At 38.1% G+C, this 66,459-nt stretch overlaps 8 protein-coding genes across 12 annotated transcripts; 4 read left to right on the top strand and 4 right to left on the bottom strand.

Annotated features, from left to right (window-relative positions):
- Positions 1 to 16,526: 16,526 nt before the first annotated feature.
- LOC138895591 (uncharacterized) lies at positions 16,527 to 16,922 on the top strand. Its single transcript, XM_070180300.1, has one exon. It carries the CDS (start codon positions 16,527 to 16,529, stop codon positions 16,920 to 16,922), a length of 396 nt encoding a protein of 131 aa, XP_070036401.1.
- A 7,277-nt stretch (positions 16,923 to 24,199) lies between these two features.
- On the top strand, positions 24,200 to 28,758 carry LOC104116955 (zinc finger CCCH domain-containing protein 18-like). 3 transcript variants are annotated; one of them, XM_009627915.4, is made up of 8 exons: positions 24,200 to 24,452; positions 25,411 to 26,315; positions 26,401 to 26,568; positions 26,654 to 26,833; positions 27,191 to 27,267; positions 27,460 to 27,615; positions 27,725 to 27,821; positions 28,285 to 28,758. In XM_009627915.4, the coding sequence occupies exons 2-8, from the start codon at positions 25,420 to 25,422 to the stop codon at positions 28,355 to 28,357; spliced, it is 1,647 nt and encodes a 548-aa protein (XP_009626210.1). In that variant the 5' UTR covers positions 24,200 to 24,452; positions 25,411 to 25,419; the 3' UTR covers positions 28,358 to 28,758. The 3 variants fall into 3 exon arrangements, with proteins under 3 accessions (XP_009626210.1, XP_009626209.1, XP_009626211.1); XM_009627914.4 differs by having other exon boundaries at positions 24,201 to 24,452; positions 25,408 to 26,315; XM_009627916.4 differs by having other exon boundaries at positions 24,203 to 24,452; positions 25,408 to 26,315; positions 27,728 to 27,821.
- Positions 28,759 to 32,049: 3,291 nt separating this feature from the next.
- LOC104116954 (NADH-ubiquinone oxidoreductase 20.9 kDa subunit-like) lies at positions 32,050 to 32,738 on the top strand. Its single transcript, XM_009627913.4, has 2 exons — positions 32,050 to 32,345; positions 32,432 to 32,738. The coding sequence occupies exons 1-2, from the start codon at positions 32,192 to 32,194 to the stop codon at positions 32,584 to 32,586; spliced, it is 309 nt and encodes a 102-aa protein (XP_009626208.1). The 5' UTR covers positions 32,050 to 32,191; the 3' UTR covers positions 32,587 to 32,738.
- Positions 32,739 to 43,277: 10,539 nt separating this feature from the next.
- On the bottom strand, positions 43,278 to 43,979 carry LOC138895590 (secreted RxLR effector protein 161-like). The gene has a single exon (XM_070180299.1). It carries the CDS (start codon positions 43,977 to 43,979, stop codon positions 43,278 to 43,280), a length of 702 nt encoding a protein of 233 aa, XP_070036400.1.
- Positions 43,980 to 51,401: 7,422 nt separating this feature from the next.
- On the bottom strand, positions 51,402 to 51,977 carry LOC138895589 (rRNA-processing protein EFG1-like). The gene has a single exon (XM_070180298.1). It carries the CDS (start codon positions 51,975 to 51,977, stop codon positions 51,402 to 51,404), a length of 576 nt encoding a protein of 191 aa, XP_070036399.1.
- Positions 51,978 to 52,124: 147 nt separating this feature from the next.
- LOC117281656 (uncharacterized) lies at positions 52,125 to 52,514 on the bottom strand. Its single transcript, XM_033661495.1, has one exon. It carries the CDS (start codon positions 52,512 to 52,514, stop codon positions 52,125 to 52,127), a length of 390 nt encoding a protein of 129 aa, XP_033517386.1.
- A 1,717-nt stretch (positions 52,515 to 54,231) lies between these two features.
- On the top strand, positions 54,232 to 57,161 carry LOC104116952 (scarecrow-like protein 21). The gene is made up of 2 exons (XM_009627912.4): positions 54,232 to 54,615; positions 55,291 to 57,161. Exon 2 carries the CDS (start codon positions 55,384 to 55,386, stop codon positions 57,025 to 57,027), a length of 1,644 nt encoding a protein of 547 aa, XP_009626207.1. The 5' UTR covers positions 54,232 to 54,615; positions 55,291 to 55,383; the 3' UTR covers positions 57,028 to 57,161.
- A 566-nt stretch (positions 57,162 to 57,727) lies between these two features.
- On the bottom strand, positions 57,728 to 63,416 carry LOC104116951 (probable WRKY transcription factor 20). Of its 3 annotated transcripts, none has more exons than XM_070181526.1 (6): positions 63,126 to 63,416; positions 61,564 to 61,755; positions 59,664 to 60,183; positions 59,385 to 59,553; positions 59,158 to 59,313; positions 57,728 to 58,568 (listed from the first exon to the last, which is right to left on the bottom strand). In XM_070181526.1, the coding sequence occupies exons 1-6, from the start codon at positions 63,378 to 63,380 to the stop codon at positions 58,091 to 58,093; spliced, it is 1,770 nt and encodes a 589-aa protein (XP_070037627.1). In that variant the 5' UTR covers positions 63,381 to 63,416; the 3' UTR covers positions 57,728 to 58,090. The 3 variants fall into 3 exon arrangements, with proteins under 3 accessions (XP_070037627.1, XP_009626205.1, XP_009626206.1); XM_009627910.4 differs by having other exon boundaries at positions 61,561 to 61,755; positions 63,126 to 63,415; XM_009627911.4 differs by lacking the exon at positions 63,126 to 63,416 and adding an exon at positions 62,142 to 62,279 and having other exon boundaries at positions 61,561 to 61,755.
- Positions 63,417 to 66,459: the final 3,043 nt, after the last annotated feature.

The raw sequence follows: 66,459 nt of genomic DNA, 5'->3' as shown, positions 1-66,459 counted from the left end.
TCACAAGCAGGAAATTCCTTGTCATGCATGTGCTTATGTTTGTTGACCTCAAAATTCAAAAAGACAAGGATGGATAATTAATTCTAGAGCATGCATGTTAAGCTGACCATATATTACATTAATTCTAGACCATGCGTGCATGTCATAGTCATTAATTTAGTCATACCCCAAGTAGCAAACCTTTTATCATATGTGGACCTATAGTCAGAATGACGGTTATTTCAACAAACCTAGTCCACCAACTCCTGACGCAGTATATCAAGGGAAATATATAGTGCTGCACTCCCAAAACAGCTCGTAAAAAATCATATATACTCAGCACACTCCCCCTTAATTGCGTCAAAGCAACGACAACAGCATCACAAATATTAATGTAAGACAATACATTTGAACTCTCTTTAAACCACGATTAATTAGTTTATCGATAATAGAATACAAGTTAGCTTTGCTAACGGACTAGAACTTTAGTTACACGAAAAATTAGTTGCATTAACTAATTAAAGCACGCGTTCTATTGTAATCACAACTAAAGCTTTGTTTCTAAAAGTTCTCTCGTTTTGCGTCTTATCATCATAGACCGATTAGCAGACAACTTCTTCTAAAGCATATGATGTTATGAGCATGTGCTAAATAGCCTCTTGAAGGACATGGATGAAAATTTAATTAGCAAATTATGTACTCCACATAAAAATAGGAGTAGGAGCATGTGAGGCATGAATTAGGTGAGGCGAATAATAAATACTACATATCGGATAAGGATAGGCAAAACTAGGTAGAGGCTAGCACTGTTGAGTGTTCTGGTATTCTTCACCCCCTTTTTATATCTCTGCTTCTCATCCCGTTTTTCTTATATTTCCTCTTAGCTTTACTGTTATATTACTGAGATTTCCATATTGTTCAATCATTGTTCGCATTTGGGTATTTGTTCTTCCTTATTGCCTTGTGCATTGTGGGTTTGGTTACATGTAACATTTATATTTAAGAATAACATATGTAGGTTGGGGTGGGGTGTAGTGAATCCATGCTATATTAAAATGGATAATCGGAATCACATACATAAATATAAGAGTTCATTTCCAGACATAACAAATATTCTAAAACAGAAACCAAAACTTCTAAGGGAAGAAGAAAATAAAAAGGGAAGAATGAAGGAAGTTCCAGATCTAACAAACTAAGGCAAATAAAATAAACCAACCTCGTAGCATAGCCCTAATAGAATATGTCCTCTACTATATATACTTATATAGGCATCTTGGGCACTACTTTCAACCAGGTCCCAAATGTAATTTGATAGAATCCCAAATGAGTCCCACATCGTGGCTACATTCGTAACAATATAACCCCATGACCCATCCTTAATAGGAACCTTGTCCTCAAGGTTTGAGTAGAGCAATATCAATACTACATCAATGGTTGTCACGGACGCAACCCAAAGTAAAGCTGATGAACATTCTACATGGATTTCAACAACAATAACTGCAAACGTCTTAGGAAAGTTAATCATCCCCAACCGTGGATAGGACCTTAAGAAGCATCGTGTAACAACCAAATATACAGCTAAGTTTTCAAACATGATATCTGGAGGAACTCCATTCAGGTCAAGATCATAGACAACACCTTCTTTACCACGAATATCACATTGAATAGCAGCACTAGAAGTATCTTCAAGTAATTCTATCTTCCATCAGGTTGTAAAACAAATATGACCAATAAATTCAAAGGTATATATGTTATTGCGGCCCAACGATAATGTAGTAATGCAATGACAGTCTTCATATGCAACTAGAATTAAAAGCAACTTTTCAGGACAAGGTGAAGGATTTGCTTCACAAGCTGGAATAATTTCTTGAAGCAGCATATGATCCAGAACAACATCAAACCCATATGAATCTTTTTTCACATAATCCTTGAGAGAAGAATGAAAATCATAAGCCACCATAATCCAGTGAAGTTGAGAAAAAGTCTTAAAGATTATGGTGCAGGACACTGATAAGGTCATCATGTCTGATGGTTGTGCAATACTGCACAATATTAGTAAGATCAGCAAGCTTTAATTCCGGACTTCTTCGAAAATAACCGATACATGGTAGAATTTTCCATTGAGCAGGAAATGAGTACCAGCACATGAAAGATGGTCAAATGAATGAAATGTTCTTTGTTTATCAATTTTCTACAATAACCTTTTCTTCCATTATTCCAAACAAATGATCCACCATTCTTCCAACAATTTGTATTTCCATCAGTATGTCTTTGTATCCATGGTTGCACAGGTACAGGCCCTTGAATTGCAACGGTAATGTGCTTCCTATTTTCGATCTTGCTTTTTAGTATTTTATCCAACTCCTTTGGGATATCCATATAGAAAACAGGATCCATGCATCAAGTGCCAGTATTCTGTTTCCGCGGTTATCTACAATGCTAAAAAGTGCGCAAGTATCTACTAGAAGACTTTTTTCAACAGATTTACCTGCTGGGACAAGCACACGAACAAATTTAATGTGATTACCCAAAATGTCATCTTTAAATTTCATAATTAATTATGTGATCTAAGCACTATTTACCATTACTTGACTTGCGTGTGCAGTCCGTATAAATTTTCCGGAAAGTTTTCCGGTGAAGAATGGATTAAAATATGAATTAGATGTTTAAAATATAACTGAGTTGACTTTGGTCAACATTTTGAGCAAACGGACTCGGATAAATATTTTGATAGTTCCGGTAGGTCCGTATCGTGAATTTGGACTTGGGCGTATACCCGGAATCAAATTACGAGATCCCTAGCATGAGATATAGAATTTTGATGAAAAATTAAAAGTTTAAGTTCAAATAGTGACCGGATATCAAATTATATGCAAACGACTCCGGAATAGAATTTTGATGATTCCAACAGCTCCATATAGTGATTTTGTACTTAGGAGTGTGATCGAAATTTTATTTGGAACTCTGTAGTAGAATTAGGCTTGAAATGCCAAAAGTTGAATTTTTGGGAAGTTTGACCGGGGGGTTGACTTTTTGATATCGGGGTCGGAATCCAGTTTTGAAATTTTCCACAGCTCTGTTATGTTTTATGACTTGGGTGCAAAATTTGAGGTCAATCGGACTTGATTTGATAGGTTCCGGTGTTGTTTGTAGAAATTAGAAATTTCAAAGTTCATTAGGCTTGAATTGGGGTGTAATTCATGGTTTTAGCGTTGTTTGAGGGGATTTAAGGATTCGACTAAGTTCGTATGATGTTTTAGGACTTGTTAGTATATTTAGTTGAAGTCCCGAGGGCCTCGGGTGAGTTTCGGATGGTTAACGGATCAAGAATTGAACTAGAACAGCTCCTGCAATTTCCTTATGTTGGAAATTTTGCTTCTGCCTAGAAATCGAGGCCAGATCGAGCTTAGCGTCGAGGGCCACGATCGAAGCCCAGATCGAGCTCAGGATCGAGGGCTACGATCGAAGCCCAGATCTAGCTCAGGATCGAGGGCCACGATCGAAGCCATGATCGAGCCTAGAGTCGAGGGCCACGATCGAAGCCATGATCGAGCCCAGAGTCGAGGGCCACGATCGAAGCCATGATCGAGCCCAGGGTCGAACCCCATGATCGGACTCCCATGATCGAGGTCCAGGATCGAACTCTCATGATCGAGGTCCAGGATCGGACTCTCATGATCGAGGTCCAGGATCAGACTCCACGATCGAGGTTAGCCTAGACAGATCCGTAAGTTATAAAAATAGGGGGGACTTCGTCCCATTTGCCATATTTAACAACTTGGAGCTTGAGCAGAGGCGATTTTTGATATATCTTCAAGGAAAAATATTGGGGTAAGTGTTCTTAACTCAATTTTGGTTTGATTACCCGAATCCATCACTGTTTTCAACATTTAATTGGTGATTTAAGTTGGAAAAATTTGAAAACCCTCTTGGATAGATTTGTGGATTTGAGGGTCGAATCATTATTGGAATTTAGTCATTTTGGTATGGTTAGACTCCTGGTTGAATGGGCGTTCATATTTCGTAACTTTCGCCGAATTCTGAGATGTGGGCCCCACGGGCCATTTTTGAATTAATTTCTAATTTTTATTGAAAAATGTAGTATTTTCTATAATTTTTGTTGACTGTATCGAATGAATTATGACTAGATACGAGTCGATCGGAGTCGAAAAATCGAGAAAAAAGCATAATACTTGATTAAATTGGAGCAAGTCGAGGTAAATGACTTGTCTAACCTTGTGTGAGGGAAATTTTCCTTAGGATTGATATTAATGTGATTTTTCAATTGTGTTGAAAGTCGTGTACATGGGCTAAATTTGAAGAATTATATTCTTTTAAATTGTATAAATCATTGTTGTGCATTTATTAAAATATTCTATGTTGTTATATTCTTCATCATTGATTAAATATTATTATTTTAAATTTATTTGATCTTCTCCTGCTAATTGTTTTATCTGTTTAGTTGGACCTTGGTTTCTTTATTCTGTGCATATTTTTTGAAGATTGGTTTTCTCTAAATTAAACATTATTAATTTGAAGTATTTGGCATTTTTAAACTTGATATTAAAGCAACGTGTTAAAGAATTTAGAATATTATTTTCCTGAATATTTTTGTAAGATTTCCATACTGATTGTGATGGAGCAGTAAGCTCTTTATTGTGAAAAAATATTGTTGTTGAATTATTTTGGCAAGTTAAATTATTTGAGCACTTGAGGTGCAAATTGTGATATATTATGGTATTGATACGCATGCGGTGATATAAGATCTGGGTGTTAAAATACATGCGGTGAGATAATGGTGGCTTGATACGCGTGGCTAGTAGGGGTAACTACTAGAAGTCATGCGGTGTGATAAGGGTGGCTAAAACGCGGGATGCTATTTCGGGAAAAATATTTTCTTTAAATAAATTGTGAAGGCTCCCGCGGTGGTATAAAGAAATGAGATATTGTGAATTTATTTATGATTTGGGACTACGAGGCGGTACCTCGATAGTGCCTTTGTTGATATTGATTTATGGCCATAGTTGCTTTCGATTAATTGTTATGATTTTCATAAAGTTGAAGAAAATTCTGTTTTGATTCCACGAGATATTATTTACAATTATTTGGTGTCATTAAATGTGACATACTATTTGATTCATTTCCAATGTCATTTTATTTTACTACATTGATAAATATTTTACCATGCCATTATTATATTCCAGTAGGGCCTCACCTGACCTCGTCACTATTCTACCGAGGTTAGGCTTGGCACTTATTGGGTACCACTTTGGTGTACTCATACTATGCTTCGACATATCTTTTGGTGCAGATCCAGGTATATTTTACCATCCTAGACGTGAGTGAGTTACCTGCGCACGAAAACTTCGAGGTATATCTGCTAGCGTTCGCCGACTCCGGAGTCCCCTTCTATCATTTTATGTTGCTTCCTTATATTTTATTTAGACCTTGACATATAGAGATATTGAGAATAAATTTTTAGAAGCTTGTGATTTATTTCTACCGAATTTTGGGAGTTGAAATTGTTTGAATTGTAGTTTGTTTATTTCAGATATTTATTATTATTCTGTATTGATAGGCTTACCTAGTCTTAGAGACTAGGTGCCATCACGACCTCCTACGGAAGGAATTTGGGATCGTGACAAGTTGGGAGCATTAGGTTCATAGGTGTTATGAGTCACAAGCAGGTTTAGTAGAGTGTTGCGGATCGGTACGGAGACGTCTGTACTTATCTTCGAGAGGCTATGGGACTTTTAGGAAATATTCACTTCTTTGATTCCTTATCGTGCGCCTTTGTTGATTTCAAAATTCTAAACAATTGTCTTTCTATTCTCTCACATATGGTGAGGACACGCACAACTGGATCTAATGATTAGTCACTCGCGCCCCCTGTTCGAGCCGCAAGAGGCCAGGGTCGGGACAGAGGTCGAGCCAGAGGCCGAGGAAGACCACGTGGTGCAGCCAGAGCACCTGCACGAACTGCTACACCAGAGCCATCAGTAGCTCCAGTTGGAGAGCAGGCACCTGAGATGCCTGTTACTACTCCTGCACTTTAGGAGACTCTTACCGAGTTTTTGAGCATGTTTGGCACTTTAGCTCAGGCAGGATTAATTCCACTTGCTCCTGTCACATCTCAGGCTGGGGGAGGAGCATAGACTCCCGCCTCCCATACTCCAGAGCCACGTGCTCAAGCTGTCCATGCCCCGGAGGTTATACCAGTGCAGCCAGTTGTCCCAATTCGGCCTGAAATTAGGACAACAGTTTCAGAAGGATAGCGGCTTAGGCTCGAGAGGTATAAGAAGTACCACCCTCCCACTTTCAGCGGTCTAGCTTCAGAGGATGCTCAGGGTTTTCTGGAGGAATGTCACCGTATCCTTCGTACTATGGGTATTGTGGATTCCAGTGGAGTTTCTTTCACGGCATTCCAGTTTAGAGGAACAGCCTACCAGTGGTGGCGAGCATATGAGTTGGATAGTCCGGCTGAGGCAGCTTCACTTGCTTGGACTCAATTTTCAGATATGTTCTTGAGGGAGTATGTTCCTCAGAGTCTTAGGGATGCTTGGCGCTGAGTTTGAGCAGCTGTGCCAGGGTTCTATGACCGTGTCAGAATATGCGGTCCGATTCAGTGATTTGGCTAGGCATATACCAGCCTTAGTTGCTACTGTTCGAGAGAGGGTTCGTAGGTTTATTGAGGGTCTTTACCCTAGTATAAGATACAATATGGCTTGAGAGCTAGAGATGGACACCACATACTAACAGGTGGTGTCAATTGCTAGAAGATTGGAAGGTATGCAGACTCGGGAGAGGGAAGAGAGGGAAGCTAAGAGACCCCGAGATTCTGGCACATATAATAATTCTTGTGCCCCAGTTGCAGCCCGACATGGTAGAGGTTATGTGAGTCATCTTATTCATTCAGCACTTCCAGCTTCCGGTGGTATTCCGACTACTCCCAGACCTCAGGTTCCATATTATGCACCACAAGTGTCTTTTGTACCTCCTGTACGTGGTGCTTTCAGTAGACAGTCTAGTCGATCAGGCCCGAGCCAATCCCAGCAGCCACATCCTTCGAGGGCTTGTTTTGAGTGTGGTGACACTCGCCATATTATGAGAGATTATCCCAGATTTAGGAGGGGTGCACCTCCACAGATTTCTCAGGCCCCACCTATTCCACAGGGTCCTCCGGCTTCTCAGGCCATGATTTCTGCATCTGTTGCCACTCCACCTGCACAACCAGTTAGAGGTGGAGGTCGGGCAGGTAGAGGTCGCCCTAGAGGGGGAGGCCATGCTAGATATTATGCCCTTCCTGCTAGGACAGATGTTGTTGCATCTGATTCTGTTATCACAGGTACTATTCCGGTCTGCTATAGAGATGCGTCAGTTTTATTTGATCCAGGCTCCACTTATTCTTATGTGTCATTTTATTTTTCCCCGTATTTGGGCGTATCACGTGATTCCTTGATTTCTTCTATTTATGTGTCTACACCCGTGGGTGAATCTATTATTATGGATCGTGTGTATCGGTCGTGTTTAATTATTATCAGTGGTTTTGAGACCAGAGCTGATTTATTATTGCTCAGTATGGTGGATTTCGATATAATTTTGGGCATGGACTAGTTGTCGCCCTATCACGCTATTCTTGATTGTTACGCCAAGACGGTGATGTTGGCTATGCCAGGTCTACCACGGATAGAGTGGAGAGGTACCTCAGATCATGTTCCTAGCAGGGTTGTTTCATTTCTTAAAGCTCAACGAATGGTTGAGAAGGGGTGTGATGTGTATCTGGCCTATGTGAGAGATGTTAGTATTGATACTCCTAATGTGGAGTCAGTTCCTGTAGTAATGGATTTTCCTAATGTATTTCCAGCGGATTTTCCAGGTATGCCGCCCGACAGGGATGTTGACTTTGGCATTGATTTGTTACCAGGCACTCAGCCCATTTCTATTCCACCATATCGTATGGCCCCAGCAGAGTTGAAAGAATTTAAAGAACAGTTACAGGAGTTGCTTGATAAGGGTTTCATTCGGCCCAGTGTATCGCCTTGGGGTGCTCCTGTCTTATTTGTAAAGAAGAAGGATGGTTCTATGCGGATGTGTATTGATTATCGCCAGTTGAACAAGGTTATAGTGAAGAACAGGTATCCATTGCCACGCATTGATGACTTATTTGATCATCTTCAGGGTGCCAGGGTATTCTCTAAAATTGACTTGCGTTCAGGCTATCATCAGTTGAAGATTCGGGAGCCAGATATTCCGAAGACTACTTTCAGGACTCGGTACGGTCATTACGAGTTCCTTGTGATGTCTTTTGGGATTTCCAATGCCCCAACAGCATTTATGCACTAAATGAATAGTTTATTTCAGCCCTATCTTGATTCCTTCATCATTGTGTTTATTGACGACATTCTGGTGTATTCCCGGAGTCAGGAAGATCATGAACATCACCTGAGGACTGTGCTTCAGATTTTGAGAGAAAATAAGTTATATGCAAAATTTTCAAATTGTGAATTCTGGCTTGATTCAGTGGGATTTTTGGGTCATATAGTTTCGTGCGAAGGGATCAAGGTAGATCCAAAGAAGATTGAAGCAGTGCAGAGTTGGTCCAGACTGTCCTCAGTTACGTAAATCCAGAGTTTCCTTGGTTTGGGTGGGTATTATCGCCGATTTGTAAAGGGTTTCTCTTCTATTGCTGCATCTATGACCAAATTGACCTAGAAAGGTGCTCCGTTCAGGTGGACCGAGGAATGTGAGGAAAGCTTCCAAAAGCTCAAGACAACTTTGACTACAACCCCAATATTGGTATTATCTACAGGTACAGGATCTTATACTGTGTATTATGATGTGTCGCATATTGGTCTCGACACAGTGTTGATGCAAGACGGTAGGGTGATTTCTTACGCGTCCAGACAGTTAAAGGTGTATGAAAAGAATTATCCTGAACATGACCTGGATTTAGCAGCTATTGTTCATGCCTTAAAAATTTGGCGGCATTATTTGTACGGTGTCCATTGTGAAATCTACACCGATCACCAGAGTCTACATCATCTGTTTAAGCAGAAGGATCTTAATTTGCGGCAGCGGAGATGGTTGGAGTTACTTAAAGATTATGATATCACCATTCTCTATCATCCGGGGAAGGCCAATATGGTGGCCGATGCCTTGAGTCGTAAGGCGGAGAGTTTTGGCAGCTTAGCATATTTACCGGTAGCAGAGAGGCCTTTAACCATGGATATTCAGGCCTTGGCCAACCAGTTTGTTAGATTGGATGTTTTCGAGACGAGTCGGATTTTGGCTTGCGTGGTTTCCCAGTCTTCACTTTATGATCGTATCAGGGAACGTCAGTATGATGACCCCCATCTACTTGTCCTTAAGGATACAGTCCAGCACGGTGATGCCAAAGAAGTCACTATTGGAGAAGACGATGTACTACAGATGTAGGGCAGGCTATGTGTGCCTAATATGGACGGCTTGCATGAGTTGATTCTCCAGGAGGCTTACAGTTCGTGGTACTCCATTCATCCAGGTGCTGCGAAGATGTATCAGGACTTGAGACAACACTATTGGTGGAGGCGGATGAAGAAGGACATAGTGGGGTATGTATCTCGGTGTCTAAATTGTCAACAAGTAAAATATGAGCATCAACAACGAGGTGGATTACTTCAAAAGTTAGAGATTCCAGAATAGAAATGGGAGCGAATCACTATGGATTTCGTTGTTGGGCTCCCACGGACTCAGCTGAAGTTGGACGCAGTTTGGGTGATTATGGATAGGCTGACCAAATCAGCTCATTTCATTCATGTGATTACTACTTACTCTTCAGAGCAGCTGGCTCAGGTATATATTCGCGAGATTGTCAGACTTCACGGTGTACTAGTATCTATCATCTCTGACCGGGGTACACATTTTACCTCACGATTTTGGAGGGCAGTACAACGTGAGTTGGGTACCCGGGTAGAGTTGAGTACAATATTTCACCCTCAGACGGACGGGCAGTCCGAACGCACTATTCAAATACTGGAGGATATGCTCCGTGCTTGTGTGATAGATTTTGGGGGTGCCTGGGAACAGTTCTTACCACTTGCAGAGGTTTCTTACAACAACAGTTACCAGTCAAGCATTCAGATGGCTCCGTATGAGGCCTTGTATAGTAGGCGGTGCCGGTCTCCAGTGGGTTAGTTCGAACTAGGTGAGGCTAGACTTTTGGGTACAGACTTGGTTCAGGATGCCCTAGAAAAGGTTAAGTTGATTCAGGATCGACTTCGTACAGCCCAATCTAGACAGAAGAGTTAAGCGGATCGGAAGGTTCGTGATGTGCATTCATGGTTGGTGAGCGGGTATTGCTCCGGGTTTCGCCTATGAAGGGTGTAATGAGGTTCGGAAAGAAGGGCAAGTTGAGCCCTAGGTATATTGGGCCTTTTGAGATTCTTGAGAGAGTTGGAGAGGTGGCTTACAGACTTGCACTACCACCTAGTCTTTCTGCGGTTCATCCGGTATTTCATGTTTTTATGCTTCGGAAATATCACGGCGATCCGTCTCATGTGTTAGACTTCAGTTCGGTTAAGTTGGACAAGGATCTATCTTATGTTGAGGAACCAGTGGCTATTTTAGATAGGCAGGTTCGAAAGTTGAGGTCAAAGAATATTGCTTCCATAAAGGTTCAGTGGAGGGGTCATCCGGTCGCGGAGGCGATAGCTGAGGTCAAAGAACATTGCTTCCGTAAAGGTTCAGTGGAGGGGTCATCCGGTCGCGGAGGCAACTTGGGAGGTCAAGAATGATTTACGCAGCTGTTATCCACACTTATTCACCAGCTCAGGTACTTTTTCTAACTCCATTCGAAGACGAACATTTGTTTTAGAGGTGGAGAATGTGATGACCCAAAATGTCATCTTTAAATTTTACGATTAACTTTGTGATCTAAGCACTATTTACCATTACTCGACTTGCGTGTATAGTCCGTATAAATTTTTCGGAAAGTTTTTCGGTGAAGAATGGATTAAAATATGAATTAGATGTTTAAAACACAACTGAATTGATTTTGGTCAATATTTTGAGCAAACGGACTCGGATAAATATTTTGATAGTTCCGGTAGGTCCGTATCGTGAATTGGGACTTAGGCGTATGTCCGGAATCAAATTACGAGGTCCCTAGCATGAGATATGGAATTTTGATGAAAAATTAAAAGTTTAAGTTCAAATAGTGACCGGATGTCAAATTATGTGCAAATGACTCCGGAATAGAATTTTGATGATTCCAACAGCTCCATATAGTGATTTTGGACTTAGGAGTGTGATCGGAATTTTATTTGGAAGTCCGTAGTAGAATTAGGCTTGAAATGCCAAAAGTTGAATTTTTGAGAAGTTTGACCGGGGGGTTGACTTTTTGATATCGGGGTCGGAATCCAGTTTTGAAATTTTTCACAGGTCCGTTATGTCATTTATGACTTGGGTGCAAAATTTGAGGTCAATCGGACTTGATTTGATAGATTCCGGTGTTGTTTGTAGAAATTAGAAATTTCAAAGTTCATTAGGCTTGAATTGAGGTGTAATTCATGGTTTTAGCGTTGTTTGAGGGGATTTGAGGATTCGACTAAGTTCGTATGATGTTTTAGGACTTGTTGGTGTATTTAGTTGAAGTCCCGAGGGCCTCGGGTGAGTTTCGTATGGTTAACGGATCAAGAATTGAACTAGAACAGCTGCTGCAATTTCCTTATATTGGAAATTTTGCTTCTGCCCAGAAATCGAGGCCAGATCGAGCTTAGGGTCGAGGGCCACGATCGAAGCCCAGATCGAGCTCAGGATCGAGGGCCACGATCGAAGCCATGATCGAGCCCAGGGTCGAAGGCCACGATCGAAGCCATGATCGAGCCCAGGGTCGAACCCCATGATCGGACTCCCATGATCGAGGTCCAGGATCGAACTCTCATGATCGAGGTCCAGGATCGGACTCCACGATCGAGGTCAACCTGGACAGATCCGTAAGTTATAAAAACAGGGGAGCTTTGTCCCATTCGCCATTTTTAACAATTTGGAGCTTGAGCAGAGGCGATTTTTGATATATCTTCAAGGAAAAACATTGGGGTTAGTGTTCTTAACTCCATTTTTGTTAGATTACCCGAATCCATCACTGTTTTCAACATTTAATTGGTGATTTAAGTTGGAAAAATTTAAAAACCCTCTTGGATAGATTTGTGGATTTGAAGGTCGAATCGTTATTGGAATTTAGTCATTTTGGTATGGTTAGACTCGTGGTTGAATGGTCGTTCATATTTCGTAACTTTCGCTGGATTCCGAGATGTGGGCCCCACGGGCCATTTTTAAATTAATTTCGGATTTTTATTGAAAAATGTAGTATTTTCTATAATTTTTGTTGACTGTATCGAATTAATTATGACTAGATACGAGTCGATTGGAGTCGGAAAATCGAGGAAAAAATATAATACTTGATTAAATTGGAGCAAGTCGAGGTAAATGACTTGTCTAACCTTGTGTGGGGGAAATTTTCCCTAGGATTGATATTAATGTAATTTTTGAATTGTGTTGAAAGTCGTGTATACGAGGTGACGAGTGTGTACACGGGCTAAATTTGAAGAATTATATTTTTTAAAATTGTGTAAATCATTGTTGTGTATTTATTAAAATATTCTATGTTGTTATATTGTTCATCATTGATTAAATGTTATTATTTTAAATTTGTTTGATCTTCTCCTACTAATTGTTTTATCTGTTTAGTTGGAACTTGGTTTCTTTTATTCTGTGCATTTTTTTGAAGGTTGATTTTCTCTAAATTAAACATTATTAATTTGAAGTATTCGGCATTTTTAAACTTGATATTGAAGCAACGTGTTAAAGAATTTAGAATATTATTTTCCTGAATATTTTTGTAAGATTTCCGTACTGATTGTGATGGAGCAGTGAGCTCTTTATTGTGAAAAAATATTGTTGTTAAATTATTTTGGCAAGTTAAATTATTTGAGCACTTGAGGTGCAAATTGTAATATATTGTGATATTGATATGCATGCGGTGGTATAAGGTCTGAGTGTTAAAACTCATGCGGTGAGATATGGGTGATTTGATACGCGTGGCTAGTAGGGGTAACTACTAGAAGTCATGTGGTGTGATAAGGGTGGCTAAAACGCGGGATGCTATTTCGGAAAAAATATTTTCTTTAAATAAATTGTGAAGGCTCCCGCGGTGGTATAAGAAAATGAGATATTGTGAATTTATTTATGATTTGGGACTACGAGGCAGTACCTCGATAATGCCCTTGTTGATATTGATTTATAACCATAGTTGCTTTCGATTAATTGTTGTAATTTTCATAAAGTTGAAGAAAATTCTGTTTTGATTCCACGAGATATTATTCGCAATTATTTGGTGTCATTAAATGTGACATACTATTTGATTCATTTCCAATGTCATTTTATTTTACTACATTGATAAACATTTTACCATGCCATTATTATATTCCAGTAGGGCCTCACCTGACCTCGTCACTACTCTACCGAGGTTAGGCTTGGCACTTACTGGGTACCGCTGTGGTGTACTCATACTACGCTTCGGCACATTTTACCAGCCTAGACGTCAGTGAGTTACCTGCGCACGGAGACTTCGAGGTATATCTGCCAGCGTCCGCAGACTCCGGAGTCCCCTTCTATCATTTTATGTTGCTTCCTTATATTTTATTTAGACCTTGACATATAGAGACATTGAGAATAAATTCTTAGAAGCTTGTGACTTATTTCTACCGGGTTTTGGGAGTTGAAATTGTTTGAATTGTAGTTTATTTATTTTAGATATTTATTATTATTCCGCATTAATTGGTGAGTTTATTGTGGACGCACAGGTTTATAGGGGTTGTGTTTTCACTGTACGTGGTCGGGACATCGTGGCCAATCTCATTGAATTGGGGATGATCGATTTTGATGTAATTATGGGAATGGATTAGCTTTATTCATGCTTTGCCAAGCTCGATTTCCGAACTACAACTGTGAGGTTTGAATTTCCAAATGATCTAGTTGTTGAATGGAAAGGGGATAATGTGATGCCAGAAGGTAGGTTTATTTCTTAACTTAAGGCCACGAAGATGATTAACAAGGGGTGTATCTATCATTTGGTCCGGATTACGGATATCGATGCTGAGGCACCTACACTTGAGTCTGTGCCAGTGGTAAATGAATTATTGGAGGTTTTTCCTGATTAGCTCCATGGGATTCCGCCAGACAAGGAGATTGATTTTGGGATTAATGTGATGCCAGGCACGCAACCTATATTTAATCAACCCTACAGGATGCCACTAGCGGAATTGAAGGAGTTGAATGAACAATTGAAGGATTTGTTGGAGAAGAGTTTCATCCGACCGAGTGTGTCACCATGGGGCGCACCAGTTCTCTTTGTGAGGAAGAAAAATGGATCACTGAGGATGTGTATTGACTACCGGGAGCTCAACAAAGTCACAATAAAAAACAAATACCCATTATCAAGAATATATGATCTGTTTGATCAGTTATAGAGTGCTAAGTACTTCTCCAAAATTGATTTACGGTCCGTGTACCACCAATTGAAGATCAGGGAGCAGTATATTCCGAAAATAACTTTCAGGACCCGATATGGGCACTTTGAATTTTTGGTAATGTCTTTTGGGCTAACAAATGCCCCGGCAACTTTCATGGATCTTATGAATCGGGTTTTCAAGCCTTTTCTCGATTCCTTTGTGATAGTATTCATTGACGATATTCTTTTGTATTCACGAGGTCGAGAGGACCATGTCAATCATCTCAGGGTAGTTTTGCAAACTCTTCATCAGTACCAACTGCACGCGAAATTTTCAAAATGTGAATTTTGGATTGAATCTGTCACATTCTTGGGTAATGTTGTCTCCAGAGAAGGAATTAAGGTTGATCCTCAAAAGATTGCAGCAGTGAAGAATTGGCCTAGACCTACAACACCAACCGATATTCGCAGTTTCTTGGGCTTAGCAGGGTATTACAGGAAGTTTGTGGAGGGGTTCTCTACTCTAGCCTCTCCGTTGACTAAATTGACTCAGAAAGAGGTTAAGTTTCAATGATCTGATGCTTGTGGAAGGAGCTTCCAGGAGTTGAAATCAAGATTGACTACGACACCGTTGTTGACCCTGCCAGCAGGTAGAGATGGATTTGTGGTATATTGCGATGCTTCAAGGATCGGTCTTGGGTATGTGTTAATGCAACACGATAAGATTATAACTTATGCTTCTAGGCAACTCAAGAATCATGAGAAAAACTATCTAACACATGACTTAGAACTTACGGCGGTGGTTTTTGCATTAAAGACTTGGCGTCATTATTTGTATGGAGCCCATGTGGATGTATTCACGGACCACAAGAGTCTTCAATATATTTTCAAACAAAAGGAGCCAAATCTGAGGCAGAGAAGATGGCTTGAGTTACTAAAGGATTACGACATCGATATTCTATATCACTCGGGGAAAGCCAATATGGTGGCGGATTCTCTTTGCCAGAAATCTATGGGTAGTTTGGCTCACTTGGAGGCATGTCAGAGGTTGTTGGCCAGGGAGGTTCACTAGTTAGCTAGTTTAGGAGTTCGTCTTGTGGACTCTTGTGAAGGAGGGGTAATTGTGCAAAATAGGGCTGGATCGTTGCTTGATGTGGAAGTCAAAGAGAAGCAATACGACGATCCATTGTTGATACAATTGAATGAGGGGATTCACAAACATAAAACTATGGCTTTTACCCTTGGCACAGATGATGGTACACTAAGGTACCAAGTACGGCTATGTGTTCCAAATGTAGATGGTCTCCGGGAATGAATCATGGTCGGGGCTCACACTTCTAGATATTCCGTGCACCCAGGTTCTACGAAAATGTATCATGATATCAAGGAGTATATTGGTGGAATGATATAAAAATAAATATGGCGGACTTTTTGGCAAAATGTCCAAATTATCAGGAAATGAAGGCCGAACACCAATGGCCCGGTGGGTTGGCACAAAACATAGAAATTCCAATGTGGAAGTGGGAAATGATTAATATGGATTTTGTGGTAGGACTACCGCGTACTTCGCGCAAGTTTGACTCAATATGGGTGATTGTGGATCGACTCACGAAATCAACACACTTCTTTCCAATTAAATCTACCGACACAGCGGAATAGTATGCTCAGTTGTATATCAAGGAAATAGTCAAGCTGCATGGCACTCCAGTTTCTATCATTTCCGATTGAAGGGCTCAGTTCACGGCCAATTTTTGGAAGAAATTTCAGCAAGGTTTGGGTATTCAGGTGAATCTTAGTACAACCTTCCATCCACAGACCGACGAGTAGGCAGAGCGGACTATTCAGACGCTTGAAGATATGTTGCGTGCTTGTGTTTTTAACTTCAAGGGTAGCTAGAATGATCATTTGCCACTCATAGAATTTGCCTATAGCAATATCTTTCATGCTAGCATTCAGATGACACCATTTGAGGCAATATGTGGTAGGAGATGTAGATCTCTCATTGGGTGGTTCGAAATTAGGGAAGCTGAGTTGATAGCCAGACCTCGTGCATCAGGATATGGAAAAGGATAAAATCATCAAGGAGCGGTTGAAAGCTACTCAGAATCGTCAAAAATCCTATTCGGATATTCGTTGCATAGACTTAGAGTTCAAAGAAGATGATTTTGTATTCTTGAAGGTTTCCCCCATGCAGGGTTTAATGCGGTTTGGAAAGAAAGGAAAATTGAGTCTGAGGTATGTCGGGCCGTACAAAATCATTGAGAGGATTGGTCAGGTGGCGTACAAGCTAGATCTATCACCTGAGATGTCATTAGTGCACCCGGTGTTCCATGTGTCTATGTTAAAGAAGGTAGTTGGGGATCCGTCAGCTATCGTGCCAGTTGAGACCATTGAAGTTAATGAGGAACTATCATATGAAGAAATTCCAGTTTCTATTATTGATCGGCAAGTCTGAAAGTTGAGAAATAAAGAAATTGCATATGTGAAAGTGCTATGGCGAAACCAACATGTTGAAGAGGCTACTTGGGAAGCCGAGGAAGAAATGAAGAAAAAGTATCCTTATTTGTTTGAATAGTCATGTATTTATAAAGTTATATTCTATGAAAACTCTAAGGGTTACCTTCTACGGATTATGTATCTTTTGTACAGTTGATGTTAAGGGTGCTCTGTTTCTGGTAATATATTGCTCATGAGGCCACAATAGGTGTTGTTAATTTGTTATATTGTGTCATTGGATTATATATATGTTTTGAGGATGTGTTTCTGGGGCTCTCTGACAAGTGGATAGTCCCAGTTACAGGGGAAACTCTCGCAAACTTTTTGCAAATTTAGGGAGTTAGTCAAATTTGGGGTTGCTGGTGCGTGGTATGAAAACTGAGTTGCATAAGATGCTATAGTGAACCTTGACCCTCATTCGAGGACAAATGATATTAAGTGGGGGGATGATGTAAGGTCCCGTAAAATATTTTCTAAAAATCGGGGTTCCGTGATGTCGGGTTAGGCGTAGAGGTTAATAATAGTAGGACCTTTTGGATTGAACAGTGCGCTGGGGAGTTGAAGGAAAATAGTTTACAGAAATAGGCAATTCTGCGATCCATTATGCGGCCGCATAATCACTCTGCGGGCCGTAGAATGGCCGCAGAGTGAAACAGCTACTTGGGCCATTTTTTATGTCAATTTCGCAGTCATTATGCGACCGCATAACTATTTCGCGGGCCGCACTTTGATCGCATAATCAACCTTAGGATTTTTGTTGAGGGAGGTTCTGCGGCGCATTATGCGACCGTAGAACAGGTCTACGGGCCGCATAACTACCGCAGACCCAGGTAGATTTTTTCAGTTTTTGGCACCAAATTATGCGGACCGCATACCCTGTTCCGGAGCTTCATTTTTAGATTTTTATAACCCGACCCTACTTCGCTAATTAGACGTTTTGTCCCATTTTTTAGCTAAAATCTGACATTTTGAGGGTGAGAGAGTGCCCTAGAGTAAGAGAGTGGTCCTCAACAAATTGTCCTTCAAATCTTGCTCGAATCTTTGAAGATTAGCTAGGAAAACTCACTAGGTCTTCATCCTAAAGGTAAGATTCTACACCCTAACCCTCAATTTCGAATTTTGTCTAGAATTGGGTAATTAGTAAGATATGTTTTGGGCATGAGAGTTGTTTATCTTGCATGCATGGGTTATCAAAGGGTGTAAGAAGAATGTGAGCTAAAAATGGTAGAGAATGGATTGTGGAATAATAAAATCTTTCACAAAAGGGCCTTAAAAATCTTAATAAACACTTAGTGCTTGATAATATGCTCAAATGAGCTAGAATCATGATCATCTTCCTAATATTGGTTCAACTTGTCATATTTCTAAAATAGATTGAAGTTGATAAGAATTTCGGAACGTTTTAAAAGTTTGAGGAAGCTCAATTGAGGTATGTTGGCTAAACCCCCTTCTTTTTAGAATCGAATCCCACGGTGTTCATGTAATTGGTGTAAGTCCTAAATTGATCATTATAGAATTGACTATTACTAATGTGTTTGTATTGAAGGATGTATGTTCAATATTTATTCTAAATGCTTCATCATGTCATCTTGTCATTTGAGGATGTGTTCAAAATATGAAATATATGTTAGAAATGTTAAGACTTCATGTCAAGATCGAATAAAGGTTGTTATACCAAATTGTATGAAAAGTCTCTATGTGCTTATGATTTCCAAATTGCTCATATGTGTACTAATGCCTTAAATGGTAGGCCTTATTATTGTTGATGATGATAATGACGTTTGAACGTGGAAAGGGGAAACTGAATTATGAAATACGGCCAAGTGCCAAGAATGACTTTCTAATTGAGGTCACTCGTGCCAATGAATTGAAAAGATGTGAAAGAAGTATAAAATGAGATGATTGATTAAAAAGGTAATGTCTCGGGTGAGATGGCCTAGCCGATCAGGCCGTGATCGGACGTCATGTCGCACACATGGTGGTGATTGTGCTGGAAATAATAATTGAAATTGTGGTTATGGCGACCTAGCCGTTCGGGTCGTGATCGGACTCCGTGTAAGAATATGGTGGTATTGTGAATTATAGTATATCGGCTCTAAAGATCACCCAACCTAATAACATGGAAATTGGCTTGAGAATTTATGTGATCCTTACTTGGTGTTTTAGTATTGTTTGAAGCTCTTATTGAACTCATGACTGATTCCCCCTTGGTGTTTTAGTACTATTCGACAGTACTAACGTCTCCTTTTGCCGGGGGCGCTGCATCTTTAAATGGATTGAACAGTGGTTCCATAGCAGGCAGTGTTGATCAGCGATATTGGCACATCCTCTTCCCAACAGACTTGGTGAGTCCTACTTCATCCCGGGGTCATGTATTGTATCTTTTGTTCATATTATTATCACGTTTTGAGGTATAGTCGGAGCCTTGTTACCAGCACTATCATAACACTCTTTTGTATCTTTTAGAGGCTCTGTAGACACTATATGGGTTGCACATGGGTGCTAGAAAAGTCAAACAAATTATGTTATGTTTTGATCTCTTGCTCCACTCGAATCATATGAATGTGTCTATTTTGAAACTTAAAAGTGATGTAACTAATGGGACGATTTAATATTATATATATGATCTTCCTACCGTCCAATTAATAAAATCATGTCTTCTCTTGATCATGGGTGAGTTGGGTAGAGAGTATCTAACAGGCTTGCTCGACCGGGTTCACTCGGTTGAGCGCTAGTCGCGCTTTCCAAGGTTGGGCGTGACACCTTCTCATTGAGTTAATAAGATGAATAATACAAGAACTAAATGGCCAATATTTCCTAGGTCCACTTATGTCAGCACAATGATTTTCTATTAACTTAGAAGTAAACCAACTAAATTCAGCAAAATGACACCCAATGAGTTTCATCAAATTATACAGCTCAAATGCACCCTCGAAATATTTCTCAATTGGTGCCACACTACTTGCCGCCTCACAGGCTGGTTGCATTCTACTAAAGACTATAAGTTTACTGATAAAGTCCTTCCTCTGCTTGCTCTTAAAGTCCAGCTCAAGACAGGAAGCTAATAGGTATTTCAATATTAGAAAGTGAGATTTCCTATCACACTGTCTTGAGTTATTTGTTCCCTGTCCAATGTCAAAAAGATTGTTGTCAAGCAATATAATCAGTCCTTCCTCTGTGTCCAACCAGGAATATTGATGTATGCCAAGGTCAATTGCAAGCCATTGACTCGAATATACTCTTTCATTATGTTGTGTTTCAGTGTCTCTTTAAAAAGTTCTCTTAGATTTGGACTTATAAATGAAAGCTTTGTGGCATCTATAATCAAGTCGTCAATTGCACCAAATGTAGAGTCCACATGCCTCAGAGAACTTCCACCCCATCGAACATCATGCGCAACATATACACCAGGATCAAACGGACATTGTAACCATTTAATCTTGTGCATCAATATGATTCCAGCCATAATTAAGATGTCACCCTCAGATTCAATGCACCTAGGTGAGCCAAGATCAAAAGAATATGCATATATTAACCTGCCCGACATATTATCAAGCCTCTTTAGTGAAGTGGTCTCATTTTTGCATTCTGATCGCTTATCACATTGTTGTACGAAAGGTGAGGTGGTAATTTGATTGAACTCGCTGCACATATCTCGTTCAGAAATTTTAGCAAGCACCTAGTTCGAATCTGTTAAGGCTCCATCTTCTGAAGCTTTCATCAAACGATCGAGCGACATTAAAAATCAGTATTTCTAATTTACCCACATCAAAATCAGTTGCAATCACAGGGGCCATGATTTGCGAATTCGATTGCACATCAGTGATGGCCTTGGAGTAGAAGCTATGTGATATTTCATTGAACATATGGGGTGAGTGATTATCGTCCAAATCAGACTCTAATTTTCCGGACGTGCGGGTGGTTTGTTGAGCACCAAATACCATGGAGAGGCAGTGAGGCATGTCGTCAAATATCTTGGCGACTTCTCGTGGGTGACCATAATCTGAACCAGGATCAAATGGAAAATGAAATAGCATGGTTTTGGCCAGCATATTATTACCAGTTTCAAGGAAATCAACAAATAACACTACATTTCCTAGCGGACCACTAAGACGAGTGCAACGCTTGGGTCTCGTAGGTAGTGGACAATTCCATTCAGTTCATCCTGTACCTCATTAACACCCCTAATGTCATAGGAATAGAGAGTGATTCTCTCAAGTTGAAGAGCATAATCACCATTGAATCGGCTGGTGGAATCAATTCCGTTCTCATTATAAATAACTTCCAACAACTCGGAGTAGTAGTTCCTATTGGACATTATGTCGAACATATGGTGTCCAAGACTTGCAGAATACCCCAGAAGCGAATCTGCTACGGGATTTTCTAACATCTTAGGAGGTACCTTGGAATTACCTAGCAAGCCTGAGTTTTCGGCGATCAAATCAGAATCATTGTCACCGACACCGACTATCCCAGCACCGTCCCTTGTATCTTCCACAGTGACCTCCTCTATTTTCGCATCGTCCAAAGTCGTTGAGTGCAATTGCAGTTCCTCCTGCACCAGTGATTGTATACGGCATATGGAAGAGATCATACGAGAATTCCTTTCTTGCATCACTGTCACCAATTCTTGCAGCGCCTTTACCGATTCGAAGAGGTTGTTGAACTGAGCATTGGGCATGGTAGAAGGATAGGGATGCATGGAGCAAGAACAACGAGAGAGCACCAATGTAGAGAATCCATGCTATATTGAAATGGATAATCGGAATCACATACATAAATATAAGAGTTCATCTCCTGACATTACAAATACTCCAAAACTAGAAACCAAAACTTGTAAGGGAAGAAGAAAATAAAAAGGAAAGAAGAGAGGGAGGTTCCAGATCTAACAAACTAAGGCAATTAAAATAAACTAACTTCGAAGCATAGACCTAATAGAATATTTCCTCTACTATATATAGGCATCCCAAATGTAATTTGACAGAATCCCAAATGAGACCCACATCGTGGCTACATTCGTAGCAGGGGGTTGATCACTGTTTTACAACATGCATTTACTATTCCCTAGTTTATATATACGACCTTCTAAGAGCCTGTTTAAGATGACGATGCAAAAGTTCACTCAATGTAGAAACCATCAGTTGTTCAATAGCTTCGGTCTCCAAAGCATTTCACATACCTATACAAATTGTGAGGATGATTATATATAAAAGAAGAATTGAAATCAAAGCACATCTTTTCTTGACATATAGGTCCAAATTATCTAATAAATGAGCCATTTAATTAACACCAAAGCTTTGAGTTAACTTGGTAATTTTCTTGAACTCAATTATGTAGGAGGAACATAATAGGCACATGCCAATGGTTCCAGCACATAAAGAAGGTAACTGAACCGAACCCATCCTGTTATGTGTTAACCAAAACGAAATTTCAAATATTTTCAAAAGAAGATCAATAGTTTCTTAGTGACTTAAGCTATCGTAGAATGACCTCCGAACTGGAAATTGAGTTTTGTATATTGTAGCTTAGACAGATTAAAATGGATTTTGGAACCAAATGAAATGGGAGGAAATGCACAAACAGTCATTCTTAAGGCTGCTATTTAGGGATTATCCATTACTTATTTTATTCTGAAAATTTAAACTAAAATCTTAATTTCTGGACAGTTAAGGACATTTATGTTCCGCAAAATGGAACTGAAAAAACTGAAATTCAGTTGATATTGGCTAATTCCTAAATAGCAGCCCTTTAGAGTGATTACATAGTATCATTTCTACATTGAAATGGATAAGCCCAATCCGACCTTGGCCCAATATGAACTATTTCTTGCACTTGATTAAAGAAACTTCCGTGCTTACAAAGAAACGAGTCTTGTTCCCTTTATGGAATCATATAAAAAAATTTAAATGCACAATGACTGTGAGAGTTGCTATTAGCTCAATGAGGGACTATGCAATCATGCTAAATCATTAATTTCCTTTTACATTTGTTGGTAAAAGCATCTATTTTTCTGTTAGTGCAGATAATGTAGTTGTTGAAACTTGAAATGCAAAAGTCAATTACAATATATGGAAGGAAGACTAAAAATTTTATGATTTGAAAATGAAAAAAAAAAATACAAGTATAAAAATCTAAAGATTTTAGGAGAGAAAGCATTGAAGTAATGGTGAAATGACACTTTGAAATGGGAGTGTGGATGAGAATAAAAGACAAAGATCATCTAAAAACATAATGTTTACAAGAATTAATACTAATTTATCAGTGATAATTTAAGATAAAAGTATGTATTGATTAACTGTTAATGATAACTATGTTTGTAAATACATGTGTTATGAATTATATTATGTGGAAATGTTTACTTTTGCCCATCTCATCAACAAGCATATACATGGATTCGGATATGAGAGACCCTACTAGTCCCAATTGTGTTCATAAAAGGGCTGCAAGTGCGAACACCACTTTATTATTCAAAAACGACTCAAAGCCAACAAAAAGTAGCATTTTGGGCATATGCCTGTGGGGCTTCACTCCTACTTCTGGAAAAACATGCTATTTTCTGAATGTAAAATAAAATCATATATATATATATATATATATATATATATATATATATATATATATGAACAAGTGATGATTACTTTAATAGTAAGTCGTCATCACCTTCAATTTATGACTATAGAATCCCTAAAATTAAAACATCAGATTGGAAAATAATAAACACGGGTGGGTCAATACTCAATACTCAGAAACTCATAAATAATGAATAATGATTGAGCTAACAAACAATTAGACAAAAGTCGCTTTTAAATATTCTGTTTGCATCCTTAAGTGAAAATTTCAATGATTACTGACTTTTGACTTTGGATTTTCCCCAAATTAGGATACTAGTAATATTTTGTACGATTAAATTTAAAAAATATTTATTAGGTCTCTTCCCCCCCCCCCCCCAGTTATTTGCAAAAAATAACAATTCAATTTATAATTATTCACTATAGGAAAGATGACCAAACCATGGGCTGGGACAAAAGACACTGCATATGCTTTTAAACTCTTTCTGGACATTGGAATCTCCGAAAGTTGTCTATGGATAATTATCTTTACCCAAACAAGAAAAAAACTTTATTGTGGTAAAATTATCTGACTTGGATTTCTAGTAGGGGGTAATTTAGTCAAGTTACATACTTCAAGCTGTACTCAACCTTCGTAAATCTAGGAAATTTAGATTTTGGATTGGTAACTGCTAGCTGTATTTCAAAATGATACTTATCTCAAAAGTTATGAATAATCAAGTGATTTTATAATAACTCCTGTTATAAATTAAAAAAAAAAAAAGGGTTGAATCAGTACTTTAGCCTAATGTATTTGAAGTGATGAAAGCAGTTGCTACAGTGTTAAGGTGTTTCTGCAACATTCAGAGTGAAAGAATGTCTGCTTCACTCTGACTGTTTAATTTCTTAACGGTGCAAGTTGTTTCCATATAAGAATAAGGGTATGTTGAATCTCATCTTCTTCTTGTTTTCCAGTTACTTTTTCACTAGTCAAGATTGTCTTTTTTTTTTGGATGCGTGCTACCATGTGTATATTATTCTGCTTTAGGATTCTGCAAAAATCTGAGAAAAAAAAGTTTTTGCATGTCTTTCTTGTTGAAATGACTGTAGATTCAGAGGTTTGAGTCCCAAAAAATAAAACTCGCTTGGCATGTTTAACTTTTGACAATGATTTGCAAATTATAGGAGTAGTGTTCTTTTTTCTTTGTACTGTGCCTGTTTTTTATGGGTATTGTAGTTATCAAATTCTCCCGTCTCTGTTACTCTGTTAAACTAGTCATCTTTTAACATGAATTGAGCACGTTTCTAGTTTCAATTATTCTCCTGTTCCCAAAAAGAAGAAGAAGTTTCCAACTTTGAAAATGAGTTCCATCTTACCGGATTTAAACCTGATAGGTTCAACCTTAAGGTTATATTACGGGTATAGAATTCAAAATTGTTGAAATTTTAGTAGTTTGTCACATTTGTATCTATGTTCCGTGTCAAAATACTTGGTTCAATTGAACCTATAAACAATAAACTCAGCCGCCTCTGCTTACAGGATCTTGTAGTAGTAGGTTAGCCCATCCGTAATATTCGCTTAGTTGGGACTTGGGATATTCGCTTAGTTGGGACTTCGGACGCATGTTCGGTCAAACCCAGTAGCTTTGGTCCAAACTCTATATTTGCCTTTAAAAATTTATTAAATTTGCACAAATTATTAATTTAGAACTCAGTAACTCAGAAGGAATAGAATCCCGAATCCATTAGCTTCAAATCCTGGCTCCACCTCTGGGTATTAACACTCATTGTTGCCGTACCTATGTTGTTGCCTATATATGATCATTTGGTGTACCTTTATTTGGCTTATAACTGCATTTTTTTTCTTTTGTGTTCAATTTGGTACACATGATACAGTAGCTTGCTGCAATGGACCCATTTGAGGCAGCTAAACTTGTGCATGAGAGAATCCTGAGAGTTGAACCAGAGCATGTTACAAGGAAGATTATTGGCTATATTTACTTGCAAGACTTCCCCAATCAGGAAATGATTCGATTAGCATTAGGCCCTGATACCTTAATTCACAACGTGATCCAAAAGGCAAAAAATGCCCTTAAACTAAACTCAACTTCAATGTTTTACAATCCAGTTTCACCTTCTATAAATCCAGCACATATAGCAGATCCCCTAATGCAGTTTGCACACTTTTCACCTCTTTCATCATGTTCAGTTTCATCGGCTTTTGATGTAGCCTCCTCTTGTTGCGAACCTCAACTGACTGACAAACGTTCTCAGTTAACCGAAATGCCTTACTCGGACTATGAGCCTTCGCAACGGTTTCTCCAACTTGAAGAAACAATGGACTTTGAAAATTTAAATTACCATAGTGATTACTGCTATCCAGAAGCAGCCCTAATCAGGCGCAGCAGAAATTCTCCAAATCCGTTTAAATTTCCAGTTAAGGCTTGCCACTATTTCAACAAGGGGTTCTGTAAAAATGGTACTAGCTGTAGGTATTTTCATGCTTATCCATTTCCGGAGAGCTACCATCATATGGTTGACCCTAATTTATGTGAAAATGGTGATGAAGATCAAGTACTTTCACCTGGTTCCCTGGAGAAATTAGAGCTAGAGATAACAGAGCTCTTGAAATCCAAGAAAGGGCATCCTCTTTCAATTGCATCACTGCCCATGATGTATTATGAGAAGTATGGGAGAACCCTCCAAGCGGAAGGGTATCTAACCGAGAGCCAGAGACATGGTAAAGCTGGTTATAATTTGACAAAGCTTCTTGCTCGATTGAAGTTTGTTCGTCTGATTGAGAGGTGTTTGTTACCTGGACTCTTGCATTATTTTATTTAGTCAATCGATCCTATTTAACTTCTAATATGTTTGGATGTTATGTTACAGGCCTCATGGACAACATTCTGTAATACTGGCTGAAGATGCAGCAAAGTACATGGACTCTCATGGTGAAAGAAGTGATCCCGGTCCTATTGTTAGCGGTTCACGTCAGATATATTTGACATTCCTTGCTGAGAGCACTTTTACGGAGGAAGATGTCTCTGATTACTTCAAGTATGCAACCCAACATGTGATGTTTATGTGCTTTTCCTTTTAGTTAGCGTTCAATACTTCTCTGATCTTTGGTTTTTGTTTTCAGCACTTTTGGCCCAGTTCAAGATGTAAGAATGCCATGTCAGCAGAAACGGATGTTTGGATTTGTTACCTTCTTCAGTGCAGATACTGTAAAATTGGTTTTGTCAACAGGAAATCCACATTATGTGTGTGGTGCTCGCGTTCTTGTCAAACCTTATAGGGAGAAGTCAAAGCTATTCGAAAGGTACTCTTATAGGCTCTTGGTTAAAGTCAACCTAAATCACGGCTTTTTTTTAGTGCCTTATAGGTTCTAATCATACTGCAATTCCTTAATGACACATCTCGATTGCTCGATTAAGTTGATCTTTATACTCTCTGCATGCTTTGGTAAGGGAAGCCTGGAGTTACACTGAGAATTTAGCTTCTTCTTTTTCTTTCATTTCCTTCTTGTATCTATGAAGTGAATTACTCTTGCATTTTGTTCATTTTAACTGATCTTTCCTTTTGATATTAACCGGATTATAGTTTCCAATTTAGATCTGATATACTTCTACTAGTTCACAATGGTCAAACCTGTCTAATCTAATTTCTTCTCCCGCAGGAGACACCAGGAGAAAATGGAGTCACCAATATATTACCATGTACATCATGCTGATTTGGATTCTGGGCTACAAGAAAGTAAGACAGTTGCACTTGAAATATTGCTCATTTGTCATTGTAGACTGAATGAAATTTCTTTTCCCTGAAAGGTTTAGTTACTATGGCGTGTGGATGAACATCCATATCTGTAAAGCCATTTTATTAATCAACTTCTGCATGCTCTAATCATTTGCTCTTTTTTATCTAACACATATCGTGGACTGTCAACAGGATTGGCGTACTCCAGACTGCTAAGGAAGCATATAATGGAAGAGCAAGCCCTTGAACTTGAGTCTAGGCGACTTGCACAGCTGCAGTTGTCGCAAAAATCCATGGCCGCTCTGTCCTATTTCGACGCTTCCATGGATGAATTTAACATTTCTCAACGTATGTATATACTCTTTTTATTGTTACCGACTTCAGCCACCTGCCTTCACCGTTTAGTACACTGATTTTCTGTACTGCAAGTGCACTGAGCGTTGTAAGTTCTTGTCAGCAGAACGGTTCAGCCATCTATCAGATGTTCAGAACAGCGGATACTCGGATGAAGATAACCCCAAACATTCAGGAAGCCATTGTGCTGATGAGGAGAGGTATATACTGGAGTTATAAATTAGTTATGATAGTCATCGACTCACATATCTACCAGTATTTTCTAAAATTTGATAACAAGTCCTCTCTTCACTTTGATGTTACTTGCATAGCAACTGAATTAACAAAAAAGCTTGTCTTGATGTTTCTTTACTTTGTCTTTCCGTTTGCTGTCATCTCGTTCCAAAAGTGCGCAGAGTATTTACATTACATTATGTTCTGCATCCACATAATTGTCCCACAGAACAGGTCCAAAACTTATGTCACATAGTTCGAAGGTAGGTCCTAGGGGTAACTGTATGTGTAACATGACAGTTTTGGTTACTGATTAGGCTGTCTATAACTGGGGTTTTGTGAGTCATTTTTATGTTGTGAATCTCATCTACTTGTACGTCTTCGCAAATTGAACCTTGTACTTCGCTTGGACTCATTTAGTTTTTTTATTTTTATGTTGTATTACTACAGCAATCAAGGAAACAACCTACCAGACAGTCCATTCGCATCTGGAATAACGAGCAGCATATCTCCAGTCATTTAGGTCCGGTGACACGTTATATGGGTATACTTCGAAGGCAGCATCTTGAATTCGAGACAATGCAAGTCTTTTGTTTCCCTTCTTCAGCTCCGACCCCTTACATTCACGAAATTAAAGGCTTTTTGCTGATGTAGTGCATATAGATAGAGGAATATCAGAAGTAGATCCTCCACACGGCCGGGCTAAAATAACTTGGCCAATTAGGAAATATGAGATACACAAAAACGTACATGTAAGAAAGTTCATAGGTCTTTTCTCTGCTTTTTCTAGATGTTAGGCATAGCATAGACAATAGGACACACGTAGTTTTCCTTGGGAAAGAATGTAATACTATATAACTACTCCCTCCGTCTCTTCTACACGGCCCTTAAAAGACATTAATTAGAAGGGAATTTTTACTATTTTATCCTTATTTATGTCTTAGGATATAGTCTATCTTCATTGAATATTTATTCTATTTATGTGTCATTTCCATTTTCAAGAATAATTACTACTAAGGGTAAAATGAGAAGAAAATAATTAATTTTATTTTGAACTTCTAAAATGATAAATAATTTGAGACTAACAATTTTTAGAAACTACGACATATAATACGAGTCACCTGCAAGGTGCAGACATAAATTTTGTTCTATTTGGGGTAATAATACAATACTCCCGGGTCTTCTTTAATTAATTTTTTGGTTGTTTTCTCACATATTAAGGAATTCAATTTTTAACATTAATTAATACTTGAATTTATTCATTGAAAATATAATAGATACTACTAGACTCTAGCAATTTTGGAAAAAAAAAGTTAATTATCCGAAGAAGATCGTTTACTCGTAGCAAGAGCGCGAAAAATTGAGCGTTTCTTATCACAACCCTTTTTTGTAGCAGAAGTATTTACCGGTTCTTCAGGGAAATATGTTGCTCTAGCAGAAACAATTCGAGAATTTCAATTGATCATTTCCGGAGAATTAGATGGTCTTCCTGAACAGGCCTTTTATTTGGTAGGTAATATCGATGAAGCTACCGCGAAAGCTATGAACTTAGAAATGGAGAGCAATTTGAAGAAATGACCTTAAATCTTAGGATAGGCAAAAATCTCAATTTCAATTGAAAGAATAAGTTGAATGAAAAGTTTTTGATTTACCTATCATTATAGGCAGACAGCACTAACAAAGATAAAGTGGCAGACATATAAAAGAAATTGATTCATCATTTGTAATATCTATCCATCCCGCAATTCCAATCAAAAAAGAAGTTAATTCCTTTTTGATATCTGATAAAACCAAATATTACGGATCATAATAAAAAAAAAGAGTAAAAAATTAATTAAAGTGGATAGGAGAGAATATAAATTATCCATGATTAAATGATAAAAGTGTAGGTGAGGCTAGTTTGTTTTTGTTGGGTAGGTTTGTTTGTGTTAGTCTGTGAATAATTTAGTGCGGAGTAAAATTAAGGTTGGCGTGTTTGACTGGTTTGTGAAGACCGAGGGAGAGGTCTCACCGCAGAGTATCCAGATTTACGAGAAATATTGATTAGTCGGACATAGGAGTGCGTGGGATTAATATTTAAAAGTACATTATCCATGCCAAAGCAACGATTTTTTAGATAATGATTGTTGGTATGAATAATAATCTAAGTTATGATACTAAATATGAGCACCTAGAAGATTTCAAAGCACATATAACCTTAAGCAACGATATCACTGCCCAAACTCAGCACTAGGGACGGCGACAAAATTGGGGATAAGGGGAGTTATTTAATATTAAAATATCACAGTTAGGTTATTTTTATCACTATGCTAGAAGTTTTTCTCGTGTTAATTTTTCTTGTCTTACTACAATATGACAATCAATGTATATAAGTTTTAAAATGTATGTATTTCGTATCTACACAAAGTAATTTTTCTAAAAAATAAAAAGAATTAAATTAGACCATCTTTGAGACAATGTTGCTACGCAACTGCCAACAAACAGAAAATTAACCAGGGTTCTTGGTGGATGTTTACTGTTTCGGATGGCGGGGAGAGGATAAATTTTAGTAATATTACAAAGGGAAAAAGACATTAAAAAGTGACCTCGCTATCTAATCATCACCTGCTTGCATGTAATTAGATGTTACGTACATTCAGTGGTTGTATTAAAAAATTATATCCATTTGTTACTTAGGAACTGAAAATAGATTTATTTCCTCCGTAATTGCCGGAGAAATAATGTGGTAACAGTGACATTTTCTCGATCAAGAGATGATGACACCACTATGGACCAGCCCATGGTAAAGTTGTCATGGTCTTCTGAGTTCTCGAGGGAAATGAAAGGAAATTTTACATCATATATATTTTAAAATATTATTTTCTATAGCTACCTTTTATATTTTATAGCAAAATAAGTATTTATGGTATATATTACCATTGAGATATGAAATACATTATTATGTTTTTCCTATCTCTTAGACAACTGGACATACCTATTTTTAAGGTGATTGTCGTTACTGTATTAATGAATACATGGCGCGAATACATGTGAATACATGCGCATACAACTGGACTGCCCTGGCGCTTTTTACTGCTGTATTCATGAATACAGCAACGCGAATATATGCGCGTACAACTGGACTACCTATTTTAGGCGCTTTTTGCTGCTGTATTCATGAATACATAGCGCGAATACAGGTGAATACATGCACGTACAGCTGGACTACTCTGATTTTAGGCGCTTTTTGCTGCTGTATTCATGAATACAACAGCGCAAATACACTATCGTAACAACTGAATAGTAGCTATAGGAAGTAATTATGTATATGGTAGCTATAGGAAGTTAATAGCCACTAAACAATAGTGGTTTCCTAAAATTCCTTTTTAATAACATGATTTACAACTGGTGATTAAAAATTATCCATAATTTTAAGAGTAATCGAAATTTAATTATTTTTTTATGTGAAAATAAAATTTGATAAAAAAAAACTCTTAAAATTCCGAAAAAATTCCAGCATGGAGTTCAAATTTTCTACGTATGAAATTCCAACATAATGTTTTGAAATTCATAATGTGCTGGAGTTTTACTATAATATGCTGAAAGTTTATATGTAGGAGTTCCATAATCCTACATATTATGCTGGAACTTTATGTGTTTTAACTAGGGTACTTTTATCCAAATTTTATCTCCGCCTTATATAGTGGCTACTTTTCAATAATTTTATAAATACTGGCTATTTTTGTATAACCACCCGTAAAAATGGGGGCGAAGTGCAATAATAGTCATTTTAAAGTCCGCTATTTAAAATATATCCATAATTTACAATGTATTTAAAGATTAGCCAATTCACCTAAACATCAGGATTAAGTATCCTGAATTTCCAAAATTCAGGACTTGGTATCCTAAATTTTTGAGCTGCTAAGTTGAAATTCAGGACTAAGTGTCCTAAATTTCTGAATTACTAATTTAAAATTCAGGACATAAGATTCGAACTTGTGGACACAATTTTCGATCTTTAGGACACGATGTTATGAAATTTGAACTTTGAGATTTAAATTTTAGGACGTCATATCCTGAAATTTGAGCGAAATTGATTAATCTTTAAATACATAATAAAATGTAGATATATTTTAAACAGCATACTTAAAAAGTTGATACACGGTGCCATTTTCACTAAAAACAGCTATGCCATGCTATTTGGACGAGTTCTGATTGATGGATCCACGGGAGTGACTAATCAATATGGACAAGCCCATTACCAAAGACGAACAAATACAACTAATGAAGTTGCATTTTCCGATTAAAAACCAGCTGAGTGTCCCGTCGCCGACGAGCGACTAGAAAGAGCAGCAGCTAAGAGGAAAGAAGAAGGAAGATGAACACAGACATAACAGCATCGACAAAGCCCGAATACCCGGTTATAGATCGAGACCCACCTTTTACTAAAACCGTTGCCAATTTCAACACCCTCGATTACCTCCGTCTCACCACCATCTCCGGCATCTCCGTCACCGTCGGCTACCTCTCCGGTATACTCCTACCTCTCCTTTATTTCTTATCAATCAATCTATCGACTGAGCTTTGTTAATGATAATTCTTTTTTGAATATGGGCAGGAATAAAACCAGGGATTAGGGGGCCGTCAATGGTGACGGGAGGTTTAATTGGGTTAATGGGTGGTTTCATGTACGCTTACCAGAATTCTGCTGGCAGGCTCATGGGCTTTTTTCCCAATGAAGGAGAGGTAGCCAAGTACAAGTACAAGATTTAACTGCTTCACCTTTTATTTCACGGGCCTTTTCTGGATTTATATTTTTTGGACATGTTAAGAAAATAGTGCCATTTCTCTTTTTCTATATGTGAACTTTGTTGAAAATTTTATTGTCAATAATATCAGTATGTGGTTACTTTGTCACTCTATAATTGCTTGTTTTGCTATGAATTATGTCTTTTGTTGACTTGCTAATAGTTGATGATTTGACTGCAAAATTTTCACTTGTATTTGTGAATTAAGTTTATCATATGCTCTTCACATTCTTCATTGCACCAGTTGATCATTGAAGTATACTGGAGTTTCATTTTCTTCTCTTGACTTGTTCTATCTCTGCTTTTCTAAAACGAGGTGGATAGGATGAGAACGAGGCGGAATCCTATTAAGCAGCTTCACAAGAGTTATACTAGTAATATTGGATCATGATAAGGCCGGTATTTTGATTTATTCTTACTATCACATCCTTCTTTAGCTTCTTGAAGCTGGAGTCATTCAGTCTGTTTCATCAGTGTATTGCCCTAAATTTAACTATGAATTAGAAAACTTTCCTGTTTAACTAATAACGCGGTCATGTATGTTTTTCCACCCGAAAATGATTTGGGGGGGGGGGGGGGGGGGGGGATGGAAAGGTACCCCAAAAAGAAAAAGAAAATACTTGGACTTGAACATTTATTTTCCAGGAAGCAAACAATGATAAGAATGATGTTCATGAGAGCACTTATATGTAGACTCCTGGAAGAATACTAAGAGATTGGCATATTTATGATACATCTCATAGCGAAGGCAGAACCTGTAAAAATACTTTTGACACTTAGCTTAGCGGCGAAAGACTAGCTAAATTTTATGAAGGCAGTTGTAAAAATTCAAATAAGCAATAAATCTGAACCTAGAACAGCTAAATATTCTCCATCTGTGTAGTAACTCATCTTCACGAGTAGAAACAAATGCCTTTTCAGGTAGAGGTGGATCCAGGATTTGACCTTTATGGGTTCAGATTCAAAATTCTACCACATCCCATCTAATTTTTTGGGTTAAAATCTATTATTTGTACTTATTTATTGAGTTTTTTGAAAAATACACAGGGTCTGAGCCAAAACTATGGGTTCAACTGAATTCATAGCTTCTACTCTAGATACGCCCCTGTTTGTAGGGAGTCGGTTAATTGAGAAGCAGGAATGCTTCTTGAAGAGGGTGTATTGCAAGCGATGACTTACTACACTTTTAGTGTAGGTCGGATATAGTAGCAAGTGCTCATCCTTGTTGAAAATGATGTCATGCTCAAAGGACTGGCCGTCCTAAAGACTCAACTACTGTTTCATCTTTAAAAGAGAGGGAGAACTTTGCTAGCATGAGAAAATTCGTGTTGGCAAACACTTCTTAATCTTTTGTAGTTTAGTATTTTCTTTTAAATTTGCCTGTCGTGTTTCGGTATGTACCTCTAGAAATGTACTTTTTGCTGAATCAGGATTGCTCTCTGAAGCAGATTGCTTTATTAGCCCTCCCTGGTTACGTACTTGCATTGGTCTGAGCCTCATATTCATGATTTGGCGGGTGAGGGCTACCTTTACTTGTCTGTGCGCGTCAGCCTAATTTTCATTTTTCCTTTTGCCCTTTGATGGATTGTATTCAACGGAATGTGGCATGAAACGAAGTCTATCCGACTTGTTTTTGTGCGAAGGTGGGTGACTGAAGGATTCACAACCAGGTTGTGGAGATCCCTACATTATGTATTAGAGTTAGTTTTGATCTTCAGATTTGTAAGTCACAGATAAACTCACCAATCTTTTAGTAAATTCCGTGTAGCTAAAGGTCAAACAGAAATCAACCATAATGATGTTACTAATATTTGTTAACCTGCTAAATTTTTTTGTTGGTTAACCTGTTAAATAAAGATGAGAATTTTAATTTCAGATGTAAGTGATCAAACACAAATAAAGAGAGGGAAAGGAGAACAAGAAAGAGGGATGCACCAGTGGCTAATTCATTTGTCAAAGAAGAAAATTTGGAGATGATTTAACTTCTGTTTATTTTGAGAGGCACGTGGATTTGGGCTTATTTTAAGTGACTTTTAAGCCAAAATACTCCCTTCGTTCACTTTTACCTGGCATGTATGCCAAAAATATATTTTCATTTTTACTTGTCACTTTACGCATATCAAGAGAAGATAATTTTTTTTTCCTGTTATACCTACAGTATTTATTACTCATTTAAAATCATTTTCTCAAATCCAATAAAATATGCATCAATTAATATGGGTATCATGGTAAATTATGCACTTCATTTATTATTTCTTAAAGGGCGTGAAAAGTCAAAACGTGTCAAGTAAAAGTGAACAGAGCAGCTTTTAAGCCATAAGTTAGGAATTTTAACTTTTAGCTTTTGGCTTGTTTTTGTCATTTTAGCTTAAAAACAAGTGCTTAAAAAATGCTTTTTTACTCTATTCAAATGCTACAAAATGGCTTAAAAGTTATTTTGACTTAAAAATACTTAAAATAAGTAAATCCAAACGGGCTCTTACTAATAAAATTTATTAAGAGCTTTATGACAAAAAATAAGATGACTAGAAATACGATCACAGTTATCAAAGAGATTACAAGGATTTTAATCTATTGGATATTATTTTGTCTAAAAAATGGGTTGGATAGTTTTTTAAGGCAATTGAACAAAAGAGCAATAACTACCGTTACCATCATTTCATGTTAAGTGAGATCAATTAACTTTTGTAATGTTCGAAGCTTTGAGTAACTTTATTTCTTTTCAAAGGCAGCTTGAGTAACTTAATAATCACAATAGTTTGTTCTCATATATTTGGACTTAAAATAGAGGGAAAAAAACTAAACAAAAAATCTAACACGAAAGTGCAAACAATATTGATTGAAACTTAGGGTCCACCAAACTGAATAGATCAGTTCCCACATAATACACACAATAAGAGATAAATAAGTGACATAACAGTGTTTTACGTGGAAAACTCCCAGCTTAGGATTTCAACTTCACTAACCAAGCAACTTTTAGATTACAACCTATTGTAACCTAGGAATTAAACTCTTAATCCCTCACTCACTTGTAATAATTCTATTACAAGCCTCTTTGTAATAACTCTATTACAAAGCTCACAACTCGACTAAGTCTAGTCAAGACACAAACACAAGGTTTATGATTTTATAAATGGTTTCCTACACAATGCTTCTAGCTAAGCTAAGTAGGAATTACAAGTAAATCACTCTAACAAAGGTGCAACGCAACTAAGGACATATAATAACATAATGCTGAAAACTGGTCCTTCGTTATGTTGTTCTTTGCTCTTGAAGCCTGAAAGTCACTTGCAAGATGGCAACACACTTTAGAGGAAACTTGATTAATTCTCGGATATGCAAGTATATGTTTTCTTCATTACTTCATGTTAATAGTATCCAAGTGATGTCACTTGGATGATGCAAGCAAATATCCGGTACAAGACATTCCCCATAAGGTGACTGCTGCACTGTTCACACGGTTGCATGTGTGCAGAGGAGCAGTTGCAGCGACTTTACAACTGTGAGCAATTGACTGGTACAATCAGTAGGGGAACTAATGTCCATATGTTCCCTCTGTCGTCTCTTTGATTCTAGTTGTTGGAACTTGTGCCCGATTTAAAAGTTGTTGTGTTTTGGCACCTTGAGTATGTGTAACAGGTTCCCGATCTGGTTCTTATTATTGAGTTTGTTATATCATCAAAACATAACAAGGCACATAACTTATCAATCTCCCCATTTTTGATGATGACAAACTTATAATTGAAGTTTTCCTTGAGAACCAGAATGCCATATAATATTTCCTGTACTTCCCCCTGAACCTGTTCCCCCTCTCAATTAATCTTCCCCCTTTTGGCATCATAAAAATAATATTCACAAATAATAAGCAAAAAGAAGTCCAGCATAGTTAACTCATGCCATACGTGTGCACATAAACATGACTAAAAACAGAGCATAAGAGTATAATATGCATAGTAAAAGGACGGAATACTCAGTAATTTTAAGAAAAAGAAAACATAAATAGTAGTACCATTGTTACACAACCATGAACAAATCAAAACAACTTATAAAGTACCAGGCACCAAAAACAACAAAACAAGGGAACCAAGATAGAGGACAAACATCAATTAACTAGACACTCGAAAGAGAACTGTTTCAAGGAGTACTAGAGGGGGAAGGCAGGGATGAAGAGGCAAGGGTTCTGAGGAGAATATCCATTTGGGCATTTGCAGATACTTGCTCGTTAAGCAACCACTCTTTCAGGTCATCGACCTGTTTCCTGAGATCTGCATTTTCCTTGGTCAGACGGGCAATCTCTATGCCTTGTGCACTACTGGAACCAGGTGCCTCCTGGGCCTGACTAAGCTTGTCACGCCCCAAACTCAGGGAGCGTGACCGGCGCTCAACCGAATGAATCCGGCCGGGCAAGCCTGTTAGATTTTCTTCTACCCAAACTCATCCATGAATAAAGAGGAGATATACTGCATTAATCAAACACTGAAAAGATTTCATTAACAACTCGCATTTTATTTCCATTAGCAGTTTCATTCATAATTTCCAAATTATTACAAGTTTATAGATATAATAAAAAATTTATTTGCCAAATACCAATATTTTTAGTTCAATTCCCCATATCAAACACCACCCACAACCTGTCTTCGGAGCCTCTGAGTACAATAGAAGAGTAGCATGGAAGTGCCGGAAATAAGGCCCCGGCTATACCTTAAAACATAATGTACAACTCAAATGACATCAGGACCGGAATAGAGTAGGGCTCACCAAAACCTGCTGAATAGAGAGTGACTGCTAACGAGGACCAAAGCTGCCCGCTGATGAACCACCTGCATCCATTGAAGATGCAGCGCCCCCGACAAAAGGGACGTTAGTACATATGGAATAGTACTAGTATGTAAAGCTAACTGTCCACTTTCAAAATAGAATGCCAATATAAGAAAGGGAAAACCATAGAAACAACAAGTCACAATCAACCATATCCAAATGTCCAGTTAAAACATAACAATTTTTAAAATACGAAAATAATATATATTTTTGGTTGGGAGATCTTAAGCACCGATATACCACTGTTCACAATACCAATGTTCATAATACCAATACCACCGTACTCTTAGCACAAAGTCTGATCACGGCCCGATAGGCCAGGCTGTCTCATCCGAGATATCAACCACAATCACAATTTCAATTACAATATCCAGCACAATCACCACCATGTATGCGGCATGGTGTCCGATCACGACCCGATCGGCTAGGCCATCTCACCACAATGTAGTGTGGATCGACATCATCCTTTTCTATCAATCAACTCATCCCAATTAAGGTGAATAATTTTATCACAACAATCTCATCCCAAATAAGGGGAATAATTTTATCACATCAATCTCATCCCAATTAAGGAAAATGATCACAATCCACTCTTACACCGACATGTGTAATTTCGGGGTTAGGATATTTTAACCTACCCTTCCTCGGTGACTATCGATACTCCCAAAAATATTTTTGATTTACATACAAAGGAAACAATAATAAAATGCATTTACCTCATAACGTTTCATACCGTATATAACCTCATTGGTACTTTAAACTACTTACAACATCATTATTGCATTGGCTCTCTTGGCCATACATATGATTCATCATTCATGGCACAATGGCCGTATTTCATATTCCACACTTTTCTTTCATGTATCATCATCATAAATATTAACAAATAGAATAATCCGAAAATCACAACTTTAGGTTCATTAGTAATGAAGACTTTAAACACAGTGGATTTCTTTTCAAAATAAATGGAGTAAAATGATTGGCAATCAAAATACAAGTTAAAATTATAAACAAGTAACACACCATTTATTCTTGAAATACTTTTCCCCAAAAAGGGTAAAACACAATTTCCACTCACGAATATGTAAGAACGCAAAACACATTGAAAATACTCACAAAACATAGCATTAGTTAAAAAAGCCACATTAGGGCATGACTTGAGGACATAAGCTTTTAGGCAAATCTACTTTTGAAGTAATTTTGGAATAGTTGAATCAAAGCTCATTTCATAATCTTTCTCACATCATCTTATTTCATTGGCACCACTAGTCACAAGAAAAATTTTTATTCTTGGCATGGTGGCCACACTTTATATCACCAACTCACTTCTTTCACTTTCGAGCATCTTTATATATTATCAACAACAAGACATTTCCAATCAAGACTTTAGGTACACATATGAGCAATTAAGAGTCTTAAGCATATCGAGTTATTCTCCCATAATTTGGCATCATAACTTTTATCTGAAACACGACTCAAAACCATAACATTTTTATGCACATATCATTCTCGAACACATTCCCGGAGGATAACATAATGTGATAATTGGAACATATTTTGAATGCATACATCTTTTGACACTTTGTTTACTCGGGATAATCGAATTTATTAGGAACAACTCGGAACATGGGAATTAGGAACTTGAGTCAACAATACTTGAAACTTACAGGAACATCATGGAATTCATTTCTAAAAGAGTAGTTTAGCCAATATACCTGTAATTCACCCCTTAATAATATTACGACGTTGCACCACACTAAACAACTTCAACCTACAACAATGCAACATAATTGCACCAATATTAGCAAGATTTCTATACTTTAAGTCATTTAGACTTTTTATCAAACATCTAGTGTGCATATATTTATACAACCCCCTCCAATGGAATTTCTTGACTTAACAACCACCTTCCACACCTATGATTCACCTCACAATCGCCTCTAGGCCATCCACACCTTTCATTAGTACATGCATGTACAACAATTTAATCCCAAACCATTTATCTCACCAATTAAACCATTTTACAATCTCTACGATACCAACACAACCTAAGTTAGGCACTTATGGCTTCCAACCACCATCCCATAGTCATAACACATATTTCATACATAAATAATCACCATAGATTAGTTAGAGATGGTGGACATACCTCTTGTAAACCAAATCTTGAAAGATAACTTTTGGGGTGTTCTTGAGATTTTGAAGAAATCCTATAGAATCCAATCAAAACGTTGTTGTAACTAGTGATTGAGAAGTGAAATCATCATAAAAACCCACTTTAGGTGTGTATTGGAAGCCTTGGCCGGATGGGTGATGGAGAGAAAGACCTAGTCTTGAAGAAATGACTTAGCCCCACTTTCTACCCGTTCTTGGGGTTATTTAATGGGCTCCTACGTGCGCGGCCGTGCACCTTGGAAAGTGACCACGCATCTGGCCGCGCACCTGAGGATGAATACCCTCTAATATGCGCGGCCCCACATCTGGGCATGCATATAACATAGGTCCGGTAAAATGGCCATAACTTTCTGTAAGAATATCCAAATAACGAACGGTTTGATGAGTTGGAAACTAGACTCGAAGGGATTTAATTTGATAGGTAGATCACCTCTTAAGTCTTTATAGTTTTATAGCGGCATACGTTTGAAGTAGGATGTTGTGCGAATTGAGACATCCTTTCCACTTAATGTATCCAACTTGTTCCACACAAATTTTTGCCATTCACAAAACTCCTTAGTATGTTCCAATACACCTTAAACATATATTTTCATTTCAAAATGATGTGGTCCTATCCATAGGTCTCCTTTAATACTCGAATACATTATCCTCAAATACCACTGGCGTACTTTAAAATCTTAAATCATTAGGAAATTTTTAACTGGGCTTACAAAGCTGCCCTTCAAGAATAACATTTCGTGCCTTCAACTTCCTTATCTCTTCATTGGCAGCATTCTGAGCATCAATCAATTGAGAAATAGTGGAATTGCTGCCAACCCCTTATTTCTTATCATTGCACTCACACTCCTCTAAGGTGGTTTTGGAGAAGGTTTGCTTGTGAGTTCCTACTGTTGCTTTTCCAAAAGGGACTTTGGAGTAGTTAAACACCTTGGTGAGTAAGAACCCGTAGGGCAACCCATGATTACCATCCTTAAGATCTGCCACTTTCTTCATGTGCTCTATCATGAGTCTAGGAAGATTGATAATAGTGTAGGCATCTAGTGCTTCCATTAGGAACAAGTCTGCTCTTGATGTAATGGAACACATTTATGCACGTGGAAGCAAATCCTTGTTCACCATCTCGAACAACAGTTGATACACTGGAAGGAGGGCCTTCTTGTGCACCCGTTCCCCTTGCTAAACTGCATCATCCTTCAGAATGATACTTCTGAATTGGAAGAACAAGTCCCCTCAATGGATGATATTCCTTCAGTAGGCACTCCCAAAATGCTCCCCAACATAGCCTCGTCCATCATAAAGTCTACATTGTTGACCTTCAAACAGATGTTATCATCTTCCACTGTGAACATGTTTACTAGAAGCTACGCATTTCTTTCTCATACACCTTAGGGATCTCATTGGTGAGAAAGTTTGTCCACTGTCGAAATTCATAAATATCAACAAGTTGGCGCATCCATGTCATGTCGAGAATATAATGGGCAAATGTTTTGCCCCATAACACACTCTGTTTCCTCAGGTTTTCTCTTCCTTCATCCTTGGCCACAACTACCTTGGCCTTCTTGGAGGAACCAGGTTCCTCATTTTCACCAGCTTTCTTTTCACATACTTTCTCACACTTTTCTCATTCTTTGCAGACTTCTCACACAATTTTTCACCAAACTTCTTAGACACCTTCTCACCAGACTTGTCTACCTCAACATTTTCTACTTCCACAGCTTTCATATAAGGCTATCTCCTAGGTTTTGGAATTACAGGTTTCTTAGATGACCTACAAATTAAGGAAGCAGGTTCCTCATTCCCCTTTTTATCATCAACATCAAAAACAAGTGTTGGAAGCACTTCTTCCTCATCTACAAGCTTTCCCCCTTTCACCAACCTCATCTTTTTCTTCTCTTCTTTGTTTTTCTTCAGAACAGATTCAAGGGCTTCCTGTTTTTGCAGTCTAGTGGTAGGTATTTTAAGAGTGGTCTCTTTGGGAGAAGCCCTTCCACTCCTAGCTACAATAAATCTTGCAACAGACACATTGTCATAATCCTCCTCACCGTTTTCCTTTTCTTCTTTAGAAAGAGATCTCATCTCAAGAAAGACCATGTTTAACGGCTCAGCATCGAAGTGAGGAGAGAGAAAAGATCAGTACTGACTTGGGGCTCTTTCTAAGAGTAGGGAGTTTCATCTCAGGTAGGAGAAGATGGCTCCTCTTGTGCTAAGGGATCAGGTCCCTCATTTGTTTCCCCAGTAGTACTATCAGGTGCCAGATTTTCAAGAGGCACAAGTTCCCTACCCTCTTCCTGATGACCTTCACCATCCCCCTGAGACCCAATGGTCTCATTAACACCCTCATAACCACCAACCAAACCTCCCTCTGCAACGATTAACAATATATTCTCAGTGGCTTCTTGTTCATTTACCTCCAAAGTAGAATCAAAGGGCACAAGAGGAACATTACATGTAGGGTTGACAATATTCAAATCAAAGCTTGAAATAGGCGCTGCTGAGACTTCACTACAACAAACCACATCTTGTTGGGCTTCATCACTCTACCCAACCTTCTGACTAGAAACTTCTTGACCTTCATCTCCGTCTATTATTTCAGCTTCTGCCATTTTTTCCGACGAGGCAGAAGGAGAGGTTGCAACAACGAATCATTTGGGGTTCTAATCTTGCAACTGCAGTGAGAACCAGAACTCGATTGGGTTGGAGAAGAAGTAGAAGGTGGTTGTTAGTCTGGTATGAGGTTTGGACTAGGTGACAGAGGGTACTCCGATTCTCGTTCTTGTGCTTCATGAGACGAGGACATAGTGGGGACTACACTAGAGACGTTTAAAACTTCTAGATTTTGAGACATAGTAGAGATCTGTAGTAAGGACACGAGAAGAAAAGTATTTCTTTTGAGAGAGAAAAGGGAATTTTTGGCTTTGCTATGGATAGTGAGGAAAGAGATAGCTTTTGGGTTTAGTTTAAGGGAAGTGAGAGACCGGTTACAAATGGGTACGAATCAGCGGGTAGGTGGGTCATTTAGTAACGGGTGTGACATTTGAGTTCTAAGAGATGAGAGAGAGAGAGAGAGAGAGAGAGAGAGAGAGAGAGACAAACTGAACCTTTTAATGATGTGACACTTTTATAGTCGTTTAAAAATATGCATGAGAATACAAAGGAACTATTAACCTGTGTCAAGGGAACCAGGTTCCCTGACTTAGTTTTGTAAATGTGAGCCTCATCCTTTTACCAAGATACAATGTCATTAGCTACTTGTTTGCTCTGTAGTTTCCATGCGTGTCTACCTGAAATGGTATAGAGATGAGTTAGAACTTGCTAGAAAATATTTTTTAACTGTTTTTACCTGTTCATTCTTTCATAGCCAATCATTGAGGGACCTGGTGTTTAGTTCAATTTCATCAACCCCAATGCCAATCGATTTTTTTTAAAGTGTTCTCTGCTCAGTGTTTTGGTGAAGATATCTGCTACTTGGTCTTCTATTTTGCAGAACTTCATGCAAATGAGACCCTTTTCAACATTGTCTCTCAGAAAATGATGCCGCACATCAATGTGTTTTGTTCTCTTATGTTGAACCGAGTTCTTTGACATGTTTAGAGCACTGGTATTATCACACAGTAATGGCATGCAATCAGAAAATACACCAAAGTCCTCCAGCTGCTGCTTGATCTACAACAGTTGAGCGTAGCAAGAGACAACTGTCACATACTCAGCTTCTGCAGTTGAAAGTGCCACATAATTTTGTTTCCTGGCACCCCATGAAATCAGACACGATCCCAAAAAATATGTCATGCCATATGTGCTCTTTCTATCCACCAGATAACCAGCATAATCAGCATCAACATACCCAATTAAGTCGAAATTGTCTCCTGAAGGATAGTAGAGAACCAGGTCCTGCGTTCCTTTGAGATTCCTTAGAATTATCTTGGCAACGTTCAGATGAGATTCGTTTGGACTAGACTGAAATCTAGCACATATTCCCACACTGAATACGATATCAGGTCTACTAGTTGTGAGATACAAGAGTGAACCAATGATACCTCTATACATGATTTTGTTCACAGGAAAACCAGGTTCATCCACGTCCAGACGAGTGACAGTGGAAATAAGAGTATCTATGATCTTTGAACTTTCCATCTCAAATCTCTTTAGGATCTCTTTAATGTACTTCTGCTGATTTATCATTGTGCCCTTAGGAGTTTGCTTAAGTTGCAGCCCCAAGAAAAAAATTAATTCCCCCATCATGCTCATTTCAAACTCGTTTCCCATGAGCTTTGCAAACTCTTCACACAGGGAATCATTTGTTGCATCAAAATTGATATTGTCAACATAAACTTGCACAATGAGCAGGTTATTTTCCTGTTTCTTCATAAATAGGGTGTTGTCGATTTTTCCTCTTGTAAATCCATTTTCAAGGAGAAATTTGGACAACCTTTCTTACCATGCACGAGGGGCCTGCTTCAATCCATATAATGCCTTGTCAAGTTTGAATACATGCTCAGGATGTTCATGACATTCAAAACTATGTGGTTGTTTGACGAAGACTTCTTCCTTTAGATATCCATTCAGAAATGCACTTTTGACATCCATTTGGAACAATTTGAATTCCATATGAGATGCAAAGGCAATGAGGATTCTGATGGCCTCCATTCGAGCAATTGGAGCAAAAGTTTCATCATAGTCGATCCCTTCTTCTTGATTGTAGCCTTGAACTACTAACCTTGCCTTGTTCCTTGTTGTGTTCCCAAACTTATCAAGTTTGTTTCTAAACACCCACTTAGTTCCTATAACAGTTCTGTCTGAGGGTCGAGGAACCAGGTGCCATACATTGTTTCTCTAAAATTGATAGAGTTCATCTTGCATAGCAGTAATCGAGTCAGCATATTTCAACGCTTCCTTGATATTTTCGGGCTCAATTTGAGAGAGGAAGGTTGATAAGGCAAGTGAGTTTCTGTAAGGCCCCGTAAGATTTTGCATAAGAAAAAATAATATTTCGTGGTGCCGAACTGGGCTTACATATTTGAGGATTGTATAAATTCTTCGCGGCTCGGACTTTTTGGGTTGAACAATGCACTGAAAAGTAAAGAAAAAAATTAGGTAGAAGAAATGCACTTCTGCGGCCACAGAATCAGTCTGCGAACCGCATAATGGTCGCAGAGTGAGACAGTTTTTTGGGCCATTTTTTATGTCATTTTCGCGGCCCATTATGCGACCGCAAAACCATTTCGCAGGCCACACTCCGATCGCATATCCAACTTTGAAATTTTTTGGAGGGAGGTTATGCGGCGCATTATGCGATCGCAGAATAGGTCTGTGGGCCGTATAATGATTACAGGACGAGCCAGATGTAAAGATGATTAATAAGGGGTGTATCTATCATTTGGTCCGGGTTACGGACACCGATGCTGAGGCACCTACACTTGAGTATGTGCCTGTTGTGAATGAATTTCTGGGAGTCTTTCCGGATGAACTCCCTGGGATCCCACAAGACAGGGAAATTGATTTTGGGGTTGATGTGATGCCAGGCACGCAACCTATATCTATTCCGTCCTACAAGATAGCACCAGCAGAATTGAAGGAGCTAAAGGAACAATTGAAGGATTTATTAGAGAAAGGTTTATCTGACCCAGTATGTCACCATGGGGTGCATTGGTTCTCTTTGTGAGGAAGAAAGATGGATCACTGAGGATGTGTATTGACTACTGATAGCTCAATAAAGTCACAATAAAAAACAAATACCCATTACCAAGAATATATGACTTGTTTGATCAGTTACTAGGCGCAGGGCGCTAGGCACTTCTCCAAAATTGATTTACGGTCCGGGTACCACCAATTGAAGATCAGGGAGCAGGATATTCTAAAAACAGCTTTCAAGACCCGGTATGGGCACTTTGAATTTCTGGTAATGTCTTTTCAGCTAACAAATGCCCCGACAACTTTCATGGATCTTACGAATCGGGTTTTCAAGCCTTTTCTCGATTTCTTTGTGATAGTATTCATTGACGATATCCTTGTGTATTCACGAGGTCGAGAGGACCATGCCGATCATCTTAGGGCAGTTTTGCAGACTCTTCATCAGCACCAATTGTACGCAAAATTTTCAAAATGTGTATTTTGGCTCGAGTCTGTCACATTCTTGGGTCATGTTGTCTCTAGAGAAGGAATTAAGGTTGACCCTCAAAAGATTGCAGCGGTGAAGAATTGGCCTAGACCAACAATGCCAATCGAGATTCACTGTTTCTTGGGCTTAACAGGGTATTACATGAAGTTTGTGGAGGGGTTCTCTACCCTTGCCTCTCCGTTGACTATATTGACTCAGAAAGCGATTAAGTTCCAATGGTCTAATACTTGTGAAAGGAGCTTCCACGAGTTGAAATCAAGATTGACTACGGTGCCGATGTTGACCCTGCCAGAGGGTACAAATAGGTTTGTGATTTATTGCGATGCTTCAAGGATCGGGCTTGGGTGTGTGTTAATGCAACACAGAAAGGTTTTACCTTATGCTTCTAGGAAACACAAGAATCATGAAAAGAACTACCCAACACATGACTTAGAACTTGCGGCGATGGTTTTTGAATTAAAGATTTGGCGTCATTATTTGTATGAGGTCCATGTGGATGTATTCACGGACCACAAGAGTCTTCAATATATTTTCAAACAAAAGGAGTTGAATCTGAAGCAGAGAATATGGCTTGAGTTACTCAAGGATTATGACATCGATATTCTGTATCACCCCGGGAGAGCCAATGTTGTGGCGGATGCTCTTAGCCGGAAATATATGGGTAGTTTGGCTCACTTGGAGGCATGTCAAAGGTTCACCAGTTAGCTAGCTTGGGAGTTCATCTTGCAGACTCCATTGAAGGAGGGGTAATTATGCAAAACAGGGCTTAATCATTGCTTGTCGTGGAAGTCAAAGAGAAACAGTACAACGATCCATTATTGGCACAACTAAAAGAGGGGATTCATAAACATAAGACAATGGCCTTTTCTCTTGGCATGGATGATGGTACACTAAGGTACCAAGGGCGTCTATGTGTTTCAAGGAAAATTGAGTGTGAGGTATGTCGGACCGTACAGAATCATTCATAGGATCGGTGAGATGGCGTACAAGCTTGAGCTACCACCTGAGATGTCATTAGTGCACCCAGTATTTCACGTCTCTATGTTGAAGAAAGTAGTTGGAGATACGACACTCATTGTTCCAGTTGAGATTATTGAGGTTAATAAGGAATTGACGTATGAAGAGATTCTGGTTTCTATTATTAATCGGCAAGTCCGAAAGTTAAGAAATAAAGAAATTGCCTCCATGAAAGTGCTATGGCGAAACCAGTAGGTTGAAGAGGCTACTTGGGAGGCCGAGGAAGAGATGAAAAAGAAGTATCCTTACTTGTTTGTATAAGCTATGTAACCTTTCTATAAAATTGTCGCCTATGGATTCTTGTATCGCTAGTTCAGTTAATGTAAAGGTGCTTCTTTCTAAATATATTGTATGTGAGGCCACAATTGGTGTTGTTTTGTATTATGTTACGTCGTTGGTTTATGTCTATGTTGTTAGGATGTGTTTCTGGGGTTCTCTGACAGGTGGATAGGCCCAGCTACAGGGGAAACTCTGGCGAAAATTTTGGAAATTTAGGGAGTTAGCTAAATTTTGAAACTACTAGTGAGCGTGAATTAACAGTTGGGCCACATTTGATGCTAATAATAGATTTTGACCCTCATTCAAAGAAGAATGATCCTAAGTGGGGGAGAATGTAAGGCCCCGTAAGATTTTGGCAAAGGAAAAATAATATTTCGTGGTGCCGAACTATGCTTACATGTTTGAGGATTGTGTAAATTCTTCGCGGCAAGCAAGCTCGACGCGGCTCAAACTTTTTGGGTTGAGCAATGCACTGGAAAGTAAAGAAAAAATTTGGGCAGAAGAAATGCACTTTTGCAGCCCACTATGCGGCCGCAAAATCACTCTGCAGACCGCATAATGGTCGTAGAGAGACAGTCTTTTGGGCCATTTTTTATGTCATTTTCGCGGCCCATTATGCGACCGAAAAATCATTTCGTGGGCCACACTTTGATCGCATATCCAGCTTTGAGATTTTTCAGAGAAAGGTTCTGCGGCGCATTATGCGACCGCAGAACAGGTCTGTGGGCCTCATAATGACCGCAGGCCGAGTCAGATTTTCCCAGTTCTTGAGGGCAATTATGCAGCCTATTCTGCGGACCGCATAAGCATTATGCGGTCGCATATGCGACCGCATACCCTGTTCCGGAGCTTCATTTTGGGATTTTTTAAACCCGACCCTATTTCGTTAAAACATATGCCAACAATTCTAATATTTTTGAGCATATTTCTAATATTTTTAGAGTGAGAAAGAGTTCTTAGAGTGGAGAAGTAACCTTTAACCTAATATCCAACAATTCTTGCTCAATCCTTGAAGAACATCAAGAAAGTCTTCATCCTAAAGGTAAGAATCTATGTCCTACCTCTTAATTTTAAAAATCTACTAAAAAGGGGATAATTAGAAAGATAATTATTGGGTGTTGTTATATTGCATGCATGTGTTATCAAAAAATGTGGGACGGTTGTGAGCTAAAAATGGTAAAGAGTGGGTTGTGGGATGATGGAATCCTCCATAAAAGGACCTTGAAACCTTAATGCACACCTAGTGTTTGATAAAATTCTCAATGAGCTAGAACCATGATCATCCTCCTAATTTTTAGTTCAATTTGTTATATTTCTAAAATAGATTGAAGTTGCTAAGAATTTCAGATCATTTTAGAGTTAAGGAAGCTCAATTGAGGTATGTTGGCTAAACCTCATTCTTCTTAGAATCGAATCCCACTGTGTTCATGTAATTGGTGTAAGTCCCAAATTGATCATTATAGAATTGGCTATTCCTAATGTGTTTGTGTTGAAGGATGTATGTTCAATATTTATTCTACATGCTTCATCATGTCATCTTGCCATTTGAGGATGTGTTCAAAATGTGGAATATGTGTTAGAAATATTAAGACTTCATGTCAAGATCGAATAAAGGTTGTTATGCCAAATTGTATGAAACGCCTCTATGTGCCTAAGATTCCCAAATTGCTCATATCTGAATTTAATGTCTTGAATGGGAAGCCTTATTGTTGTTGTTAATGATAATGATGTTTGAATATGGAAAGGGGAACTGGAATTATGAAATACGGCCAAGTGCCAAGAATGACTTTATAATTGTGACCACTAATGCCAATGAATCGAAAGGATATTAAAGAAGTATGATGTGAGATGATTGGTTGAAAAAGGGAATGTCTCGGGTGAGACGTCCTAGCCGATCAGGCCGTGATCGGATGCCATGTCGCACACATGGTGGTGAATGTGCTGGAAATTATAATGAAATTGTGGTTATGGTTGATGTCTCAAATGAGACGACCCAGCCAATCGGATCATGATCGGACTCTGTATAAGAATATGGTGGCATTGTGAATTATGGTATATCGGCACTAAAGATCACCCAACCTAATAACATGGAAATTGACTTGAAAACTTATGTGATCTTTAACTTGACGTTTTAGCATTATTTGAAGCTCTTATTGAATACTTGATTGTTCCCCCTTGTATTGTTATTCATTCTATTGAGATGGTGCTTAGTTTTACATACTAGTACTATTCGACAGTACTAACGTCCCTTTTGCCGGGGGCACTGCATCTTTAAATAGATGCAGGTGGTTCCATAGCAGGCAGTGTTAATCAGCGATAGTGGTACATCCTCTTCCCAGCAGACTTGGTGAGCTCCGCTTCATCCCTGGGTCACGTATTATATCTTTTGTTCATATTATTATCACGTCTCGAGGTATAGCCGGGGCCTTGTTGCCGGCACTATCATAACACTCTTTTGTATCTTTTAGATGCTCTGTAGATACTATGTGGGTTGTATATGGGTGCTACAAAATTCAAATAGATTATGTTGTGTTTTGATCTCTTGTTCCACTCGAATCATAAGAATGTGTGTATCTTGAAACTTAAAAATGATGTAACCAATGAGACGATTTAGTATTGTATATATGATCTTCCTACTATCTAATTAATGAAATCATGTCTTCTCTTGATCATGGGTGAGTTGGGTAGAAAGTATCTAACAAGATTGCTCGACCGGGTTCACTCGGTTGAGTGTCGGTCGCACTTCCTGAGGTTGGGGCATGATCGTTTCTTGACTTGATAAGGTTTGAATCCCTTAGTCAAGAGGAGTAAGAGGGTGTGAACTTTTGTGTTTCTTGTTCACGCCTGAATCTCATTACGAGAGGATCCAGGTTCCTATGAATGAGATCCATTGTTGACATGAGTGTCACTTCTCTACTCAGCATCAGGAGTTCCTTGCATGGTATCAATAACTCTGTTCTCTGCTTCAGTTGTTGTGATTGAGGGACCATGTTCCTCTGTATCAGTTGGAGAGTTAGCTGCACCATCTTCATTTTATTCCTTGACCTGACTCATCATGTTAGCCTTTCCATTTGCCATATCAATGACTTCAGCAGGAACCTTTGACTGCTCTCCATCCTGATCAACCTTATCATGTGAATCTTTGTCACATAGGTGGTGTGATTCATCAAAGATCACATGTATGCTTTCCTCAACATATTGAGTTCTTTTGTTGTAGACCTTGTAGGCTTTGCTTTGTGATAAATAGCCAAGAAGGATTCCTTCATCACTTTTGGCATCAAATTTTCCCAGTGCTTCCTTCCCATTATTGAGAATGAAGCATTTGCAGCTAAACGTCCTCAAATGTGTTAGATTGGGTTTTCTCCCGTTCAGCAGTTCATACGGGGTTTTGTTCAAGAGAGACTTGATCATGCACTTGTTCATTAAGTAGCACGCAGTGTTGACTGCCTCTGCTCAGAAACTTTTTGCAACATCACTGTCAATTAGCATTGTCTTTGCCATGTCTTCAAGAGTCCTATTTTTCCTCTCCACAACACCATTTTGTTGGGGTGTTCTTGGAGCTGAAAAATTATGACTTATACCATTTTCAGCACAAAATTCATCGAATTTTGCGTTATCAAACTTTGTGCCGTGATCAGATCTTAGACTCACGACATTATGGCTCTTCTTCACAAAAGCAGCAAACACTTAAAAGTTTCATCCTTGGTTCTGAAGAACAAAGTCCAGGTGAATCTGGAGTAGTCATCCGCTATGACGAAAACGTACTTCTTTCCTCCTCTATTTGGCACCCTCATAGGCCCACATAGATCCGTATGGAGGAGATCAAGTGGCCTTGAGGTACTCACTTCCTTTTTGGGTTTGAAGGAGGACCTGACTTGCTTTCCTTTTACACATGCATCACACACCTTGTGATCTTTGAAACTTGACTTAGGCAGCCTATGAACCAGGTCATTCTTGACCAATTTGTTCAGCAATGTAAAGCTTGCATAGCCCAATCTTCTGTGCCACAGTTCGGCATTGCCACTCAAGCATGTAAGATACCCATTGTGCAAGGATTCAAAATCAATAACATAAATATTTTTGTATCTTTTTGCCACCAGAACCACTTCACCAGTCACGAAATTTGTGACTGTACAGGTTTTTGACACAAATTCCACTTTGTTTCCTTTGTCGTAGATTTGAGAGACACGCAGTAGGCTATATTCAAGCCATTTACATAATACACATTCTCAATTGAGTGAGTGAGCGTCTTTCCAATTCTTCCTACTCCCATAATGTATCCTTTTTTGCCATTGCCAAAGGACACACTCCCTCCTTGCAGAGCTTTGAGTGAAAGGAAATCATCGATGCTTCCAGACATATGCTTAGAACAACCACTATCCATATACTATTTCTGGCTGATTCCTTTCACTGCTCTCATCATCATCATCATCATCATCATCATCATCATCATCATCATCTTCATCATCGACAGATTTTGCCATCAGGGCAAATATAGAGTCATATTCAGCTGCTTCACTTTCAACTGCCATCATGGAGGTATCACCCTGTTCATCATCTTCTCCAGATTCGCTGGAAGAATTTTCCCATGCAGCAAGAGCTTGTTTCACCACATTGTTAGCGGTTTCTTTTCTCTTGAATCTTTTGTCAGGAACTGAGTTCATCTTGACGGTTTTGTCTGTATTGTGCTTGTACGAGTCTTGCTTGTGGAGAGGATAGTATTTGATGAAGTGTCCTGGCTTACTGCATTTATGACACAAGTCATAGCCTTTTGGCTTGTTGGAGCTTCCCCTTTTTGGAATGCCTCCATTCCTACGAACCATTTTCTGAAATCCCTTCGTCAGGTAGGCCATGTCAGCATCCTCACCACTTGAATCGTTATTGTCTTCCTTGAGGACCGGGTTCTTCTCCTTTTTGGGCTCTCTTCTTTCATGGTCCTTCTTCTTCTTCATTTCATAGGTCTTTAGATTTCTAATGAGTTCATCAATGGTCAACTTTTGCAGATCCTTTGCCTCCGTGATAGCATTTACTTTATTTTCCCAGGAACTAGGTAATACACTGAGTATTTTCCTAACAAGTTTGTTCCTTGGAATAATCTCTCATAGAGAGTAGAGCTCGTTGATGATAGAGGTGAATCGAGTGTGCATATCCTTAATGGATTCATCATCCTTTATCCTGAAGAGTTCATACTCAGTGGTTAGCATGTCGATCTTCGACTGCTTGACTTGAGTTGTTTCTTCATGTGCCGTTTGGAGAGAGTCCCAGATCTCCTTGGCTGATTGATAGGCAGAGATCTTGTTGTATTCATCAGGTCCAATACCACAGAGGAGAATCTTTTTTGTTCGGAAGTTCTTCTCTATAGCTTTGCGCTCAACATCATTGTACTCCTTCCTTGTCTTGGGAACTGTCACTGCTGGTTCACCAATGGTTTTCATTGGGACGAAGGCACCATCACAGATAACATCCCAGAGCTCTGAATCTTCAGCCATGATAAAATCATGCATCCTTGTCTTCCACTATCTATAGTACTGTCCATTGAATCTAGGTGGTCTGTAGGTTGATTGACCTTCTTCAAAGTTTGGTGGAGCAGCCATTTGGATCCTTTCTAGGTGTTAGCCTGATAGAAAGAACCTACTTTGATATCAATTGATAGAAACTTAGGGTCCACCAAACTGAATAGAGAACCTAGTTCTCTATCAGTTCCCATAGAATACACACAATAAGAGATAAGTAAGTGACACAACAGAGTTTTACATGGAAAACTCCCAGCTCGCGGGATTAAAAACCATGACCTTCACTCGTAGGATTTCAACTTCACTAACCGAGCAACTTTTAGATTACAACCTATTATTACTTAGGAATTAAACTCTTAATCTCTCACTCACTTGTAATAACTCCATTACAAGCCTCTTTGTAATAACTCTATTACAAAGCTCACAACTCGATTAACTCTAGCCAAGACACAAACACAAGGTTTATGGTTTTACAAATGGTTTCCTAGACAATGCTTCTAACTAAGCTAAGTAGGAATTACAAGTAAATCACTCTAACAAAGGTGCAACACAACTAAGGACATGTAATAACACAATGTTGGAAACCGGTCCTTCGTTATGTTGTTCTTTGCTCTTGAAGCCTGCAAGTTACTTGCAAGATGACAACACACTTGAGAGGAAACTTGATTAATTATCGGATGTGCACGTGTATATTTTCTTCATTGCTTCATGTTAATACTATCCAAGTGATGTCACTTGGATGATGCAAGCAAATATCTGGTACAAGGCATTCCCCATAAGGTGACTGTTGCACTGTTCACATTGTTGCGTGTGTGCAGAGGAACAGTTGCATCGACTTTACAGCTGTGAGCAGTTGACTGGTACAGTCAGCAGGGGAACTAATGTCTATATGTTCCCTCTGTCGTCTCTTTGATTCTAGCTGTTGAACTTGTGCCCGATTTGAAAGTTGTTGTGTTTTGGCACCTTGAGTATGTGTAACAGGTTCCCAATCTGGTTCTAATCATTAAACTTGTTAGATTATCAAAACATAACAAGGCACATAACTTATCAAATATAAACAAATTGCCTTTACAAAAATAAAAGATAGAAAGAAATAGTTGCTACTTAATTGTTAAATTTGAAATACAGTATTCTCTTCATCCAGTGAAAGTGTGTTCTGTTGTTTAGATGCAGTTATTACAAAAGGAGAGTTGGATATACCAAATGAAATTGGAAAAAAACTTTTTCTTTTGAATAATTTGAATGTTGTTTAAACAAAAGTAGGTGCAATATTATACTAAATTCCTTGAGTAATGACAAACTACAAGTGTTGCTAAAAAGTTTATCTTTAAAAACAGATACTACTACAATTTTAAGAAGAGAGAAAGTAAGACGGTCAGTTATGGACAACGAATGGAGATTATTTAACGTAGAACATTATTTACTATTAGGAGATGGCCAAAGGTTGGCATTAATTTGCTAATAATAAATGCGATAGTTATTCTTTTGCCGCGGAGTTAGGTATGGGGTTCTTGTAACAGTCAAAAGTTTCTGATTTCTCGCATTTAATATTATCAGTAAATTTAATCATAATATTGTAAGAAATAAGAATACATAGTACTATCTAATTAAGATTAACTGATAAACAATGTATAACCACACAAAATTTTGTAATTTATTTATTTAATGCAAACACCATGTAACTTTTTTTTTTGGGCCTTCAGCTAATGTTGCACTCGCCTACCTCGCTACTCCTTAATCCATATTATGGAGTCAAATAGTCAATGATTATTGTACGTTTAATGCTGACTAAAAATATCTTCTGAAGTTAAGCGACGAAAATCAGCATAACTATTTTTTCCGGAATATTATTACAAAGCTGAAAATCAAGATTGATGCTCTCCTTGAGGCCCCATTGCTGTGAAATTTTGTTTTGACTTTCATTGGTCATTTTTTCAGCTGGCTTCTTCACCACTAGTGGCCAAGACTTGAGGGCTTCCCAAAATGGAATATGCCGTGTTTAAAGTTAGCATTTTTTGATAATTGCTTCACTTGTGTTGTTGGACTTCTGCTTAAAGATATCTCCTCTGAGTATCAGGTATTTCTTCCTTTTTTACTTCATGTGATAATCTGAAGATTTAGATAGATTTAATTCTTGAAAAAATTGGATCTTTTTGTATAAACTTAAAACCCCGTTTTCCTCTAAAGATTTAGGTAGATTGAATTCTTGAAAAAATTGGATCTTTTTGTATAAACTTGAAACCCCTTATGCGTCTTACTTACTCTTCCCTTTCGTTTTTTTGTTCTTGGTTCTTTTTTGGGGTTATTTTATTTATGTTTAGCTAATATCTGCTGTTAGTATGCAAGTGGTAAGCTTCAGTTGTTTGTTACTTTTATAGAGCATTTGAAACTGCTTTTTCCATTCTCTGTTGATGGGAGTTATTTGTTTGCCAGTAAATCTGAGATGACTTTAATGAATTTCATTTATAATCATGAAAGTTTTGGTTTTCAGTGTTTTTATGGAAGATCTAAAGGGCCAAGGCTGTAGGGACCTAACCCTTCAACCTAGACCTTTTTAAAAAAATTATGAAAAGAAAAGGTAGCTCCTAAAACATTGGTCCAACTGCTTTTTAGGACTTGTGAACAAAAACATTTCTGCAACACTTTACACTCCTAAATTAAGTTAGAGTTGTTCTTTATAGTTGGTGTTTTTTCAGATTCCTCATTACTCATTATTGATAATTTCTATCTGTTATGTATGTGAATGCTAAAGCTTGGAGCTGGAGAACTTTCTGTTAACGATTTCAACCCGGTTGTATGCTGGAATTGGTACTATTGTCTTCTGGATATCTAAATTGATTTCACAATGAGGCCTTCTCTAAACGCGAAGGATATCAATGAGTTTAACAGGTTCTATAACCAACCCGTAGAGGATCAAGAATCTTTTTCCCTGCCTTCCATTAACAACCCGAATAGCAACCAATTACTTTATGCTGATTGTGGTCAGCAGACACAATTCTCTGCCTTAAAACACAACCAATACTGCTATGTTGAATCATCCACTGGAAATTCTAATGAACTTGTCTCCGATTCTCCTCCTGTTGATACTTTCTTTGCTGGTGACAATTCCATGATGCACCAAGGTTCTGATTCATGTCCTTCGGACATGCATCATTCTCCTAATGACACGTACCACTCTTCAGGTAACAGTTCGTGCTTCACTAGTGATGGTACTGGCCTGAAGCACAAGCTAAAGGAACTCGAAACTGCAATGCTGGGGCCTGATTCAGAAAGCTTGGAGTCATATAATACTACTCCATTGGCTGCAGCCAATCAGATTTCGTCGGAGTCAGATAAATGGGTTGATATGATGGAGATGATGCCTAATGGAGATTTGAAACAAGTGCTTATTGCCTGTGCTAAAGCAATAGCAGATAATAATTTAGTAACAGCTGAATGGTTAATGTCAGAACTACGCACAGTGGTATCAGTTTGCGGTTCTCCAATGCAACGCTTAGGAGCGTATATGCTGGAAGGATTAGTTGCCAGATTGGCCTCCTCAGGAAGCTCCATCTACAAGGCCCTACGGTGCAAAGAGCCGACTAGCGTTGAGCTAATGTCATACATGCATTTGCTTTATGAAATCTGCCCATACTTCAAGTTTGGATATTTGTCGGCAAATGGTGCAATTGTTGATGCCGTGAAAGAAGAGAACACAATTCATATAATTGATTTTCAGATTGCTCAGGGTAGCCAGTGGATCACCCTAATCCATGCTCTTGCAGCCCGGCCCGGTGGACCCCCACGAATCCGCATTACAGGAATTGATGATTCCACGTCGGCTTATGCCAGAGGAGGAGGGATTGAAATTGTTGGTCGGAGGTTATCAAGCATTGCTGCATCTTGCAATGTACCTTTTGAATTTCATTCCGTGGCTGCTTCTTGCTCCGATGTTGAGATTGAGCACCTAAAGGTTCGGCCTGGCGAACCATTGGCCGTGAATTTTGCACTTGTCTTGCACCATATGCCTGATGAGAGTGTTGGCACTAAAAATCACAGAGACAGACTTCTGAGGATGGTTAAGAGCTTGTCTCCCAAGATTGTGACCTTAGTGGAGCAAGAGTCCAACACTAATACAGTACAGTTCTTTCCCAGGTTTTTGGAGACACTGAACTACTACCTATCTATATTTGAATCAATAGATGTTGCTCTACCTAGGGACCATAAGCAACGAATCAACGTTGAGCAGCATTGCCTGGCCCGGGAAATTGTGAACATAATAGCATGTGAAGGGGCAGAAAGAGTGGAGCGTCATGAGCTTCTTGAAAGGTGGAGGTCACGATTTCTTATGGCTGGGTTCAATCCATATCCATTAAGCTCCTCAGTAAATGCTACAATCAAGACCCTGCTGGAGAATTACTACCAAAGTTATACGCTTGATGAGAGAAATGGCGCTCTTTATCTTGGCTGGATGAATCGAGATTTAGTTGCCTCTTGTGCCTGGAAATAGTATCCTACCCTAAGTAGGTGCATGTAACTTCTAGCTTGATAATGGTAAAAGGTAGACCTTTCTGTTTGTATTCAGTTAAGAGCACCGTACTATAATCTTCTTCTTAGAATCTGTTCCATATTTTTCTTCTCTCACATTGCATCGTATTGTGATATTGAGGTGTGCAGTACCTGCAGCATGTGGTTGTGAGCTGACAATTAATTGAAAGATTTAAGTTATATGCACCGATGGCATAAAGATTCTTTACAACATTAGTTCAATTTAACCAGCTATAGCAAGCTATTACTATAAATCTCTTATATCCATTTCGTTCTATTCAGACCTTTTTATCACTTATAAAGATCCTTAGGCTGGACACTAATCCTGCTATATATTTCTTTCCTTTAAGTTTTGTGAACTGACACTATCATGTTAAGTTGATCTATAATAATACAAACAATTTTTTTTTTCTTTAGAGACGAATCAAAATGACAAAGGGTTAAATCTCAATGGGACACAACTGATTAAATTGCACTGGTATATCATAAAAAGTTTTTAGAATGTTAGCATATATAACTTAAAACCCGCAAATAGCCTCTTGCCGGGATTAAACGCACGTCTATGGTTATGTATGCTAGAGCGATAGGGGAAACCAGTAAAGGAGATTCTGCAATCACCATTTGCACGATTGATAACAATCACGTGTAGGAAAAGAAAGAGATGAAGGTCTCCCAAAGCACTTTTATATTATCTTTACCATATTATTTTCAAAAAATACATTTGCCATGTGTTTGCCTCCTAGTTACAGTACATAGAATTTGCCTATTCATGGGGATAAAGATATTGGAGGCGTGGATATTTGCTCAGACATCCACTGTTGTTCACTTCCTAAAATACTGTTGGTATGTACAAAGGAAGTGCAACATTTTTCTGAGCAGTTGTATAATACAGCATGATGGGTCCTAGAAGTATGAGGGCAAGTATCTATACTTCAACTAGAGATGTCTTTTGTAATCCACCAATATTCAAGAAAAAATAGATGGTGGCTTCTTATTGTTAAGCTTATACATGGAGGTAGAAACAATCATGGGCCCAAGAGTATCTTTCCATAGTTTTGAGGAAATTGAGTAGAAGGTTGTAAAGGCAAAGTCTCAAAACCATGTCCTTGCACATGATTATCTATAGGTCCAAACCGGCTCATGCCACCATTTACAATACCATAGCGCGCTGCAATTGCAGCTGGTTGCACTACCATCATACCGGAACGTGAAACTTGAACTTGGTTATGGACGGTGTGAAGTTGCCTATTGTTCCCATTCTCCACACCATATCCAAAACCAACACCTAGATCCAGATTAATAGAGTAAGTCTCTTCTGCCCTGATCCTTGAACCGCCAGTTACAGGCGTGGATCCTGCCATTTCATGGTTATTAGACCTTGCAGCAGGTACGTCGTGATTATGTTTTCCTTCATAAGTGGTGATAACAGCTTTGGGATCATGAGAAGCCCTCTCCACATGTTTCCTGACAGGGCATCCAGCATTGGTGCACTTATAATAGCTCCTGCATGACACGGAAGTTGGGAGAAAAAATATTGACCACTCATGATTAGAGAATATTAAAAGAAACTCAAAGGTGAATTAAGAATTTTGGAAATGCATGGACTTCGCAGGTTAAAGGGAAAAGAAAATGCTGGAAACCCATAGCTTCTACAGATTTCCACCATAGAGCATCCCTCTATGCATGGACGTGTTACAAAAGCTTACGAGAGATTTACAAGAATTGTAATGTATGTGGATTAGTGTAGATAAACCATGATACATGCGAATGTTTGATGAATTTCACAATAAGTGGTCTCTAACTCCTATTAAACACCCAACAACGGCAAGATCTTGGATATTGATGGATTTAGGATCCTATTGTCTCTTTTAGGCTTTTGCCTCTCATCAGGAGAAGGGCATGATATCACAAGTATCATATTTTCTTAGACTACACACCTACCAAATACTCGATCGTCTAGAGACTAACCAACAACCAGTAACGACCTTTGTCAAATACTCGTTGCATACCACATTTAAGTGTCTGTGTACACGACATTCATGTAACACAGGTCATATGTTCAAGTAACTACAAACCATATAGTGTTGCATACCTAGGATTAGGATTGCCTCGGACCACCTTCTGTCCATACTTGCGCCACCGGTACCCATCATCTAATATATCAACTTCACTGACAGTTTGAACAACAACGCGTGGTTCACGGATTGGCTTAATCACTGGTGTTATATCCACTGCACCATCCATTTTCCTGCTTAAAGTTTTAACCATTTAATCAGATCTATTAGCGGGAATATATTGAAGGCTTTCCATTAGCTTTACCTTCTTTTCACAAATGGATCATCCTCATCCATATCATCATTAGTGCCCTGCATCTGTGAAACTGCCCCTTCAGGACCATCAGCATCCACTTGCTGAGGTGATACGGGAGTACTAATGGGCTCAATTTTACTGGTCTGGGCATTGGTGTTGAACTTGTCCTCAACAAAGACTGAGAATTGATAAAGATTGACTCAAAATAAAATTAAAGATTTTTTTTTTCAAAATTACCACTTTATGCTCATCGAGAGGGAAACAATACTAAAAGAGCTATTTTCTCACATTTATCTTCTTGGATGGACATAAGAGCACCAGGAGTAAATCGACGGCTCAGTTGGGGTTTAGGATGATCATGAGAACCTTTATAAACGATCTCTGTTATTTGTCCTTCAGGTGACCGCTCAAATATCTTTTTCACTTCACAGTTTGGGTATGTACATTTGTAATAGCTCCTAGGAAATTCACTTCCTTTTACAAGTTTCTGGCCATACTTTCGCCAGTTATACCCATCATCTGATGATCTCTCAGCAGTTACTGATGATACATCTTTATGATCAACAAGTGAAACTTGCATGCTTGTATTAGATTGACTTCTCATATTCATGGCATCAACATTCATAGGTGCAGATAGACTCTCTTCTTTTGAAGAATCATCAACATTTATAGGTGCAGATAAACTCAGTTCTTTTGATGATGCCATCTCATGCTTAGCTAGAGATGAAGTAGCTACCAATTGAGGATGACTTTGGTCTTGAACTTCTTTTAATGGCTCATCTGGTTGTTGGTTCAAACCTGTAGAAATCTTGATTACAGAAGTGTGTTAGGAATGTAGGAACTAACAACCAGATTCTACTAGTAAATTAATACAATTTTCTTTTTGTGAAAATAAGGTACTCAATAAACTAACAGAAATTAATTCTTTTTTTTTTTGGGTCAAGAAATAAATTCACATATTGTTTTTTAGAGATCTAAAAGAAGAGAAAGCCCATTAGAAGAGGCCAAAAAAGTAAAAAGGCGTGCAAGGCACTTGCATCCTCTGCTGGAACCTTTAAGATATACATGGAAATAGATGCTTTTAAACTAGAAGTGTCGGTAAATAAAGGATGCCTATCATCAAGCCCTTCCACCCACCCGCCATTCAAAACAAAACAAGAAGGAAGAGGAAGAAAACAGTACTATCAGATATAGAAAGCGTTAATAGTGCAAAACAAGCATCATAATTTTCTTATAAAAAAATCAATTTCTTTTATGACAGCTACAATCCGTTATTTCATTTATCAATAGCTCAATCTTCATCTGTAATTTATTTAAAGTATCTTTTTTTCTTTTAAAACAAAATTCAGTTCAATAAAAGGACTTTGAGCAAATAGCACAAGGAAATGCAGTCATTTCCCTGCTTATGGAAATTGTGTCATCTAGATACTACATGTTGATTTGCTAAAAGTTCAACAAAATTACTTTGACTAATACATTGGTTAAGCATAACATACATACTAATTTGAATTTAATGGTGACAGAAGAATAGAATTAAGTTACTTATTGGGCATTCCCTGCAAATTAAATGATTTTTATAATTTTTATTTGTTTGATGACTTCCAATTCTTGGAATACGTGAATATCATGTCATTATAGTAATGTGTCAAATCATCAAACAGGGAAGGGGGATCATTAACAATGCAAAATAAATGACGGCCACATCACCTGTTTAACAATTCATTCCTTAATTTTATGCATGAACATACTCAACTGCTGCTCATGCTGCTGTCAACTTACAGACATAACCAAATTACTATTGCTCTACTTGTTTGAAAAGGACTGGAGTGTTGCCCTTTAAGAAACATGAGTCTCTTCGATATTGAAACACACCTACCTTAGCAAATCAAAGAAAGCGCACATCCTGATAGCATGTTACAACACTATCGAAAACCTACACAATTGGAATTAAGGGCAAATAGACACCATAACTTGAGAAAGACAGAATTCCAAGAACATCAGAATTAATTTCAATTTCTCTAAATCAAGCATATGTCAGTTGTCAAAGAAGACTTTCTGCTAATACTGAAAAGCCCTTTGTTTGAGGGGGTGGGGAGGAAGAGAAAACAAAAAAAACAACTAGTCATCTTTTTGTATTGTTCTATCTTTCTAATCCAACATCAATAATATTTCAACAGAGCATTACCACATGTTCCGCCGCTAATGATCCAGATGTAGAACTAGATCCACCAGCAAATTTGAACTCAAAGCAGCTGGATTTTCTTTCACTGTATGTATTGCCACTGGAATAACCTCTTGTCAATAAGAATGCAGCGTTTCCACCAGAGCCTTGCACTGCTTGAAGCTTGGAGAAGGAACCTGTAGTTGGAGACGGCTCAGCCTGCAGGTTTTATAGGTAAATGAAATAGACTAAGTTATTGATCACAATTTCTTTTCCAAGGGGAAATTGCATTTATGCATAGACAAACGTGGTACATATTATTTACTGTTACTTTCTCAATTTTCTGCTTCTTTGTGGGAGAAATTTTTTCTTTTCACGCGTCACTTTCTGGCTAATTTTTCATTTGAGTGGAGGCAGATAGATGCTACTTATGATAGTGAAAAAGGTTACTGATATGCAACAGCCACTGAACTCAGAACATTAGCATTTACGCCCGAATAAGACAAATATTTAGGGGACTTTACTGATGCCATAATCAGGACAGAACATGTATAAAATAAAAATCTTCTTTCCCCAGGGAACAACATAGTGGAAAAGCTGAGCACCTTGCAAAAAGGAAGATTCATTATGTGAAAAAACAACACTGAGGCCTAACTGAGCTTTTCCAGGCAGAAGAACAAAGAATATATATTATGGTAAAAGCCAGAAGCACGATTCTATTTAAAAAACAATATATTGCACCAATATAGTAAAGCATCAGAACCAACGGTTGCAATTAACACAGAAAAGCATAGTTATATTTATAGATAAATAAGTATTATATTCTTAAATGAGCACTCAGATGGAAAAAAGAATCAGAGGAACAAGTTGTAATGCCTATGAAAAGAACCAAATATCTAATCAATAATTCAAACCGTACTTTAACAAAGCAACCATCACATCAAAAAAATTCCTCAAATCCTCCACCTGAGAGTATATTATGAGGTAAGCAAAGCACAACTTTAAAGAAGGCAAAAAAATAAAAAATTATACGTAATACTCCCTCCGATCTAATTTGCGTGAAAATGTTTGATTAGGCACGGATTTTTTTAAAAAAAAAAAATTGGAATATGTTATCCTAAACAAGTTAAAAAGGATTTAGATTATTTGTGTGATTATAAAATCTGTTAGAATTTAAAATTTAAGCTAAATTGTTTCCAAATTTAAAAATGGATCATTTTTTTTTTTGAATAAATAGGTGCATGTAAACAGGACGGGAGCCGAGTAGTTTGCATTTCACTCAATTGAAGACAGCACAACTATACACCTTACTCTTAACAACAGTTAAACTAATTATGATTATCTTAATTGTGGTTAAGATTCCCTAATTATTTTCCTTTTCGCTTGTCCTTCGTTTTCTTATCAATCCAATAAAACAGCTAATTAGTGTCACAATCTCCGTACTTCCTCTCGATCTACTATGATTCATTCCAATATTTCTCCGATTAAAAAAATAAAAAAGCACAGTGCCCTAACTAACTTCAAAAATGACTCACATTTCTTCAATTAATGTGGAACATTTTAGCAAAAGAAACTTAAAAATTACTCACTTTGATGTTAGAGAGAAGAACAGGAGATTCAAGGAAGGAGGAAGGACTGAGACCGGGAGGGATGGTGATACAAGTAGACCTAGAGATCGGGAGCTTAGCAGGAGTCATGAGCTTGTATTTAGCACCGCCGCTGGATCCGGCGGCGCCGGAGCTGAAACCGCCGTCAGGTACGGCGGGGATTCCATCTCTGAGTTGCTCGGAAGAAGAGTGTTGCTGCTGAGAGTGAGAGTGGGACTGTGAGTGAGAGTCTTCCATTGACGATTCAGAAGAGGTTTTTGGTGTGTAGGAGACGACACAATCAAAAGGAGCGTGACTCAACAGGTGACCGGGGGCAGCGGGCAGGGGTAGTTTGGGTTTTTTAGTATGAGGGTAATTTGGTAATTTTGGGTCAGGGTGGATTGTTTGCGTGCGTACTTTAATATTGTCAGTGATGAAAGACGGTTCGACGCCAAGTTGACTTGGGATATGGGATATGGATTTTATTGCTTTGTCCCCATCCAACTACTGTTCTTCCAATAATGACCCTCCATAAAAGCCAATTCCAAATTCCCAATTATAAATTTATAGTGCTGGTCGGTGGAGTTGGGCGGGTATCGGGCGGATCGAACGGTTATTTACTTTTAACGATTTGGCTTATCGATTATCGAATTTTAAATATATTAATCTGTCAATCACACAATAAGATATTGGACAGATTGATATTGATTTAACTATTATCATACAATTTATCAGCCTATTTGAATCTGTATTACAGAGACATGTAGGTAGTTGAATACCGAATTTTTCTAAATACTTTACTTCTACTTCTATTACCCCAATGAAACTTTATTACATGAATTGTAACTAACCGATTATATGCAACATATCAGAGAAACTAAAATTGCAGCAGATATTTTTTCTAAATATATTTATAATAATAACTAGGGTTGTGTATAATTTGGTAAATACCGAATTACCGTATCGAAATTAAAAATTTTAGTATTTGGCATTCGGTATGGTATTTGGTTTAAGTTTTAAAAAAATAGTATTAGGTATGATATTTGGTATTTTAAAATAAAATACTGAAATACTGATATCATACCGAAATATATATTATATTATATAATACACATATTATTAATTATAATATAAACATAAAAAAAAATACAATTTTACTTTTCTTTATTTTTCAAGTTAATCAATTAACTTTAAGCAAGTAATAAAACATTTCTATTGATCAAATTTATTCATTTATGTACAGTTTTCTCTCTCTCTGGGTTGATATTTGATGGTTTTGGACAAAACTTTTGACAACAAATATTTTTAGTTTTGTACTTTTGAGTACTTTAATTAAGAATATTACAGTTTATGACTCTATGCACTAGTTAATATTTAAACCGAATAAACAGAAGTTACTGAACCGAATAAACCGAAACCGAAAGGATAAAAACTGAACCATATCGAATTTAATTAGGTACGGTGTTGGTATAGCATTTTAAGAAATCGAATACCGAAAATACCGAACCGAAATGTCTAAATAGCGTACCATGCTGACCGATGAATACCCCTAATAAAAACTGTATATTAGTCGCCTTCTTTTGTATTTGACTATTACATATATTAATTGTATGTGTCGATATTTGTTTCTGTACTTGGGACTAAGCAATATCGAGAAAAGGGTCAGCCGAGGTCGAGATACAGAAGATGGTCGGTGTCGAGTGCCGTAAAAGGAGCTGTAACGACTAATTTATTAGGGCAGGATATTAAAGAGAATATTCCATTGGATATTCTTTGTACTAGTACTACTAAGGTTATTGGGGGTATATCCCATATAAATAGAAAAAATGATAATGAATGGGAGTATGTGATACTCATTGTGATAATAACAGACCTTGCTAAAAGATACAAAAGAACACATTTTTATCAAGGGTGATGACCCAAAATATTATCTTTAAATTTAATGATTAATTATGTGATCTAAGCACTATTTACCATTACTCGACTTGAGTGTGCAGTCCGTAAAAAAAATTCGAAAAAGTTTTCAGGTGAAAAATGGATTAAAATGTGAATTAGAGCTTTAAAACTCAATTGAGTTGACTTTGGTCAACATTTTGAGCAAACAGACTCGGATCAGTATTTTGACAATTTTGATAGGTCTGTATCGTGATTTGGGACTTAGGTGTATGTCCGAAATCAAATTCTGAGGTCCCTAGCCAGAGATATGGAATTTTGATAAAAAATTAAAAGTTTAAGTTCAAATAGTGACCGGATATCAAATTATGTGCAAACGACCCCAAAATAAAATTTTGATGATTCCAACAGCTCCGTATGGTAATTTTAGACTTAGGAGCGTGATCGAAATTTTATTTGGAAGTCCGTAGTAGAATTGAGCTTGAAATGCCGAAAGTTGAATTTTTGGGAAGTTTGACCGAGGGGTTGACTTTTTGATATCGGGGTCGAAATCCGATTCTGAAATTTTTTATAAATCCATTATGTCATTTATGACTTGTGTGCAAAATTTGAGGTCAATCGGAATTGATTTGATATGTTTCGACGCAAAATATAAAAGTTGGAAGATTTTGAAAACTCATAATTCGATTCGATGCGCGATTCGTAATTTCGGCGTTGTTTGGCATGGTTTGAAGCCTCAACTAAGTTCATATTGTATTTTGGGACATGTTGGTATATTTGGTTAAGGTACCGAGGGCCTCGGGTGGATTTCGGAAGGTTAACGGAATGAATTTCGGACAAAAAGAAGCTGCTGGAATTTTTCTGCTGCAGAAGCTGTTTTTGGACAGCAACCGGTGCAATCGCAGAGCTGACTTTGAAAGCTTATATCTCGAAATCTATAAGGAATCTGAATATTTTCAAAACATGAAAGTTGTAGCCCTTTGATTCTAGTTTCCAGAATGATAAACCATTTATCATTCAGACATTTATACAAAATGTTATGATCGATTAACTGAAGCTGCTACTGCAGATTTTTGCTACAGCAATGTGCATCGCTAGAAATTTCTGCTGCACAGGGCTGACTTTGGGAGCTTATATCTCGCAATCTATAAGGAGTTGGGCGATGAGCAAAACATGAAAGTTGTAGTACTTTGTATCTAGTTTGCAGAACTTTAAACCGTTTGGCAGTTGGAGTTGAGTACAAGAAGTTATGATTGATACACTACAGGCTGTCGAGGAAGAGTTTGATGTTTTCAACATAAGCATGTAATGATCCAAAAGTCCATTTTTAGTTCTAGAGATCGAAATTCGATTTCGAGACTTTCGACATTTTGATAATGAATTATAGGAGTGATCTGGAAAGTTTGGTCTAATTTCATCAAGTCGCGATTGAGTTTTAAGCGCG

The sequence above is a fragment of the Nicotiana tomentosiformis genome, chromosome 7, assembly GCF_000390325.3.
Source record: "Nicotiana tomentosiformis chromosome 7, ASM39032v3, whole genome shotgun sequence".
In the NCBI taxonomy this organism is placed as follows: domain Eukaryota; kingdom Viridiplantae; phylum Streptophyta; class Magnoliopsida; order Solanales; family Solanaceae; genus Nicotiana; species Nicotiana tomentosiformis.
The sequence above is the reverse complement of the archived record's forward strand: the minus strand, read 5'-3'. Positions and strand labels throughout refer to the sequence as shown.

Coding starts and splice junctions, on each gene's coding strand:
- LOC138895591 (XM_070180300.1), top strand. CDS start 16,527: ATGGAAAAGGATAAAATCATCAAGGAGCGGTTGAAAGCTACTCAGAAT.
- LOC104116955 (XM_009627915.4), top strand. CDS start 25,420: ATGGACCCATTTGAGGCAGCTAAACTTGTGCATGAGAGAATCCTGAGA. Junction 26,834..27,190: donor AAGTCAAAGCTATTCGAAAG/GTACTCTTATAG, acceptor CTTCTCCCGCAG/GAGACACCAGGAGAAAATGG. Junction 27,822..28,284: donor CATTGTGCTGATGAGGAGAG/GTATATACTGGA, acceptor GTATTACTACAG/CAATCAAGGAAACAACCTAC.
- LOC104116954 (XM_009627913.4), top strand. CDS start 32,192: ATGAACACAGACATAACAGCATCGACAAAGCCCGAATACCCGGTTATA. Junction 32,346..32,431: donor CACCGTCGGCTACCTCTCCG/GTATACTCCTAC, acceptor GAATATGGGCAG/GAATAAAACCAGGGATTAGG.
- LOC138895590 (XM_070180299.1), bottom strand. CDS start 43,979: ATGAAGAAACAGGAAAATAACCTGCTCATTGTGCAAGTTTATGTTGAC.
- LOC138895589 (XM_070180298.1), bottom strand. CDS start 51,977: ATGAAGAAGAAGAAGGACCATGAAAGAAGAGAGCCCAAAAAGGAGAAG.
- LOC117281656 (XM_033661495.1), bottom strand. CDS start 52,514: ATGGCTGAAGATTCAGAGCTCTGGGATGTTATCTGTGATGGTGCCTTC.
- LOC104116952 (XM_009627912.4), top strand. CDS start 55,384: ATGAGGCCTTCTCTAAACGCGAAGGATATCAATGAGTTTAACAGGTTC.
- LOC104116951 (XM_009627910.4), bottom strand. CDS start 63,380: ATGGAAGACTCTCACTCACAGTCCCACTCTCACTCTCAGCAGCAACAC. Junction 59,554..59,663: donor GTCCATCCAAGAAGATAAAT/GTGAGAAAATAG, acceptor ATCAATTCTCAG/TCTTTGTTGAGGACAAGTTC. Junction 59,314..59,384: donor GATCCATTTGTGAAAAGAAG/GTAAAGCTAATG, acceptor AACTTTAAGCAG/GAAAATGGATGGTGCAGTGG.